This window comes from Clarias gariepinus, chromosome 2 (genome assembly GCF_024256425.1).
Source record: "Clarias gariepinus isolate MV-2021 ecotype Netherlands chromosome 2, CGAR_prim_01v2, whole genome shotgun sequence".
In the NCBI taxonomy this organism is placed as follows: domain Eukaryota; kingdom Metazoa; phylum Chordata; class Actinopteri; order Siluriformes; family Clariidae; genus Clarias; species Clarias gariepinus.
In genome coordinates, this window is record NC_071101.1 from 33,887,387 (window position 1) to 33,956,530 (window position 69,144).

At 38.1% G+C, this 69,144-nt stretch overlaps 4 protein-coding genes across 4 annotated transcripts; 2 read left to right on the forward strand and 2 right to left on the reverse strand.

Moving 5' to 3' along the window:
- Nucleotides 1-7,458: 7,458 nt before the first annotated feature.
- xpot (exportin, tRNA (nuclear export receptor for tRNAs)) lies at nt 7,459-29,832 on the forward strand. Its single transcript, XM_053485039.1, has 25 exons — nt 7,459-7,594; nt 12,760-12,916; nt 13,345-13,427; nt 14,944-15,000; nt 15,161-15,230; nt 16,692-16,910; nt 17,237-17,421; nt 17,610-17,778; nt 17,920-18,156; nt 18,803-18,841; nt 19,097-19,159; nt 19,249-19,373; nt 19,460-19,604; nt 19,851-19,970; nt 20,056-20,150; nt 22,277-22,346; nt 22,427-22,665; nt 23,200-23,485; nt 23,831-24,020; nt 24,131-24,247; nt 26,264-26,379; nt 26,466-26,513; nt 26,625-26,696; nt 26,786-26,842; nt 26,969-29,832. The coding sequence occupies exons 2-25, from the start codon at nt 12,827-12,829 to the stop codon at nt 26,993-26,995; spliced, it is 2,919 nt and encodes a 972-aa protein (XP_053341014.1). The 5' UTR covers nt 7,459-7,594; nt 12,760-12,826; the 3' UTR covers nt 26,996-29,832.
- A 2,073-nt stretch (nt 29,833-31,905) lies between these two features.
- Nucleotides 31,906-41,574, reverse strand: rtcb (RNA 2',3'-cyclic phosphate and 5'-OH ligase). Its single transcript, XM_053491242.1, has 12 exons — nt 41,398-41,574; nt 40,233-40,311; nt 40,082-40,149; nt 39,545-39,644; nt 39,242-39,398; nt 36,385-36,541; nt 36,073-36,232; nt 34,595-34,770; nt 34,321-34,509; nt 33,965-34,075; nt 33,721-33,840; nt 31,906-32,368 (listed from the first exon to the last, which is right to left on the reverse strand). Exons 1-12 carry the CDS (start codon nt 41,488-41,490, stop codon nt 32,261-32,263), a joined length of 1,518 nt encoding a protein of 505 aa, XP_053347217.1. The 5' UTR covers nt 41,491-41,574; the 3' UTR covers nt 31,906-32,260.
- Nucleotides 41,575-43,577: 2,003 nt separating this feature from the next.
- fbxo7 (F-box protein 7) lies at nt 43,578-50,856 on the forward strand. The gene is made up of 10 exons (XM_053488397.1): nt 43,578-43,797; nt 44,160-44,285; nt 45,137-45,362; nt 48,100-48,360; nt 48,587-48,731; nt 48,827-48,910; nt 49,185-49,280; nt 49,380-49,556; nt 50,337-50,383; nt 50,469-50,856. Exons 2-10 carry the CDS (start codon nt 44,164-44,166, stop codon nt 50,784-50,786), a joined length of 1,476 nt encoding a protein of 491 aa, XP_053344372.1. The 5' UTR covers nt 43,578-43,797; nt 44,160-44,163; the 3' UTR covers nt 50,787-50,856.
- A 10-nt stretch (nt 50,857-50,866) lies between these two features.
- On the reverse strand, nt 50,867-53,816 carry echdc3 (enoyl CoA hydratase domain containing 3). Its single transcript, XM_053488398.1, has 5 exons — nt 53,498-53,816; nt 53,085-53,206; nt 52,815-52,912; nt 52,229-52,429; nt 50,867-52,154 (listed from the first exon to the last, which is right to left on the reverse strand). The coding sequence occupies exons 1-5, from the start codon at nt 53,608-53,610 to the stop codon at nt 51,822-51,824; spliced, it is 867 nt and encodes a 288-aa protein (XP_053344373.1). The 5' UTR covers nt 53,611-53,816; the 3' UTR covers nt 50,867-51,821.
- Between the last annotated feature and the right edge of the window lie 15,328 nt (nt 53,817-69,144).

Genomic DNA, 69,144 nt, shown 5'->3' on the forward strand with positions numbered 1-69,144 from the left:
TCTGCAGGGGGAGACAACTCTGGTATCAACACGATCACTAGCACAAAGTGATGCCCTTGTGCAGTCTGAGCTAATGACCCAACAAAGTCCATGCCAGTTCTCTGAAAGGGAATCTTAGGTATTGGTAGTTTTAATTTGGTGTGGCAGGAGGATTCACTAGGTGACATCACTAGGTGACTAGGTTTTTAGCATGTGGTACACTACTTTTGCGCATCCCTAAGAACACTTGGCTAATACAAACAAGCCATGAGAAGGTTTAAATGTTTTATCTACTTTTAAATGTCCTCCCATTGGATTCTGATGAGCTGCCTGAAATAACATTTCTTGACAGTTTTTTGGGATTAGTGATTTTGTCACTTTCTTTTTAGTTTAAGTGCACATCACTCGATGTATTTTACCTATTTCTAATAATTGGAATAATATAGGTGTAAAAGCATCCTTATGTTGGGCTGAATTTGGTAATCATTAATCAATCTTAAGTGGTCTAAGGCATGTTTTTACTGCTCCAAAGGGATATTACTGAAGTGAATCCATGGACTTGGTACACCCTTTCTAGCCAACATTGTGCACCTCCAACCACACTGAATGCTACGGCAGTACCTAATCTCAAGTATTGCCTTTGGGTAAGCTAAAGACCTATCGATTCCTTCCCCCAGAATTAATGGATGGGTGAGGCAGGAACTAAGCGCCACTCTGTGCATCCACTCTGCTCTTTTCACCTGAAATTAAACGCTGACTAGAACTAGGGTACATTAGTAAATATCCCACAGGCCAATGTGTGTTCTAAATATTGTGTGTTCAGAGATGTTCTTCCACATACCCCGGTTGTAACGAGACATTATTAGAATAACTGTTGCCTTTCTATCAGCTCGAACCAGTCTGGTCCTTTGTCTTCTTAACTCTTGCATCAACAAGGCATGGTTTCTTTTTCAGAACTTTTTTCTGTAAACTGTAGACAAGGTTGTGTGTGAAACTCCAGTGAGATCAGCAGTTTCAATAGACTCAGACCAACCTTTCTGACAGCTTGTGTGTGTGTGTGTGTGTGTGTGTATGATTATATATATATATATATATATATATATATATATATATATATACACAATTTTTTTCTCCATTAAAAGTGCTGGACTACCAAATTATCATATGAATTTTTTTGTATCAATATATATTTTATTAAATATAAATATTCAAATATTCATATATTTTGAGAGTTCAATTCCCACCTTGGGTCTTGGGTCTGTGTGGAGTCTGCATGTTCTCCAAGTGCTTGGTGGATACTCACACAGACCAAAGGCATGCAGACCAGGTTAAGTGGCGTTCCCAAAAAAAAAACATGTGTGTGTGTCTGTGTGTGTGTGTCCTATGCTGATTGGCATCCTTTCCAGGGTGTCTCCTTCCTCATGCTCCAAATCCTCTGGGATAGGCTCCACAATAAGCGGTATAAAAGATGAATGAATGAATAAATGAATGATAATGCACAAATGATCAACTGACACTCAAATTGCAATTATAGATAACTGAAATCAGACACAGATCTTGCAAACACAATTACAAAAAAGCTATTCATACCCCTAAACCAGAGCAATTCACCAAAATCTTGAGCCAAATCAAATATATAGCTTAGACAGCTTGCTGTAGTCACCCCCTAATAGGAACTTTTGATGAGACAATTTTGATTCATGTTTTACAACAGCAAAGCTGTATCAGACATGCCAGATAATATGATAAGATTACTGCTCATTAACAACTTTTGGAAGGAGTCTCTACTTCAAGACCTTTGTAACAATTAAGGGTAAAGTGAGGGTAACTTTTTTTTGACATGGTAAAGTTTTCAAAAGAGGGAAGGTTTTCCAGTTTCTCAGTTACTTAACAAATTGCATTTTATTTCCTGTCTAATTTTAGTGGGAAGATGTCTTCTTGGTGAAAAGATGTCTGGTTATGGCTACTGTAACTGAATACCAGAATGAAGGAAGGGAACTCTGTTTCTGTGGGATCAGTTTTCTCACTGCCATCGATTACATTTTATACTCACTTTGCACTTTTATTAAGTATTAATATTTATTTACTCTGCATCTTTATTTAAAAAAATATTACAAATGTAAGGTATTTAAGTAAATAAAAATGAATTAGGATAAGGTTAGTATGATTATGAATTGTGTATGTACATAAAGAATTTGTGTTTTTACCTTAATTTTGATAAAACTGTAGCTCTGAACAAAGAAGAGAACTAGATAGCATCTAGTGCTTATTCTCAGCCAGTGACTAATCTAATAAGTGCTGGAGTTCTTGCTGTAGTTGCTCTGCAGAGAGAATGGGTTCTGACTCATAGCATTAAACCGAGAGAAACTGTACAGGAGAACTGGACCAGTCAATTATGTTCCCAGCAGGGAAATCGATCAGGCCACAGGCGTGGGAAACCTCTGCTCACTTTTGAATGGGCGGATACCTCTCGAGCCATGAAAATTACCGGGATTATTGATTCGGTGGACATTCTGCCAAGGCAGCTCCTCCACTCGCTTTCTACCTGGCCGCTGATCTCTTTAACACCCTGTGAAGCAGCACTCGCTTGCGCTGTGGGAAGTGTAGTGGTTTGGACCAAAATGAGGTAGTGTGGGCAGTTTGGTTTTCAACAAGGCTCCATGGATTGTGATGAAAAAGCCAGCCATTTAAATAAACACTAACAAGCTTATACCCACAGAGGCAGGGGAAAAAAAAAAAAACGAGGCTCTGGCTCTCAGGGCCACATTTTTCGAGCCCAGCTTCAAATCCTTTACAAACAAAGAGTTTGATTTTCAGCCTGGTTAAAATCACTCCAAACAGAGCAGGCACACAGCTCACCTCAGTCTGATGATTACTCTAATTACGATTAACCCTTAGAACCTGAGAAATGTAATTTACAGGCATTTCTGGACTCGGGCTTCTCGACTTTTAACACAGAAGCCATTTATTGCTTAGGAATAAAACGCACAGCATAAGGACTCGCACTTTCCAATCATCAGGCACTCTGTACGTGATAAAGTATTAGCGAGGAATCTGCCATTGGAAAAATGTGTCTAAAGTACAATACTATTATGTAAAGAAGTATATTCCACAATAAAGAGAAAGGAACATTTGTATTTCACATCTATGATCTGGATAAATAGTGAGTGTGTTGGTCGCATCAGATTTAAAGTACATTCTCACTCACAGTCTTTACAGCTTCATCCTGTACAGGGTCACAGGGGGCCTGGAGCCTATACTATGGGCAATTTGGGAACGCCAATTGGCCTATTCTGCATGTTTGTGGGAGGAAACCGGAGTACCCGGGGAAAACCCACCAAGCATGGGGAGAACATGTAAACTCCATGCACACTGACCCGAGGTGGGAATCGAACCTGAACCCTGGCAGTGCAAGGCGAGAGTGCTAACAACTAAGCCACCATGCTGCAAAAATTTGATTATTTTCCCTTAAAATATGCACTGCTTTATTCCCAGTGTTTCAAAATATACTGTCAAAAACCCTATTTGAACTGGATTATGTGTGGAGCTTGGGTAATGTAGAGATTACCCCAGCATTTCTAAATTTTGTGTGGTGCATTTACACGGGATAAGTGAAGTCTGCGATTAAGTGTTCATTACCCCATGCCGCTATACAAGTCATCCATCTCTATCTAATCATTCTTTCTGCTTATTTTGTTTCATTTGTTTTCAGCTTTCTCTTTCTGCACATTGTATTGTTGTTTGGTGTATGGTTCAAAGCACTCCAGTGCAGAATAGAGGCGCACAGGACACAAAAACCTTGACAAAAAATATATGGTAAGCCTTTTTTGTGTGAATTCTTACTTTACAAATTACAGAGATGGTGAATTCGCACAGGATCACAGGCAACCCCCGCAATTATTACAAATAACTAGAGAATTAATGTTTAAGTTATTTATTATATACGTATTTATACCAAGGTTGTCTACCGAAAAAATACTATAGTTCTATAAACAAATAATAGTAATCACATCATTCTAAAAAGGTACAAAATATTACAAAAAATATTAAGTATACAATATTTTAGCAATCCTGGAAAGACTAACATAAAAGTTTTTTTTGTCTTAGAGTATTTATATATTCTTTCACATTAGTAAGAATGTCCCATCATTCATGTTTTTTCATTTCCATTTATTGGAGGACATAAAGAAAAAGGTTAGGAGAATAGGAGAAAAAAAAGAAAAGGAGAAAAGAGTGTATGAAGTGCTATACTGATTGCAGTGTCTATCAGTGAAGGACGTAGGTATGGTAATATTTAGGACAGTAAGGCAAGGGGTAGGAAAAAGTAGGCTAGGGTTTAAAAAAAAAAAAAAAAACTGCTGAGTTTCCTTTTTTAATGGAATTCCAATTAGACCTGAAATAAATCAGGAACACTGAGACACATCTAAAGATACATGTCATGTGATGCCTTTTCTCTTGAAAAGTAGATGTTAAAGAATTTAGTGTGGAGATGAATGTAATTCTGATTTGGACCAGAAGAGGGGACACATGTGCCACAAGACAGCACAAGAGTTAAAATATGCTTCATCCCATGCTTCTTTTTCTCTCTACAACTCAGCCCCTTAGGTAATAATATCTATCCACTGATATGAGGTCAAACCTGTTTAAATAAACACTGTAACAATCATTTAAATGTTCCATTCAAATAAAGGGGGGAAAATACCTACTTTTACAGTATTTTGGATAACGCCATTTACTTTTGTACTTTTATTTTCAAGAACATGTTCAAACGAACCCTTCATTCATGTTTTGTACTCACTAAGCCAGGAAGCCTGGCCACAATGCAAGAATGCAGCCTGGATGGGAGGCCAAACCATTACAGATCATCACGCACATATGCACCATGGACTAAGGCATCTTACACTAATGATTAATATTAATGTTATTAGTGTAAGGTTTTGTCAATGAAAACTTTTGTTAAAATCACAAAAAAGCCCTTTCTGAAGTGTGACTTTACTGACAGTAAAAGAGATCTGTAATATACCCATCAAACCAGAAATTCAATACTTGGGAGTTTATCTTAAAAAGGACCAAAAACTAAGCCAATCACTGAACACAGAAAACAAATACAGTAAAAGAATCTAAAGATAAACTACTTTTATGGCTCTAAAGGGACATATCACTGTTAGATAAAATTCTTTTAACAAAGACAGTGATGCATTTACCCAGCCTACTCTAATGTGCCCTCCACCCAAAATAAATCCTTTAACCAAATTAATCTCCATTTTTAGACAAACAAACTACACTAAAGGATAGAGGGCTAAAAGTAATTGATTATGATTTCCTGAAAAAAACAATCAACTCAGATTAGAATATTAAATTGGATAAAATACTGGTTTAAACATAGCAATTCAATTTGGGACTCCCTCCCAGATCATCTTTTTAATACAGTAGGAGGATTACATTTTCTTATTGTCAACGACACTTTCTATCAACCTTTAATAGTCATTTTTATTTAATACTTTTACTTTAATACATATTTCATTAATATTATTGTAATAATTTATGTTCTATATACATAATGTCTCACCTCATATTACAACACTGAAATAAACATTTAAAATAAGTCCTTATTTTTATAAGGGTTGGTGTGAGAAAAACATATGGACCATAACTGACAATTCTGCATCAAACATATTGAAAAAAATACTCAAAATCAGACTTCATTAATTTACAGAAAGCAGAAATTTGTTTCGAACCAACATTATAATGGTATATCAAACCATACTGTTTAATGGTTTCAAAGACTTAGATGATCTTAAGCATGATGTACAGAATGTATGATTCATTAAAACAACCTTTATTCTTATGAATAAAATACATTAATCATCCAGAACACTGCCCTACATATTTTTGTATTTTCCCTGCTCTGACATTCACTTACTCATCGTTGTCTATACCGCTTAATCCTGTATTCAGAGTCGCAGGGGGCTTAGGCTACGAGGCGGGGTACACCCTGGGCAGGGTACATTACAGGGCACACACACAGTCGTTCACACACTACAGGGCAAATTGGAAACATAAATTAGCCTACCTATCTTTGGAAGGAAATTGGAGTATCCGGAGAAAACCCACCAAGCTTGGAGAGAACATGCAAAATCCATGCACACAGAGATGGGAATTGGTCTGAGTAGCCACAGACTGGGCAGAGAACCAGGGAACCCATGTAGTTTAAGTAATACAAGTTCAAGGTGTTGACTTCTCAATGAATACCACGGCACACCTTCAGAGGTCTTGTGGAGTCCATGCCTTGATGGGTCAGAGCTATTTTAGTAGCAGAAGGTTGCTGTGATTTTCTATTTAATTTTATTTTTTAAATTAAAAATATATATAGGCCTATATTTTTTATTTATATTTTCTTTTTAATTTAATTTATTTTTATTATTTATTTTTTTATTTTATATATTATCTTGATGTTATTCCATTTCCCTTGTATGGCAAGTTCATAGCTATTATTAGGCCCAGTAGCTACATTTTCAGTATTTCATTACAATGGCAACTGAAAGTGGGTGGAATATACAGTATTAGGTAGACCTTTTTTTCTGAAGTTGATGTGCTGGAAGCAGAAAAAAAATGGGCAAGTGTAAGGATTTTAGTGAATTTTAGGACCAAATTGTGACGGCTAGAGGACTGGGTCAGAGCAACCCCGAAACCGCAGTTCTTGTGGGATGTTCTTGGTAAGCAGTGGTCAGGGCATATCAAAAGTTAAACAGGTGAACTGGTGACAGGGTCATGGGCGGCCAAGGCTTATTGATGCACATGGGGGTAAGGGCTGGCCCGTGTAGTCCAATCCATTGTTGTAGCTTAAATTGAGGAAAGAGTTAATGCTTGTTCCAAAATGTCCGAACACATAGTCCATTACTGTTATAGGGGCAAAGGGGGGACCTACTAAATATTAAGCGGATGGTCATGATATTATGGGTGATCAGTGTATATAATAATGAAACTGAGTAGGTGAGATAGGGGTATTAGTAGTTAACAGATTATGGGCCAAACTTCGCTGAGTGATGACGGTAGAACAATCAGTTTAAGTCTTGACTTAAACAACATGCATAAGGAATCACAGAGGAGTTTAAATTTTCTGCAATGGAAAAGTACTCTAACTAGTTACTTGTATCAGAAAGTAACGCTGCAATTACTTTTAATCAGTAACGCTGATTACTTTTACTTTTTTATGACGGGAATTTTGTAATGTAATTAGTTACTTTAAAAAGTAACGTTCCCCAACATTGGTTATTAATATGCTACATTTAAACGCAATGATACTGTTTTCTCTAGCAACTGCCCTATTCCATAACTAGAAATTGCTAATGGATGCCATTTTTTTACATTCTCATAAAAAAAAAAGTCCTGAAGAAAGAACCCGATTTTTCTAAGGAAACATCACGTGATCAACGAATCTACTTCCTGTTGACCCGAAAGCAGAGTGATGACGCCAGTAACGCTTCCGCTCCGCTGTTTCGACACGCTGTAGGCTCACGAGTGTTGTACGTTGCGGCCGTTACTGTTGCATTGACAATTCATTCTATAAACGTGAGTTACCGAAAAACAATGGAGCGCTAAAGTCGGGAATAAGGTATGGAAATATTCCACTGGTGGTTTATATTAGTGTTTTTAAAATGTTTCGTTATTTTTTAATCCATTGGGAACTTTCTGGTTTCTCTTTTAGTTTTTTTTCTTTCCCTTTGATAAAGGCGTGGAGAAGCTCAGCTACAGCCCGCGCGCGAGAGAATGAGTCCGTTACTATAGTGTTTAATATCATCTAACCGCTACATATTTATTATTGTTGTTTTGGAAAGGACTCCGTGTGTGCGTTAGCGGATGTGGAGTGCGCTGCCACGCCACGTTACTGAGACCGGGGGCGCATGTGATGGGCTAGTCGGCTAAAAGCCACCATGGCCTCGCGCTACAGCGCTGTAACACAGTCACACGCCACCGTGTTTTATAACAGCTCGCAACGGTACAAGTCTCCGTAGTGCAGTAATAACCCGACTCTACGGTAAACCGCTATAACCTGACCACCTAGCATTAGCTCGAGGACTTTGATTACTAACTTAATAACAGCTTGATTTGTTTTTGTTTCACAGAGCAGGGTAACATTTTGGCCAACAAAAATCCCATCAGGGTAAAACTTCACTTTCCAGTCAGATATGTGTAACCACTAAACCCGAGGCTTGTCTGTCTGATCTGCATGTTGTATCTGTGTTGCATCATGCTACACAACGTTACCAGTAACCTGAGCTCCCTTTCCATTGGACAGTCAGGGATCAGAGGTGTATACTGGGCATTTCCACCTCTGTGTTTATCTGACGCTGACTCATTGTTTTGCGTGTCAAAAGTCAAAACTAATAAGTTCATGTCAAGTTCACAAAGTTTGTAACTTTGAAGAGGTCATAACGTGGAATAAATTACACATCATACAGACTTTTAGGGCAGTAGTAGCTCACTAGAGAAGATGTTGGACTTGTGATCAGGGAGGATGTAAGGTCAAATCCCAAGCTGGGCTTTAACCCTCGAATGCTTCTGTGAGTCGCTTAAGATAAGGGCGTAAATCCTTTCTAAAACTGGTGTTTACTTTCTAACCAAATGTTATAAGCTACTGTGAATATGGAGGGTGGATTAATGCACGTTTTCCTTACATGGAACTTCATATTTATGTTTATTTCAGACCCAAAGATGACTTTGAAATAAACAATAGAAGATTGACTAGAATAAGACTGAAAACTACAAGGTTTTCTTAGTCTATCACAATCATTTCACTAAAGAAGAAAATCATCCCTGCATTTACCAATTTCAGTTCTGATATGTTACGAAAGGGTCAGCCTTCTCGAATCCAGTGTGCACACAATTGCTGCAAAAACTGAGGTCATTTGTTTTTAGCATCCACTGTAGTTTTACATACCAGATCTTTAAGCTGCATTCCACATAAGTGTTTAAAAGACACACAAAGATTCATATTTTACTTCACATAAGGTGAACTCCTCTATCTCCATCCAAATTGGTTTCGACTTGATTTGTGTGACTTGATAAACCAAAGTTTGTTGTTTTTGTTCCAGATTATACTTGTACCACAGGTTGAACGTGTCGCAGGCCTTTGTTATTGCAGGCAACACAATCTAAACGGGGGAAGGCAACTTTGTCCAGGAGTCTGGTTATATGGATGTATATATAATGTGTGTGTGAGTAAGGAGGGAGGGAGAACTGTGCAAAAGTTTTAAGCAGGTGTGAGGAAATGCTGTAAAGTAAGAATGCTTTCCAAACTGTATATTGTAAAAAAAAAAAAAAAAAATTATCGGTTTACGAAAGTGAACGGAAGAAAAAACTGAATCAAATCACTATTTGTTGTGACTTCCCTTCAAATTATCATCAATTCTTACACTTGCACAAAGTCAGGGATTTTGTAGGATCAGAGTCGGGTGTAAGATTAACCAGTTTTTTGAAGCAGGTGATGATGATAATGAATTTCATGTATGTAGGTTTAATTACAGTCATTACATTAAACAGAAACTGCAGTGTAGGAGGCTTAAACCTGGGTGAGGAGCAGCCGAACCCTGCTACTAAGGTGAGGTTATGGGAGAAAGTTTCATTTCACAGATCGTACACAATGGCAAGACTGAGCACAGTAAACAAGATACAAGGTAGTTTTACTGCATCAGCAAGGTCTCTCTCGGGCAACGATTTCAGAGTAGACTGGGGTTTCGAGATTGCTGATCAAGCTATTTTGAAGAACATCAAAGAACCAGGCAATGATGAAGATCGGATAATGCCCAGCAGAGTCATCACAAAGAACTGGTGGAAACCTGTGGGACCCAGGTACACCCATCTACTGTCTGGAGAAGGCTAAGGAACTTAACTTTGCACAAAAACATAGGGAGTGTGGTGCAGAAAAACGGCAGCAGGTGCTCTGGACTGATGAGTCAAAATTTTTAAATATTTGACTGTGGCAGGAAGAGGTTGTTTGACGACAGGCTCGAGAGTACAATAAGTAGTGTCTGAAATACAGGCAGATACTTATCCATTATGCGCATCCTTAAGAGAACTACCTTCAGTGTATAGAAGAACAAGAAGTCCTGAAACTGATGGTTTGACCCCCACAGAGCCCTGATCTCAACATCATCAAGTCTGTATGGGTTACATAAGGATTTGAGACAGTCTACATCAACAGATCATCTGTGGTTAGTTCAAGATGTTTGGAACAACCTACCTGCTGGGTTCCTTTAAAAACTGTGCAAGTGTACTTGCAGGTGAACGGTGGTCACTCCATTTTGTTAATTAATTAAATGAAATGATTAAAACATCTATATATTAAAGTATCTTTACAATACAGCATTTTTCTCCACACCTACCTACAACTTTCATACAGTACTGTGCGAAAGATTTAGGTGTGTGAAAAAAAGGCTTCTTTAATGATGTTGAGTCACATTTGTGAACCGAAGCCACAACCTCTGGGATTTTGTTGCTTGAAATTTTCCCTGTGTAAAGATAAGGACAACAGAATAATCAAGGCAACTTGATGCATCATTAAAACTGATTATTAACAACATTCAGAATCATAGGTGTATTACATAGCTAAAGGTTTGTAGGTGTGTGTAACACAACATACCTGAAAAGATATTTGTACACGCACACACACACAAATCCAATCATCTCTATGGCCAAAAGACCAGGCTCCACACACAGTCCAGTGGCACGTTTTTGACCTCTGAACCCTGGAGGTATAAGGTGACAGTGCTAACTACTGATCTATCCCTGCTATCCCTACTAACCCTTCCCTCAACCTATGCATATATGAGGAGTGAAAAAATGAAAAAAAAAATGACCTAAAAAAAAAATGACCTAAACACTCTTTGGTATACAAACAAGGCACTGTTTGTCAGAGCATGTAGCCCTTAAAAAAAACACAATTTTTAGCCCTTTTTTGCATTAAAATGTTTTAACAAATAACAATAAAATAAAAATAACTTTGTAACATTATAATGGCAACTTTGGTTCTATGTGACGCATCTAAAAACTCAAATGTACTGTTTAATGTCTTGAGATCTCCTCCGTTGACAGATATAAGCATTTAAAAAAAAAATTAAAATCTGTCATTGTTGGTTGCTATATCTAGGAGTGGTACAATATTACATTATAAGTTATATAAATTTCAGAAAAGCAGCAATTAAGTTTTAAATTGTGCATCTGACCTGCTTAGAACATCAGTCCCTTGTTCCAGTGTATCTGTTCCATTGCTTAGCAGTCATCTGATCGAGAAACCCTTAAGGTGCAAAGTGAGATTCTTGACTATATAAGAAACGCAGAGGAAGAAAAAAAAATCACAGGTTGCTAAGATCTTCTATAACAACAAATCTTTCTGTGTAACTGGGTAGAAGAAAGAGGAAATTCTAGCTAGTTTTGCCGTTGCACGTAAGACTACAAAAGCCACAGTGCATTATGTGTTCTTAGATAAGATGAGAGAATTAAATTTGTATACAAAAGGTTGTAAACCCAGAGTGTCATTTTGATTGACAGAAGCATGATGTGATTGAAAGCACTGATAATTTCTGTGTGTGGGTAAGTATGTTTAAACAAGAAGAAAATCAGGTGTTTTTAAGGATTTAAGGTGTTTGTCACACATAAAGGGTCTTGGAACGTATATATGTATAAGAGAGGGTTTCTGTCGCACTTAGTGGGTTTCCAACTTTTTCCCTCCAGTCGTCTATGGTGTTTCCCACAGGTCTGAAACATACTTCTAGTAGGAACCCTCAGAACAAGCGAGCATTATTTTCTCACTCTCTCTCACACACACACACACACACACACACTCTATACATATATATATACCCACACAGAGTTAATCAAGCGTGTACAGCTCTGGTAAAATTTGAGACCACTGCAAAATAAACAGATTTTTTTTCTTACTGGTGCATCTATTGGTGAGATGAACAGTTGTTAAATTTTTTTGTGATCTGCCGACTATTTCTCCTACTATTTAATATAGTTATTTAAAAAACTTATTAAAAATATAACTCTTGTTATTTTAAGTGTATATTTAAAAGGGAATGATCCATCAAAATAATCCAAGATCATGCAGTACTTGCAGAGCTTTAATACAAAATGCAAATAATTTGTAAAAAAAAAAAAAACAGATTGGTAATGCTTTGGCTAAATACCATTAAGAAATTAGTATTTGGTGGAATAACCCTGATTTGCAGTTACAGCTTCCATGCATTTAGGCATGCTCTCCACCAGTTTATCACATTGCTGTTGGGTAAATTTATACCACTCTTTGCCAAAAAGCAAACAGTTCAGCTTTGCTTGATTGTTTGTGACCATCCATCTTCCTCTTGATGACATTCCAGTAGTTTTCTGAAATAAATTTCAGTGGTCGCTTATTTTTATATATTATACAGTATATAATGTAACTCTGGATTGCGTGACTGAGTGACGCAGCCTTTCTTTTCTTTTCTCTCTTTTTTTTTTTAGCACGACCCAGGCAATATGATAAACAGATAAATAAAGGTCGCAAAGGCAAAGAAATATCACGGATGCATAAGGTCACATGTGTATAATAATACTCAGCGTGTGAACGGCCATCAATATATTGTACTTGGGCGGCCCACCCAAGTATACTCTGTTGTGTTGGAAGCTCTGTGTTTTCCCTTTCTTTTTCTTATACAGTGTTATGGTGTTAAAGAGCAGGACCAACCACTCATAATTTACAATATCTTAAATTTTCTTATGTGTTTGTGTGCTTGGCAGATGCGTAAAGGGTGTGTTTGCCTGCAAGACTGGAGAGATCCTCTAGTGGAAGTGAGCTAACCCACACATGGCCTGCGAGTCGGCTTTCCCTGCCATCATGGACGAGCAGGCCCTCATGGGACTGAACCCCAACGCTGATGCCTGCTACCGGCAGAGAGTAAGACCTTTTATTAAGAGTTGTAGCCCTAAATAGTTTGCCAGAAGTACACCATGCATGTATGCATGCATTTAAAAATAATTTTTTTTGCAAGATTTCTCTCCACTGCTCCCAGGCAGTTAGCGCTGTAGCTTCGAATCCTCCCACTTTAAACCAGACCCTGATTATTTATGGAAAGCTTCTAGATCTTGCTTGTGACTCAAGCCATTGCTGTCTTATCTTTTCTTTTTGTATGTTAAATTTGGTTTGGTTTGTTGTCATGGCAAAATAAATGGATCATTATGTAATGTATTTGTCAATATCAGCTCAGGAGGCCTACTTTATGTCGGGACACTGCTCACTTGTAAACAGACTGCTATAGTGTATTGTCACATGCCTGGCAAATCATAACTATCTCAATACATTGCATGTCCATTTATCTTTCTCAGGCTCTGGCATATTTTGAGCAGCTCAAGGAATCTCAGGACGGATGGGAGGTGTGCGCTGAGGCATTGGCTAAAGGTATCTACAGGTAAGCCACGCAATCATCACTACGCTGCCTGGTCCTCAGTGTCATTATTCAGTACTGTTAGGTGAATGAGTATAATTGACCTTGAGTATGAGGGGAATTGATTGGGGGAGCTTTAGCTGAAATCATGCATTTCTTGGTCCTGAAATAGTTCTGTTGGAGAGATATAAGGAAGGTTCTCCATCTGTCTAAAATTGAGAAGATTCGGGACACATCATATGTAGACTGGATATTTTTTTTATATTTTATCCTACTAAGATTGTTAAATAACATAAGTTTATCAGTGCATCTCAAAAAATGGCTTTTAAAAATGTAATCACTTCTAGATAGTGACCTTCAGCTAGTCTGTATTGTTGGGTCAGGTGTTTCTCGTCTCGCTCGCCTTGGATAAGAGTCTGCCAAATGCCATAAATGTAAATTTCCTGCAGATGTCTGTGTGTGGTGGCCCTTGATGCACTGACTCCAGCCTCCCTTCTTGTGTAGCTCTTTCATGTTCTTGAATTGACTTTTCTTGACAATTGTTTCAATGCTGCATCTTCTGTGGCTCTGTTGGTGTCGAACCTTCGGGACAACTATCAAGTTAGCAATCTCCACTGCATCTACTGATCTAGACCAGAAAAAACAAAGTCTTTATACTGTATGAGTAGTAAATTTATTTAAATTTGAGATCTTACTTTCTTTTTCATGAGCTATAAATCATATATATACATACACACACACACACACATCATTATGGAAGGGCTTAAAATAGTTCACATGATGTGTAATGAATTTACCATATGAGTGATTTTTTTGGAGATTCACTGTGGGTCTTTCAGATTTCTTTCTTAAAAGCTTTTTGCTGTTGTCAAAGACACAAATTTGTCTTGTTTGTGTGGTTGAATCAATGTTCAGAGCCCTCTTTATTATAAAAGCTAATGGACTTTTTGGTTTTCCTTAGTTTTTAGACATAGCATGTAAAGTTAAAGCAAGTATTCCAGGTTTGAGAACTATTCACATTTGTCATAAAAAGCCTTTTTAAGTAACGAGACCGTGCTTTACCAATGCTTAAATAATAAACTTTATGAAATAAACTTTAACATTGGATCAAGACACACGTTTCCTTTTAAAAATCGCTGGGATCAAGTGACCTATACAAGATGCAGGATGGGACACACAAAAGCAACACACTCATTTTTACTGTCAAGAGAAAATCCACCACAATGTTCATCATGCAGAACCCAGTTGTCCATCAAACATATTTTATTTGACTGTTACTCTTTTACACCTTTAAGGAACTTGTTTTATTCTGTTGATACTTTAAAAAAAGTTTTTGAACAAGTGAATCCAAATATGGTTTTAAAATTCTTAAAAATAAATCTTAAACATCTTATCTAGTTTTTAAATAACAAAAATGCTTCTCGCCAGGAATATAGCCATAGAAGCTGGCATGACGTAAAGAAAGAAAGAAAGAAGACCGTTCTTTGGTAGTATGGTTTTGTGACGTGACATCAATGTATTTTTGTTTTTGTCCCATCAGGGACGACCATGTGAAGTTTTTCTGTTTTCAAGTGCTGGAGCATCAAATCAAGTATAGGTAAGATTGCAGTTGTTTTATTTGGTCCCACTTGTTTGAAACGACACCCAAGAAGGAAAATAAAATTTATAAACAATGTTTGTAGGCAAAGCAAATTCTGATGAGCGCTGTGACAGTCTTAGAATAAGTAACTTTTGGGACGCATGTGTGTGTTTTACAGGCATGCAAGACTCACAGGAGCCCAGCAGCAGCTTATAAGAGAGACTTTGATGAAATGGCTGCAGTTGCAGGTGTGAAAGTTTTGTCATATTGCTGTAAAAATACAATTCCAAAAATGTTGGGACAGTGCCAATTTAAAACTAATAGTGTGACCAAGGTGATGAGAAATGAGTGCTTTTAAACAGGTGAATAAGTTACCTTGTATAAGGAGTCTACAAGAAAAGCTTAGTCCTAGAGCAAGGATGGGTCGTCAATTTGCCAACCAATGTCCTGGTGAATTATACCAAAGGGAACACTTTGGTAAACCTTTTGCCATTAACATTATTTATCGCTGCATCTTAAGACTTTACATGACATTCAGATCAGTGTTTCCCCTCAGACTGAGTATATTTGGGCAAGCATATTGTATAAGTATATTGCCACCCATGTATATTTGCACACTGCCACAAAGCAGAACTAAAAACGTGCTTATTATTATTGTTGACAAACAACTAAAAGCAAACATAAAAACACATAATCTGATGAATCTGAGCTATTTCCTTGCCTATGCGACACTGTTGTGTTTTTTTTTTTTTTTTTTATTGTTGTTTTGTTGGCTAAAAAGAAATATGATTCAGTTTATCGTATTGCCTAGGTTATGCTAAATAAAGCATGTCACTTTGTACAGCACAATTCTGAGCCCTATAATGCTATAAATGTATAGCTTTTTTTATGTAAAGCCTTCCCATACTGGATCGCTTTTAGATGCCAGACTGCACTTCTTTATTCAAAAATGAGCTTCCTTATAGTAGGGTAAGAAGCAAAATTCATTATTAATATTATAACATATATAAGATCGTTGTTTTCCCTGGTTTTATGGTGAATAAGGTGGGTTAAATAATGCAAACAACCCAACATAAGGTGTAAAAAGTAAATTTTCAGGGTTTTTATTATATTTATTTTATATGAAGATGCTTACAAAATCACTCCAATTATTACATAAATCTTGTTTATTTCTTTTTTTGAGCAATTCAAGACATCTGATGAACATTCCTGCATTTTCACATTTATCGCAATATATATCTCAAAAGATCTTGCAACGTCAAGCCCTAGATTTTTAGTCAACATTTCAAATAGTTTTTGGAACTACAACTATCATGTTTTCCGAGCCAAAGAGGAGAAGGAGCATTCAAACTGTTAGCAGGTCAAAAAGCCTAGCGTCAGGCATGTTATGTGGTATCAGTGCCCAGACATGGATACATTTCGTCTCAGAGAGGGAACATTAATGCAGAAAAATATATTTCAGGTTTGCAGTGACGCATGCTGCCAAACCAAACACCTATTTCATTTATGGTTTTATATATAAAAAAAAATCAGACTTTTACCAGACAATTGTTTGTTGAATCTAAATTTTCTCTTTAAAACAGAAAACTTGGTTATAGTTATATGTACCAAAGTAGGATCATTGGCTACACTGGTGCTGCTTGAGACCTAGTCGGAGCTTAGTAATGGATATTTGCCTGTATTAATTTAGCTTTTCTCCCACACTGCAGTTGATGAACACACAGCCTGAGAAGCCGTTTATCAAGAACAAGGCCGCACAGGTGTTTGCTCTTACCTTCGTCATGGAGTACCTGACTCTGTGGCCAAAGTTCTTCTTTGACGTGCTCTCGCTGATTGGCCTGAGCCCTCAGGGCCTGGACATCTACCTGCGCACACTCATGGCCATCGATGCTGAGGTGGTGGACAGGGACATCGTGCACAGCCCTGAGGTATGGCTCACCCTCAGCACTCTGCTATTTTCTTTTTTTTGGGGGGGGGGGCGGAAATACCAGGGTGGCATTAGTGAAGTTGCTCTTGAATTTACTAATGTGCATTGATCCATAACAGAACTAAACAAAACTCCATAACAGTCAAAGCACAAAACTGACATGACATGCAAAGAGCAAAAACACAAACCGCTGCTATTAAAATATATTTAATTTGTGTGAATTAAGTAAGGTGGGAAAATGTTTTGACATAAAATGAATATGCATGCATCTACTAGCCCCAGGTAATTGTGGATACCAAGCACATCACGCACTGTTTCTTCCTGCAGGAGATTCGTAGGAACACACTGATTAAGGACAACATGAGAGAGACATGTATCCCAGCCCTGGTAGAGTCATGGTACCAGATCCTGCAGACGTATCAGAGCAGTCACAGCGAGCTCACGTGCCAGTGTCTGGAGGTGGTCGGCGCATATGTGTCCTGGATTGACCTCAACCTCATCGCTAATGACAGGTCAGAACAAGAACCCAGAATATCTGCTAAAGCGCTAAGCTTGTGTGCCTCTGTCTTAAATATGGCTTGTTTTACTGCAAGGTATACAGTGATTCGGCCAGAAATTGGTCCTCCGCTGCACTAGAAGATGTAATTTTTATTTAAAACAGACTTTTATTCAGTTTCTGAGTGAACTGTGTGTGTTGCAGGTTTGTGAATCTGTTGTTGAGCCACATGTCAGTGGAGGAGCTGAGGGAGGAGGCGTGTGACTGTCTGTTTGAGATTGTTAACAAGGGCATGGACCCAGTGGACAAAACCAAACTGGTGGAGTCCCTCTCTCAGGTGCTACAAAGTGCTGGTTTCTTCAATGTAAAGCAGGTGCGTTCTTCTCACCATGTTTAGGAAAATATGAGTGCTTTGGTTTGTCGATATAGCGACCATCTCATGGAACATACATAGAATAAATAAAATAAAAAAGAGGAGAATGTAATAAGTGAATTATGGTGTTGTGTGTCTCAGGAGGAGGATGTGGACTTCCTGGCTAAGTTCTCACGCCTTATAAATGGAATGGGTCAGGCACTGGTGATAAGCTGGACCAAACTCTCTAAATCAGGAGACATGAAGGTACCAGCAGAAACCCTGCAGGCTCTGGAGGCCAAAATCCCACTGATGCTGCAGCTGCTGATGCACGAGGATGATGACATTTCGGCTAATATAGTGGGCTTCTGTTACGACTACTTGCATGTACTCAAACAGGTACATAGACACAGATATACTAACACAGCATACTGACTACCTCCACCAAAGCTGGATTTTATCATTTTTCATTTGATTAAAATTACAAAAGGGCGGAAAGAGAAAAAGGTCAAAAAAGGAAGGAAGGGCAGATAGAAGGATTAAAAGAGAAAGAAGATGGACAGAGAAGATTGAGAAGGAAGGATAAAAGGAAAATAAGACATGAGAGAAAAGGAAGGAGAAGGAAGTATATGGGGATTAGACAGGAAGAAGGAACGAGAGTGTGGGTAAAAAAGGGTGAACGAAGGGGATAGGAAGGAAAAGACAAGAAAGAGGAAGAAAATACACGGGAGGAGGTGGGAGAAGGAAGAGGAAGGAGAGATGAAAGGAAGGCAAGTTGGAGGAGAATGCAGGAGAGGGAAAAGAAGGAGGATTTGCACGAAGGAAGGGGGGAGAGAGAAGGAAGAAGAATGAGACGAAAAGGAACACGAGAGGAGGTGGGTGAGTGTGACCATAAAGCTCTGGCCAGTGTATGGTAGATGAATCCAGACTTCAAACTGACAGACTTTGTTAGTGGACTTTAGAGTTAACTAAATGATGACCCAGAGTCCCATCTTGTACTTCAGGTGTTTAAGGTATATGTGTTATTTTCTGTCTCTTTAAACAGCTTCCTGTCCTTACTAATCAGCAGAAAAGTAATATTGAGGTAAGAAATTACTGTTCCATCATTTTTCTTGGCATTTCCATTAGGTCACACATCACAATTCTTCTGTGTGGCAGTTTCAATTAATCACCACATTGACTTTAAGAACTAATAAAAAAAAATACATAAAAAAATCACTTTCGAGCATATGCCGAAGGCAGCAATGATATCGTAGGTTGACTTTAACGAAACAGCTTTCATTTATATGCATGTCATAGTATGTAGTGTCGCGTAACACTTCTCTTCGTGTTCCCACAGGCCATCATGCTTGCTATTATGAAAAAACTGACCTATGACGATGAGTACAACTTTGAAAACGAGGTAATCTTCTAGTCATGAATAATAGCTATCTTAACCCAATGTCAGAAAGTTTGCTTTATAATTGGACTTTTATTTATTGTGTTTGTAAGGGTGAAGATGAGGCGATGTTTGTGGAGTACAGGAAGCAGTTGAAGATGCTGCTGGACCGCCTGGCTCAGGTCTCCCCTGAGCTCTTACTGGAATCTGTACATAGAGTCTTCACTAGCACCATGCAGTAAGACCACCACACATACACACACGCACACAGCCACTCTGAAAGCCCTGCTTGCTGCTGCAAATATTTTGTGTGTGTGTGTGTAGGAACTGGCGAACGGCCCGATTTATGGAGGTGGAGGTGGCGATCCGCTTGTTTTACATGCTGGGAGAAGCACTACCTGCGTCTCATGGAGCTCATTTCAGCGGCGACGCCACAAAAGCCAGCACTCTACAGGACATGATGAGGACGGTGAGATGAAAAGACACATCCCACACCAGCAATGTGACAGTTTTCGAGTTTAAACAGCTCATAAAATAGTTATACTCTACTTTTAGTTGTGATCATTTTACTATAACAGTAGTCTCATGTTATAAATCTGGACGTTAGAAATGGTGTAGTAAAGGCCTGGTGTTAGGGAAATGTATATCCTGTTGAGATTATTTGGTCTTAAGGTCTGGCTTAGTTTTTAAATTGTGTGTGTATGCACCTGTGTAGCTCCTCTCTAGTGGCGTAAGCGAGTACCAGCACACCTCCGTCACACTTGAGTTCTTTGAGACCGTTGTCCGCTATGACAAGTTCTTCATTGTGGAGCCTCAGCACATTCCTGTTGTCCTGGTGAGTTTTAACTCCATTTGAGCAACTCCAGAGTTAACTTCATCGAAGCAAACTATTCGTACTAGTATGTGTTTGTTGTATGCAGATGGCATTTCTGGATCACCGTGGCCTGAGACACAGTAGTCCGAAGGTGCGCAGCAGAGTGGCTTACCTGTTCTCCAGGTTCATCAAAACGCTACAGTAAGTGGAGTAGCCGCGACTATGACAGACTGTCAAGAGGATTGTGTTGATGCTAATAGACTTAGTGAGTTTATCTTAGTCAGATTATGCTATAGACTAATACAGTTTGTGTGTGTATATGTATGTATGTACAGTACTGTGCAAAAGTCTAAGGCACCATATTATATGCTGTACCAATTTTGTTATACATGTTTATCATGTCTGCATAATTACAGTGGCTTGCAAAAGTATTCAACCCCCTTGAACTTTTTTTCACATTTGTCACATTAGAGCCACAAACATGAATCAATTTCATTGAAATTCCATGTGAAAGACCAATACAAAGTGGTGTACACTTGAGAAGTGGAACGAAAATCATACATAATTTCAAACATTTTTTACAAATAAATAACTGCAAAGTGGGGTGTGCGTAATTATTTAGCCCCCTTTGGTTTGAGTGCAGTCAGTTGCCTATAGACATTGCCTGATGAGTGCTAATGACTAAATAGAGTGCACCTGTGTGTAATCTAATGTCAGTACAAATACAGCTGCTCTGTGACGGTCTCAGAGGTTGTCTAAGAGAATATTGGGAGCAACAACACCATGAAGTCCAAATAACACACCAGACAGGTCAGGGATAATGTTATTGAGAAATTTAAAGCAGGCTTAGGCTACAAAAAGATTTCCAAAGCCTTGAACATCCCACGGAGCACTGTTCAAGCGATCATTCAGAAATGGAAGGAGTATGGCATGACTGTAAACCTACCAAGACAAGTCCGTCCACCTAAACTTACAAACCGAACAAGGCGAGCACTGATCAGAAATGCAGCCAGGAGGCCCATGGTGACTCTGGACGTGCTGCAGAGATCTACAGCTCAGGTGGGGGAATCTGTCCATAGGAGAACTATTAGTCGTGCACTGCACAAAGTTGGCCTTTATGGTAGAGTGGCAAGAAGAAAGCCATTGTTAACAGAAAACCATAAGAAGTCCCGTTTGCAGTTTGCCACAAGACATGTGGGGACACAGCAAACATGTGGAAGAAGGTGCTCTGGTCAGATGAGACCAAAATTGAACTTTTTGGCCAAAATGCAAAACGCTTTGTGTGGCTGAAAACTAACACTGCACATCACCCTGAACACATCATCCCCACTGTCAAATATGGTGGTGGCAGCATCATTCTCTGGGGGTTCTTCTCTTCAGCAGGGACAGGGGAGCTGGTCAGAGTTGATGGGAAGATGGATGGAGCCAAATACAGGGCGATCTTGAAAGAAAACCTCTTGGAGTCTGCAAAAGACTTAAGACTGGGGTGGAGGTTCACCTTCCAGGAGGACAACGACCCTAAACATAAAGCCAGGGCAACAATGGAATGGTTTAAAACAAAACATGGCCCAGTCAAAGCCCAGATCTAAATCCAATCGAGATTCTGTGAAAAGATCTGAAAACTGCTGTTTACAAACGCTGTCCATCTAATCTGACTGAGCCGAAGCAGTTTTGCAAAGAAGAATAGGCAATTGATTCATGTTTGTGGCTGTAATGTGATACAGTGGCTTGAACTTTTCCACTTTTATGTACAAAATCATTTTGTATTTCCATATATAACTTAAAAATTTATAAATAAAAAACTTAACAGCAGAATATATGCATGGCTGTAAAGAAAAAAAAAATAGTACAAGACAGACCAGTTTTCAGATGGAAACAAAAAACCTAATGTACGCTCTTTGGGTTTGCATAAAAATAGAAAGGAGCGAGTGTGACAAAGTTACCAGAAGAAATCTTATTCTATTCATCATATACACACACACACACACACACACACACACGCACACACACACACACACACAAACACACACACACACATACATCCATACATACATACATACATACATACATACATACCTACACAGTGAGGTCGATAAGTATTTGATCACCCTGTGATTTTGCAAGTTCTCTTGCTTAGAAATCATGGAGGGGTCTACAATTTTCAGCATAGGTGCATTTCCACTGTGAGAGAGAGAATCTTAAAAGAAAAATCCGGAAATCACATTGTATGTTTTTTTTTTTACATATAAATAAAAAAAGGCAGTGTGGTGTTGAGAATGAACAAAATGCTGTGTTTTTTATTGTTTTCTTCTTTGTTTTTCTATCAGTAAACACATGAACACCTATATCGAAGACATCCTAAGCCAAATACAAGATCTCCTGGCATTAACTCCTCCTGTAAGTGTCTCACACCCACCCATTACATACACAGGCACTTGGGCCCAAATCATTCAAGCCTAACTCTTACACTCTTCCAGGAAAACGGTTTCCCCGCTCTCCTGAGCAGCGACGATCAGCTGTTCATGTTTGAGACAGCAGGCGTTCTGATCGTGAACGGTGAGAGCCCGGCTGATAGGAAACAGGTGCTGATGCGCAGTTTGCTCGCGCCGCTGATGGAGGCTTTCCGCCTGCTCCTGGGCAAACTCACTCAGGAGAGCGATGAGGAGAGACAGACTGCTGTTGCTGACTGCCTCAGTCATGCAGTAGGCTTTGCCAGGTATAATTCCACACATTCCACTCTCACAAGCTGACATGTTTAATTAAAGAGAATAAAAAACAAGGTGGAATGGCACAAGTCAGACAACAAGAGCTAGAAAGTGGGAAGCATTTTGTTGTTGAAATATCATGGGGGCGAACAATTTCGTTTGAAGGATTTCAGCTCATGAAACAGATCTCCTGTGGATGGTAGTGGTGGCTCAGAGGGCTATGGTATGGAGTTAATGATCGGAAGATCAGCGGTTGGATCCCCAGCTCCACCAGGTTGCCACTGTTGGGCCCTTAACCATGATTAGGGTAACGCTATCTGCTCCAGGGGCGCTGAATCATGGCTAACCCTGCACTTTGACCCCAGTTACGCTGGGATATGCGAAAATAGAATTTCACTGTGCAGTAATGTATATGTGACAAATAAAGGCTTAACTTAGAGAGAAGGAGATGAAAACAAACTACACTAGATGCTTATAGTAGTCAGTAACTACCCTGGTTTGTTGAATTAGATTGATTATTTATCCAATCTCTCTCTCTCTCTCAGCCGTACCAGCAAGGCCTTCAGTAATAAGCAGACAGTGAAGCTGTGTGGCTGCTCCGAGGTCTATCTGGACTGCCTGCAGACATTCCTGCCTGCGTTGAGCTGCCCTGTCCAGCGGGCCACGCTGCGCAGCGCTGTACGCTCCTTCCTCCACCGCATGATCATCTGCCTGGAAGAGGAGGTCCTGCCTTTTATTCCCAATGCCAGCGAACACATGCTAAAGGATTGTGAGCCTAAGGACCTGCAGGAGTTTATCCCCCTCATCAGCCAAATCACAGCCAAGTTTAAGGTGTGCTGGTTTTTAAATGTGCAGATTATTACAAAGTACTACTGTAAGTATGAATACCTCCCTCTGGAGTTTAGGGTTGATGTGGGAACACCAGCCTGTGGTGTTGGTGATTTCTGGATGGCTAAATGTAATTCTGCAGTAAATTTAAACAGATTTTAATGATCATGTCTGAGTGTTTTAAATGACCTGTAATGCTCGCGTTGTAAAAGCCAGACAATAACAGATGTTCCTCTTAGCATGTGGTTTATAATAGAATTAATTTTTATTAATAATATCTCTGTAAGTCATGATACTGTCTTCTAAAGCTGGCCTCTAATCGTGTGTATGTCTGTGTTTTGTGTGTAGTGTCAGGTGTCTCCGTTCTTGCAGCAGGTCTTCATGCCGTTGGTTATGGCCATTTTTGAAGTATTATCTCGGCCAGCAGAAGAGAACGACCAGACCGCAGCGCTGGAGAAGCAGATGCTGAGGAGGAGCTATTTCAGCTTCATCCAGACCATCGCCAGCAGCGGGATGAACGAGGTCATGGCCAACCAGGGTGAGTCCTTTGGTCCCACACATGCACTCACACCCCAACACATGTGTATGGTTCAGAACAGAAACACAATTTATTTACATTGTTTAAACTTTGATATTTTTCTCTGAAAGGTGCTGAAAATATAGAGCGTGTGCTGTTCACCATTATTCAGGGAGCAGTGGACTTCCCTGACCCTGTCGCCCAGAAGACTTGTTTCATCATCCTCTCCAGACTAGTCGAGCTCTGGGGTAAGCACGTCTTAAGAGGTCTTTAAGACACATGAGACTGCAGGTTTATGCATTTCAATCAGATGATTTATTTATTTAATTATTCATTTTTATACTTGGACTTTAAAATTTGCTACATGCCTGTGGCTTTTTCACTACCAATGGAAAAAGAGGGGGGTATACCTTACAGTTTTATTCTAAAAGTAAGGACGAGTACTGTGATGCATATACTGTATATGTTAAGCCACCCATCATTACTCCATATTAAATTAAATTATGTGGATTAAACTAAAGTTAGATTTTTTTTTTTGACAGACTGCAAAATGCCTAAAGAATAAAAAATTTTAAAAAAGTTTTTTATGGAATAACCCCAGGGCCAACCTAATTTCCCCTCTCGTCTGGTCCAGTCTCTCAGGATTCAGAACCACCAGTATGCTGTTCACTGAACTGATCATCTGCACCTGTTTCTCACTGTTTTTTATGTCTGAATGATTCATAGGTCACTTGTGTGGCTTAACAAAAAAAACATTCCTCTGAAACTGCTCAGGTATAGGAAATGGTCTAAAAATGAAAGCCAAAAAAATCCCTCAGGAAGCCTGGAGAACTATTCCTCAAGACAACATTAGAAATATGAGATATTCTGGATATTTAGAAGCAAAATATAAAGAACTGAGAGATGGCACAAGACTTTTGCACAGTACTATTTACTATTTTCATTAGTAGGAAAAACGTTATACAAAGTTATAGTCAAAATTGTCAGCATGTTGGCATATGAATTGCGCAGAAATAATGTTGCTGGGGACTAGTCCACATGGACATAAGCAGATTAAACTTTGTTTATAAAAAAGAAAAATTAAGAACAGGCCAAACAAACAGGTAGCAGTATAACCCTGAAGCTACATTGGCTGATTTCAAACATGAGATGCAGCACATGTGGTGCAAACTCTTACAAGTGAAAAACGCTGTTTTCTTTCAAACATTGATTTTAATATCTCACTATGAGGAGCACCCTGTCAATATCCTTAGAAGGCTGTTATATTCCAGCCCTCACTGGCTGTCAGTTGTAATGCTTGCATCTAGGCAGATCCTACCGTCCCATTATAAAACAGATTAACGCAGTATCACCGGACAGTAAAGCCTGGAATATGACATTGAGGCTTTTAAGGAAAACAGAATCAGAGAACAGAAGTTATTGGAGACACAATACTGTGCAAAGGTCCGTCCATAAAATGCCATTATCTGTAGTATAATGTTGCTATACATGTTTATCATGTCTGCATTATTATGTACAAAACCATTTACTTTTTCCAAACATGCCTTTAAAATAGTAAATAAAATTGAATACAGAATTGCATGAATATAAGAAAAGCAACATATTACATGACAGGCCAGTTTTCAGATGGAAACGAAGGGGGGGGGGGAACTAACGTAGGCTCCAGGGTTTTGCATATAAATTGAAAGGAACAAGTGTGACAGTTACCAGAACAACTTGTATTCTCCAGCACGCCTAGTAAAACATCCAGCTGTTTTACTTATTTAAAGAAAGAAAGATTTTTAGGCCAAATATCGACTGTTTATTTTATTATTCTTTAGTGACCTTTAATAGTAGTTTCTTTTATGTAGAAATGTTTTCAAAAGCATCTTTTCTTTTTTTGTGTGTGTTCCAAAAATGTTTTGCAGTTTTGTTTTACTAAGTGTGTTAAAGAATGAGATCTTCTGGTAACTTTCTCACAGTTATTCCTTTGCCTTAATGCAAGTACCCAAACACCAAAATTGTTGAAACTGGTAAAAAAAGATTTACATTTTGGTAGTTTTCTTAAACTCTTCTTAGCCTCATTTAAGGCAAACGTTTGAATGTTCGTAGGATTTATGCAGAGGCATCACTGTAACCAATAACGAACATGCATCTCAGCATGGTCAGATTTGCAAAGTTAGCTGTCCATTAGCTAGTGACCTCAAGTCAATAATAGTGGTTTCATTCCATCCTCAGTTGAACTCATGTTTGTATTTAGTATCCTCTCTTTGTTTCATTCGCAGGCGGTAAAGACGGTTTAGTTGGGTTTCCAGACTTCATTTACAAACACATTCTCCCAGCATGCTTCCTGGCTCCTCTCAAACCGACCTTTGATCTGTCAGATGCACAGACTATCCTGGTAAGTCTCGGTGAACTACAAAAGCTTATATGATACAGACTTGGATCAAAAGTCGCATTGATTGATGCAAATCATGTCTGTTTCAGACCTTGTCTGAGTGTACACTGACGCTGAAAATGATTCATCTAAAGAGGGTGAGTTAAATAGTTTTAAACGTTTTTCTTATTTAACTATAGAAAGTCTTGTTTGTTAAAAAAAAAAAAAAAGCTTGACTACTTTACTTAGTCATTTGTGTTTTTCACTAGGGGCCAGAGTTTATTCAGTTTCTGCAGCAGGAGTACCTGCCATCTCTGCAAGTCGCACCCGAGATCACGCAGGTACCTTTTACAATGCTAGTTGTCATTTGAGAAACATGTGCAAAGTTTTTATTTTATTGATTTTTGGTTTTGCACTTCTAACCTCATAGGAACTCTGTCAAGTGCTGCAGCAGCCTGACACCAAAGTTCTGAAAAACTACATGAAGGTATCTTGTGCTCCTTCATTCTCTCATTTATTGTATTCACGCTAGTTAATGTTACACAAGGGTTGGAGATTGACTGCTGCTGTGCTACATGAGTAACCACATGCGTGTTTGTGTCTGTCCACCCAGGCTTTCTTTCAGCAAGCTAAGCTGTAACGCCACAATGAGTTCAAGACCGTACAACAAAAGGACCGAGCTTAGTATAGAAGCTGCTTTTGCACTTAAAGGGAGAAGCTTAACTGTGGTTAACATGATCCGCTCCAAGGGGGGAAACGTGGTGCCGATTACAGGACACTGGTTCGGTGGGAGCACGCTCGTCCTCACCAATCAGAGTCGTACTCTCCACCTGGGAGACAGATGTCTGTGATTGGCCAAATGGACCAGGCAGAGAGCTAAGAGTGTACCACAGGTTGATGTTTTGGTGAGAGACATTTTGTCCTAAACAACAAAAAAAAACTTTTGGCGCTTAAAAATATGGACTATAATTACAGTAATATTTTGTATTTGTCAGCACGCTTAAATGGTTTAACAAATGTGTAGGGATTAAAAATAACCTATAGAGGTGATATATTTGAGTAGAGGCGATATATTTGGGCGGTTGAAACAAGGTTTCTGTGATAAGTTAGCAGAAAATGAGAGCCGTGCTGAGATGGTTTTATTTAATTTTTTTTTTCTTTTTTATGTCAAAATAGGAGCATTTAGTTTTTATTTTGAAGTGACTGGAAATATAAACATGCTGTTCTAGATATGAAACCCTCTGGTGTGAAAAATATAAACAGTTCTCCCCCATTCATGGTATGTTAAATGCAGATTTACCCTTTTAAATTGTACAGTGCATCACTGATCTGCATTAATGCAGCTTCCTGGCATTTGCCCTGAATGTAGAAACACATGTTCAGTTTAAATCATTTTACAGCTTGCATCCTGAGGAATTAAGCAATGTCTGCTGTCAGTATTTAAACTGTGCATCTTTACATCAATAGGAGCTGAGCTGGTGTTGTTCATGATGTTTCAGCTGCTGTAAAGTGACCTTTTTTTTTTTTTGCTTTTTGCAATTAACATTTTTTTTTTTTTTTGCGCTATAGTCCGTATCCTAGAGTCACAATCTGCAGGTTGCATGTTAGAATTTTACAATCTCAAAAAGTGTAATTTAGAATTTTCACAACATTGCAGTTTCAAATTCTAGTGCTTCTGGCGTCCAGTAAAACAAAATTGCCTATGATTTGGGTGGGACTGGCATAATCTCTCTCCCCTTGTCAGTTACAGACATACTAGCCAGTTATTAGCGTCAGGGTCCTCAGTTATGTAGAAGAGGGTGGATAGCACTTTCCTAACTGTGTCATGTCGTCATACCTGAGTAGTTCCAAAAAGTCATGTCGTGTCACTAAAAACGCACGTTAGCCAAAAGTTGAGGCCTACCTGTTAGATAGGAACTGGCCAAATAGGTTAAAAAGTTTGGGTAAAAAAAAAAAAGCCTAATGTTACCATTACATTATTTACACAATGCTCAAATTCAATGTTAGGACTAATACAATTTAAATAAAAACATGCAATCTGCAAAATGCTCTTCAGAGTGGTTTTTGTTTAATTCGTTCACTGTAATTAGTCATTTTTTTCAAATCCTGGCTCTGTAAGTTGATCTTAAGTTTGTATAGGTAGCATAACAAAAAAGAAGGAAACGATAAACCTCGTAAACTATACATGGTTCTGACAGGGTGCGGAGACAAACCCCCCAAGAAACAGTTAGATTTTTCTTTTAAAGTTTTACTCATCTGATATTTGACCGGCTAAAAAAAAGTTGTGCACGCAACTTAGCTTCGATAACAGCACACAATGTCATGGCAAGTTCATCTGTGAAAATTATTCCTCATGCTCCCAGAAACACTCTTTGACCTTTTGAGTCCTGGAATATGCCTGTGCCGTCAGGGAATAAAAACACCATGAATTTGATAATCTGGTCATTCAGTACATTCAGGTCTTCAGCTGACTTCATTTTATTGCTACATAATGTTGCTGAGCCTAGATCAGAGCAACTAAAGCAAGCCCAGATCATAGTGTCTCCCGAGGCTTGTACAGAGGGCATGAGGTGGATCCCTTCATACCCTGATTCACCAATCGCTCTGGAATAGGGTCAATCTCAACTCATCATAACTATCTAACTTTCACTATTAAACTATTTCACTATTATAGCTATGGTTAAATGTTATTAAATTTTTTATTTTATTTTTTTGCTGTGCAACCCGTCTATCGTCCCTCCCCAACAACAAAGTTGACGGTTCTGCAATACCCTTCCAGGTTTTGATAGTGCTAAACAGTTCTTTACCCAGTTTCAGTGATTTAAAATATCCTTAGTTTTCTTTGCTTGATGCAAGTTCAATAATTTGACCCTTCTGAAATGATTTTTTTTTTTTTTTTTTTTTTTTAGCCAGGCAGTGAGCAAATATAGCAGTCTAATGTGTTGAGCAATGAGAACATATTCTGCTCAAACAGCTAATGACTACGTAATGATTTGAAAATCGGTTTCCTGCCTCTTGGCAACTAAAACATGAGAAATGCAGAACAGCATTGCACAGCAGTCTGTACTGCATAATAACAGTAGTATGTTTTTGAAGTAAAATGATTATAAATTACTTACACATTAAACACATTATATATGTTTTACCCTGAGAATGCTTTTATATCCACATGGCATAGGAAACACTCTGGATTATCAAAGATCACTGAACAGCTCTGCGAATATCGTCTCTGACGGTTCCTTATAGATTAACATAAGAACATTCTCCACTTGCCTTTTTTTAATTTATTTTTTTACCTAAACACTTAAACAGATACTGCGATGTTGCCAGCTCCTAAATCTAAAATATGGCAAATGAATGCAAAGATACACATTTTATTTAGTTCCAGACAAATCTCTACCTAGTCTTATTTTTGATATCCCTTCAGTACCTTGTTCCTACATTTGTTGCTTTCAATAAAGTGTGTATAAATGTAAACCAGTGTTTGTATTGATTAATATATTCCCTTATTCACTAAATATGCTTATAACCAAAGACCACCTGATGTCGCTTACCACATATTTTACGGAAGGGCCTGAACCTGCTCGAGTCTGACTTGAGATCTCATTCATAGTACACCTTGTAAATTGTACATAAGAATCACAATTGATAGCAATCACATGAACATGAAACATCACCAAAAAGCCATATAGTATATGGAAAACATGGAAGCTTCATTTATTTTTTTACCCTTTTTGAAGTATGATAAAAATGTCTAATGGAGGAAAGACTTGAGTACTAGTGAATTTTCCAGTAAATAAACTATATTTAACCCTTATGTTCTTTTTGGTCCTGAGACCCCCAGAGCCGCTTTCCCAACTATTAACTAAATACTATGACTGTTCCTAATTCTTTGTGATCTGCTAAAAAAAAAAAAAAGCTCTCCCTCACACTTATTTTCAGTGTACTAAGTATTAAAATATTTGGTTTAGATGCATATAAAAATATTTGAAAGAAAAATGGTAAATTTTTTTATTCCATGCATTAAAAAAACATTTGGGTCTCTGGCACCCCATCTACTGTAATTGCCATTAATAAGGCATTTTTACCCCAGTGGTATTTAGAAAAGTGTGAAATTTGTCTTTTCCTCGTTGTGGAAATTCACTATTTTTTATAAATGATGGTAGGGTGTGTCATTATTTGACTTGTAAATGATTGAGTTGTAAATTTCTTTTTCCAGACTTCTCTAAAATCTTTAGCAAAGACTACTTAGAATTGCACTGGGCAAACCTACTCTGAGGCCCCAGATGACTTCAGACCTCACCTACTGAAAAATGAGGATTATAGACCTTAGCTGAGGTTCTAATAGCAAAGTTTTTGCCTTTTTCCAGGGTATTCCATTAAAAGACCGGTTATTATTATTCTGGTATTATGGACACCTACATAATACCATTCTACTTTCTTGTATTTCTGACCTTCGACTGACATGATTTCCCCTTGGATCTAGTGGAGACCAGAGGGTTTGTAACACTAATGCAGTCACTAGACAATCTGATCCTTGGAATAAGCTTAGATAAATTGCTGAAGGGGGATAACCTCTGAATGTTTGGCATTTAAAAAAGCATTTGATTTTTTTTTTTTTTTTTGGAGTAGGTGGAGGATTCAGCTTTAGCATGATGGTCTAGGGGCAAGGCATCGTTTTTGTAAACTGAAAAGGAGAACTAAAACTCAATCTTTTTTTGTTAAAATGGGTGGCATATATATTAGGCAGCAAGCAAAGGGTCAATTATCTGAACTAAGCAGGAAAATCTGATCAGGTCCAAAAAAACTTTGACCAGGTCCAACTTGTGACAGCAAGATGACTGGATCAGAACATTTACAAAACAGCAGGTCTTGTGCGGTGTTCCCCATATACAGTGCTAAGTACCTACCAAAAGATGACTGGTGAACCATCAGCAGATTCATGTTTTGCACTCAAGCCTCACTGATGCACATGGGGAGCGCAGAGACCTACAACCATACAAGTAAACCCACAATCTACGGTTTATTTCTTTAATTTCCCTCAGAATAATACAGTATTAAATGCTTTGCTGTATTATAAGGTTATATTATAACATTCAGGAAGCTGCAGCGGGGAAAGTACATCAAGGACTATCTTTATATGCAAGGCTGCTGTACTGCATGGCTACATAGCAAATCTTTCATTCTGCCAGCTCAACCACTCTGCTTTCCAAAAACTTTTTTCTTCTGTATCCACAGTGCTGGACAGCCATACCCTCTGTAGACTTCCTTTTGTTCAAGTAAACAACTTCTAGTACACAGGAAAAACTCCACGGTAGTGAATGTAGAGTACAGACTCAGTGTCTGCTGTCGATAGAGACTCCATGTGGGACAGGGAATATTCTGGCAGTGTAAACAAAGCTGGAGTTCCTTATTTAGTGCTAAAAATCTAATTTCAAATATTGGAAAACCTAGAAAAGTTACTATGTCCAACACGACATGATGCCACTGTCAGAGACAACGAAGCACACACAAATGTTTGCAGTACAAGTCAAGACGCAGAACAGTTGCTCGATCACTGATGCTTTTATTTCCATTTTAACTATTAGTTTTTTCACAAAATAAATCTTTAACCTCAACCAAATCAAAAAAAGAATCATTTCAGCCACTCTCTTTTAGAGCAATAAAGCTGTCGGGAACAAATTACAAACGAAAATCATAATTAACTTTGTTAACAGCTCTCTCTCCGTATGATGTGATGCACACACATTATATGCAAAAGTCTTGCCTGTACAAAGAACGTTCAGAAAACATCCTATAGAGATAGGCACACCATTCCTGTTCCCAAATCACCTGTTCTGTTAATTTGCCCGGGGGCACGATCTTTCAGGTTAACCATTCACTGATGGTGCTTAGGTGCTCACGTTTAACCCTTAATCACAGCAATAGGTCGAAGCTTGATGGCCTTCTTGCTGATTCCAGCATCATGGCACGTGTCCACCACATCTGTTACATTTTTGTAGGATTCTGGTGCCTGAAAAAGGACAGAAACACATCTTAGTCACACTTTAGTTACACACAACTACAACTATGAAAGTGTTTAATCACGGTCTACACCCATTTCCATTCCAGATTTGGAAAACTTGATACAGCGGAAGCTTGGATTGGGAGTAACTTGGTGTTTGAGTGGGCGGATCATAGGGTGAATCAGCGTGGAGGATTGGACACTAGCAGTTCACTCAGGTCAACTGACCAAGAGACCATTTAATGATTAGTAGTACAGTAAAACCTTGGACTGCAAGTAATTTTGTAAACTTGATAAACGAAGGTTTTAATATACGGTTTTGATATCTAGCAACACATGATCAAAACTAAGCCAATTGTTCTTCTTTCCCTCTCTCGCGCTGTGGGATTGTGGGTAATAGTCATTGATATACAAGTGTTTTGGGTTACAAGCACACTTCTAGACTGAATTATGCTTTTATAGTCTGATTGTGTGTGTTTTTATTGTCCTATATCGCCTCCCAGAGGGCAGGAGTGTAAACAGATTGTGACCTGGGTGAGAAGGGTCCTCGAGAATGTTGACTGTTCTTGCTCATGCTGAGTTAACTTTATGGTTTTCTCTGCTGATGTAATGATGTTTTGTAGAGACGTTTAGTCTTTGGATGTGCATCTGCCCAACCATACAGTAACTGCATATGTGAGCTTTCTCTCAATTGAACATCATTTTTTTTGAACATCATTACTTCCAAAGTCTATAACTATTTGTTCTTTTTATTTAGGTCCAGGTTGTTTGAATTAGAAGACAGTATGATCATCAATACCTCCTCCCTATAGGCTGATTCATCATTGTTCCTTTCAAGTCCAATGACAGCAGTATTTATTAATAATTCTAAGTTTAATAACTGCACTCATGGGTGTACAGATTGCAGAGCTGGTTGCTGAGGATACAGCCCTGTGGAGCACCGGTGTGTTATAGGGAGAGTGGATAATACAGGACTGTCATGTCCTGTAAGACATGGCTTAATGCATTGATACCAGGTAAAGTGGTGGAGCTAACAGGTGTGCTTAGTGCACAAAAAAAATCCGGCAGTTTCTAACCTAGTGTTATCATTACAATTGTGCACATAGCTCCAGGTGCTAACACAAAGCTAGCGCTTCACCACTTATTAAATGCAGTTAATAAACAACAAACAGCATATCCTGACTGCTGGAGATTTTACTCCAGCACCACTCAGGAGAGCTGGTAGTTGCTGCATTACTGTGTGCCACCATTGTTTAGAAACCATTAAAATGATGCCTTCTCATTCCCGCTTGCATTTTCCATTAGCTTATTATTTCTAATATCATAGCATAAAGCTATTTGGGCTTCATTGTTTTTCTCACCTCCTCCATGACCAGTTTTGGTGAAGCCACTCTGATGGCGATGCCCATATCAGCCAGTTTATCCAAAACATCCTGAAAGTCCAGGTTCCTGCGGGACTTAGCTCGGGACAGGGCTCGACCCTGCAAAGCAAAACAGAAAGATATTAGAAATATCATCAAAAATGCTTAACATTATGTTTAACCAGTCTAACAACATTTTGTTAGTAAAAGTAGACATGGTTGACAATTCAGTCTTTCTACTCACTGCGCCATGGCAGGTGGTGCCAAAAGTTTCAGTCATGCCCTGCTCAGTGCCCGTCAAAACATAGCTGCAAGTGCCCATTGTACCACCGATCAGCACAGGCTGACCAGTCAGCTAAAGAACAGGGATACAAAAAGGATTATCCAGCTTCGCCAACCCACTCACTTAATAAAAAAATGCAGCAAAAACCTAAATCATGAGCATTCATGTCTATTTGGCTTTAAAATCAAAAGTATTTTATTATTTTTAAGCTCAGTGGTTAAGGCGTTGGACTAGTGTTCAGAATGCCATAGGTTTAAGTATGCATTCCTGACACACCTGTGTGTGTACAGTAGGTGTGTGTTCAGGTTTGTGCTTACCTGGTAATCGACGGCAATAAGAGGGTGATGAGGCGGGAAAGCCCTTGTTGATCCTTTACGATGCACCAGCAGTGTTTTCTGTTTACCGTCCACCATGTGCTCCTCCACTTTGGCAATGTTATGGGACACGTCATAGATCACATGCATATCCAGATCATCGGGTGTAGTGTTAAAGACTTTGGAGAAGGCCTAAAGGGCAATATGAACCAAAGATTAATGAACTCTCTCTCAAGCAGAGCTTACTTGTTTAAATGTAAATAGAGCGCGAGTTTACCTGGCGTGTGAGGAATGTCATGGAGGAGCGGTTGACCCAGGCGTAGTTTCCTGCAGCTGCCATGCCCTTCAAGTAGTCCTGACCTTCAGGAGAACTGATGCGGGCACAAGCGAGTTGCCGATCATTTACTACAATGTTATCCCGCTTCATCGCCTTTTCCATGGCCACCAAAGCATCTATGGGGAAAAAAAACGTGTATGTGGTAAGCTCACTAGAAAGCATGCACTACTAGACGTGTAGACCTTGAAATGACCACATGATGTAGTATTTGCAATAAATAACACCATTATATATCTGGCCAGCTACCCAGTGTTTACAGAATAACATCTATATACACATAGACAGCAACCGATTTCACACCTCCTGCTGGGGCAGGGGAGGTAAATATCAACTGGGTATGCAGTGCAACAATGTCATAAGGAACATACCCTGCTAAGGTTTATGTGACTGCCTAAAAAGAAGCAGCACAGCACATGACAGTGTATAATATATTGGGCATAACAAGGAATACAAGACACTGGTTAATAATTTAGTAACATGACCATGGGCAGAACTTTCTGGCCACAAGTAAATATAAGCTTAATGCCAGATGAGCGTGCAGTTATCCTACGCTTTTGTTATAGTGCATATACAAAGTCAAAGTCGTCAGAAAAATCCATTTCGGTTTGGTGAGAAGCCTAAAAGGACTTTACAACAAAAAAGAAAGGTGGGAGACCATCCGTAGTGTATTATGAAGCAATGTAATGGATGTGAAATGATGGATCATAAATGTTGAACTGTCTAGTGGTCCCTGTATTACTCTAGGGGCAGAATCTAAACATGAACATTAAGTGCTTGGAACCATTATTGGAACACTTGGGATAATCCAAAGCCAATCACACAGGTTTAAAAAAAAAAAATAAAATAAATAAATAAAACTTAGCACAATTAGTCAATTGATTGCCAATAGATCCAAATGTTTTGAACAATCCTGAGAGCAGCAGTGGCTGGGCCAGAATTCTGTACAGCAGAATAGGGATTTGTATAGCAGACAGGGGGGTCAGCTGTGGACGAATACATCCTGTCTCAGTGCGCTACATGTCTCCAACAGAGAGAATCAGATAATGTGGAATCACTGAAGAGGTTTACCTGCCATATTTGTGACACCTCTTCCATTGAAGAGGTTTACCCATCATATTTGCACCTCTTCAAGATGCAGATCTCGCTCAGGCATATTAATTGCCTCAAGTATACTGTACTAGGCTTGGAATGATTGGCAGAAGTATTATGAACTGCCAATAGATTAATGTAGTGGCAATCAATTTGGGCAGTTTAAATCTCAGAAAGTATGAAATGCACAACTTTAAAATGTATTGTCTTTCTTTATAGCCACTTTTGTATCCTGTATGAACCTCAATAATCATGCAGTCATTGTGTAGTCTGTTACACCTATAGCTCCTTGAGATGTACATGAAATTGGAGCAGACTGGATCGCCTACCTGTGGCCACCTGATGACCCAGCCCACGACTCCCGCTGTGGATCATCACACACACCTGGCCCTTGTGATCGATACCCATTTTTTTGGCAGCATAGTCATTGTAGATTTCATCCACCACCTGGATCTCAGCGTAATGATTCCCGGCTCCCAGTGTCCCAAGCTGCAACACAGGTTATGCTTGTGTCAAGGATTATTCCCAACACTGTAGAAATCTCAAATAATCCATCAACAGAAAGTCAAGAGCTGAATTTTTACTTACTTACTGATAGTTCAGTGAGCAAAGGTGCTGTGTGTCTGTAAGCACATGCTTACCTGTGGCAGTCCTCTCTTCTTGGCCTTGGAGGAAACCTTATTTGGGTCAGCCTGCAGCATTCGGCCATACTCTTCACAGTGCTCTTTATCCTCAGCCCAGGCGTAGCCCTCCCTCAGAGACCAGTCCACCCCCATCTCCAGGGCCTCCTCCAGGTCTCTACATGCACACACACACCCTTAATCAAACCTAAACAATCTCTCCTACCTGGTATTCAATGCAAAAGAGGTTATATGAATAGCTGATACAGATTTCTATGAATCAAAAGAAACAGTGCTTAGAATAGTGTATTAAGTAAAGCGAATTTATAGTACAGTTTAGATAGTTTAATCTATCATTCAAAAGAAAAAACATCCAAGCCCTTATTTTGACCCCCTACTTTTGTTTGACCTAGAATGGAGCACTTTCCAGTTTGGAATGGGGTCAGTCGAGCAGCGAATTAACAGACTTTTCAGTTAAGCACGACTAGCTTCATGGGTGTTTCGAAATGATGGCATACAGTCATTGTGTATGTGAAACCCCATTAAAAAGGCCTGGGTTAGCTCCACAATTTTTTTTTACAGATGGATTTACTTTACATATTGGTCTACTGTATTTAACTATTTTTCATCAAAATTATTGTTTATAGCTTTTCATTTACAGTACTCCATATAAAGCCCAGTAAACAGTAATTAAACTAACAAAGTCAGTATTTGCAGTCAGAATGACTGCTACAGGTTTAGGAACAATTTATGCAGTTTTGTGTGTGTGTGTGTGTGTGTGTGTGTGTGTGTGACAGCATATGAGAGGAGAGAGAAGGGAGGGGGCTACTGTGTAGAACGATTTTCACACACACAAACGGGCGCGTGTGCGCGCTCTCTCACACACACAGAGAAACATTGCTCGGTCGGGAAACCTCATTAAGGAACCTATCTAATGCGCGGCCACACTAACAGAATTCACTTCTATTTTATTTTATTTGTATAGCGCTTTTAACAATTGACATTGTCGCAAAGCAGCTTTACACAATCAAAAGAATTATTTAAGTTTGTATGAAATGTGAATATGTATGAATCAAAATGATAAGACTGTCCCTGATGAGCCGAGGATGACGGCGACAGTGGCAAGGGAAAACTCCCTCTAACAGGGAACCCATCACCATCTGGGTGAAAACAAAATCACTGCTTTCTGATAGAGACTCTGGATCTTTAACAGTGAACCTCTCTGACACTTGCTTTTGCTTTACACGTAGCACATAGTTCAGACGTGTTCACAATGTTATAATAAACAGTACACACACACACAGATGTTGACTATACGAGTGATGCACATGCGTCAAGACTGGGCCCCAATATCCAAGTGAACTGCTAGTGTACGATCTGCTTACTTTGATCAAAGGATGCAGGCTGCTTGTCAGTACCGCATATTATGAGAACTACTGCAGGGAGCAAAGCTTTTTCTTATGGAATAAGCCTTCAAATTAATGTAAAAGACAGTGTTTAAGTCTAGGCTAAAAACCTATTTATTTAGCCAAGCATTTTTGTTAATAGATTTGCCTTAGGTAAAGAAGCAGATCTGGGGGACTCATGGACGTAGAGTATTATTGTAAACTGGTATGTTTAGATGCTGTCTTCCTCACTCTCATTGATCACTTAGGTTTGTTGACGGTGAAATGATTGGGATGTAAAGCAACCAGAGAGCCCTCATCTCAGTGTTTTCTTCTGGCTCTCCCTTATGCTCTAGTTATGCCATCATAGTTCTGCCGGAGTCTCAGCCTCGGCTGATGCTGACAGCTGTTCTCCGAGCACTCGTGACTGCAGTCGCTCAATAGTTCAGGACTGGAATTTCCTACAATCTACCTGAACTTCCAATAATTAACTTGACTCCATATTAACTTAAAGATATCAATTGTTATACTGTACTTCCAGCCTCCTAATACACAGTATGTCTGCAGATCAAGCCATTATCCGTTTTCACCCAAATGAGGATGGGTTCAATGTTTGGTGTGACAGTGCTACAGTCTTATGTACAATTTGTGCAGTTTTGTAAAAAAGAAAAAAAAAAAAAAAAAAAGTTTTGTGAGTCTCCTGCACCACCCACAATTCTTATGACAAATTTGACTGTTGCACCAGCTTCTCATTTGCAAGCAAAATCGAGCAGCTTCCATTTTGTTTTTGTGCGTCTGAAAATAAGGAAAGTTTGTACCAAAAAACACAGGGTGCCTAGGACTTCTTCATAGTACTATGTATACTATGCACTATTTAATGTAGTATATTATATCTTAGTATATTAAGCACTAAACTTCTAAAGGGTACTGTTTACATCATAGTTTTAAGATCTCTTACGTATTTTCCCTTCAAAGCATACTAAACGACATAGAATTTCTATATATTGTTATACTAAACTTCCAGCTGCCTAATGCACAGTATGACTGCAGATCAATTCCTGCTGTCCGTTATCACCCAAATAAGGATGGGTTCCCTGTTGCGTCCGGTTTCTCTCAAGGTTTCTTCCTTTCGCCATCTCAGGGAGTTTTTCCTTGCCACCGTCGCCCTTAGCTTGCTTTTCAGGGACTATCTAAGCATTTTGATTCATACACATTTCATTCAAGTTTCTATAATTTTCTTTTGATTGTGTAAAGCTGCTTTGTAACAATGACAATTGTTAATTATATACAAATAATATAAAAAAATTGCTATACAAATGATATTGAACTGAATCCTGATTGTGCAGTGCCACCGCCCTGAACACAATGTGTTTGATGTGTCTCCTCCTCCCCATTGACACAAATAGGTTGAACTGGTTCTAAGCAGTGTTACTACAGAGACAGGTTTAAGAATCACAGTTTTATGATGTGCATGTGGTGTTGCTGGTGTTTACTTGGCACCCATGGGGATGACTCCCTTGGACCCCACTCCTACAGGGATGTGGTCAAAGAGAGCCTGCGCCAGCTGTTCCTTCACCGGCTGCACATCTCCTTCATCGAGGTTGGTTCTCAGCAGACGCACTCCACAATTAATGTCAAATCCTACACCACCTGCACAGGTGCATCCTTACTGTTAGTTCATCTCACTTGGTACTTACATTCACAAGTCCACACAGAGATCTAAAATGAACCAGCAAAGAAGTGATTTTAAACTTTTTTTTGTTTTTCGCGGAAACCTTGCCTTTTTCCATGCATACCTGGAGAGACAACTGCTGTAGGGTCACTCATGTCAAACGCAGCCATGTTTCCAATCGCAAAACCATATCCGGAGTGAACATCAGGTAGGCCTATAGATCTCTGTGACATGGAGAAAGTTGAGTACAATACTGTATGTTAAAATCTCAAAAAAAGGAGCACTTACTGGAAGTCCTTCCCAAAAACTGTTCCGTTTTTTAAAACTGTAGTGCGAGTCTCGGTTTGAAACCAAATCATACTACATGTCTTGAAATATCCTTAATAATTATGCGTAACTACAGAATATATGTCCAAAGCCCATTATTGTAACATTATCCAAAGTACTAGTATTATATAATGATAGGTGTGATATAATATGGATAAAAAAAATCCATTAGGTTGCAATGAAAGATTTTGATTTGTTTACTCTGACTGAAGTTATCATACCCAAAATAATTGATTGCTACTTGTATGACTCTGAAATGTATTATGGGTGTGGTGCTGTCAAGTCAATCAATCATGTCAATCAATCAATAAAAAAGGACAAATCGCATTCTCACATGCACAATTCCCGGCAAAGCCGCCACATTTCCAATCTGCTTCATAGCCGGCAAAAATCCACCAACACCTGTTGGCACAAAAAACGTAATCAAATATTAGAAAAGTCTAAAACATTTTTTGCTAAAGGACTTTTAGTGAAACTGATCATACCCCCGCCACGACACGCGTTTCGCAGCTCTTCAAACATCAGTTTCTCCAGCGACTCATTGACATAGAAGACGCCCTCCACCTACAGATGGGTTTCATCGTGTTACAGATAATCAAAAGAAAACAGCAACAAGGCAAGGTTAGCAACTTTTCATTACATTTCTCCATTTGTAAATGAGTAAAATGATTTGTTGGAGTTTTATATGTGTCTGTATAAAGATGTGTCATGATGTTTTTATGCGATGCTATTAAAGCCCAACCATCTATATGCCTCCATGACATACAGTACGTCATATCTTTTGGTAAGACTAATTTAGCACCTGATTTTGGAAACTTGAGTTTTGTTCATCCTGTTTTGTCAAGTTTTTCATGATGTGGCTGACCTAATCTATGTCTGTCATGTTAGCATTTGGACGTTACATGAATAAGTGAAAACAATAATGTTTTACAATCATTCATTAATACAGACTTTACAGTAAGTCTATACTATTATGCATTGTACATATGTATAATGGGGATGCCAATCCATCCAGGGCACACAAAAACACAAACACACACTGGGGACTTTGGAAACGCCAATTAACCTAATCTGCCTGTAATATGACAGTAAAAGCAGTCAGGTCTTGATTGATGCTTTTTCCAAGCTTGAACGATGACGTCACTCTGTTTGCCAACTGATAACAGTTGATTTGCTCTTGGTTGAAAGGCTTGTCTAATTGCTTTGCTGTTACTGTTCGTTGTTCGCTTGCTTTTTGTAAAGATGCTCCACCAATTTGAATTGGCAATTAGAATCTGTGAGAGACTGAGGTTGAGATTAAGGCTGTGAACTGGCTTTGAGGATTCTCTCTTGGCTGATGTAAATTTCATGTAACTGAAGTAAGCGTCCCAGTGCCTCGTGCGTCATTTACTGTTTTACAGCAGCAGCTTTATGACGTGGTTACAGATGGACATGAACTTCGCACGGCATTACACAATATTTACGGAGAGTAATTATAGGAAATAAAATAAAAACATTTTAAACTTCACTCTCTTAACTAAAACACTACCTGCACAAGACTTCCAGCCGGTCATTATTATTTAACAAAACTCACACGTGAATCAGGAAGCCATGATTTAGCGACTGATCCTGAATCAGCACTAGACGCTTAGAGAGGATACACCGCATTACCTGCATGTTTGGGACGAATCCCTTCTTGATTCGCCAGCATGTCTTGTCAATCTTGTCCAAAAACTGCAATTCGTCATTATAAGAGCGACTCATTATTAATGTTAGTGTTTCAAATCAAATAATGGGAGATACCGTCGACTCGTCTATATCGTGCCAAACACTGACACGCTTCTTCTCTTGCTTTAATAACTGGTCCTGGTTTTAACCTCAGGCTCAACACTGCACCCTGCTGGTTAGAAAGGATACAGCAATTGCCCTACTGAGGATACACTATACAGTAAATAAAAGAAAGATTTTGTCTTTACAGTACATTGGTCAGGACTAGCTCCTTGTTATGATATTTTTTGATGTATTTGTATTAATAAGTTAGGCAGAGTCCTGCCATATATGAAGACAGGCAGATATGAATGTGGGCTTTAACCTGAAATAATATTACTGATTACATTAAAGCACAGCAGCTTATTTTTTAACGTTTAACTATTTCTGTTTATACTTTTAGTGGATGTCGCTGGTTCTCTTTACTTGGAGAGATGATTAGTTATATAAGTACTTTGGTTTTTATTATGTACACTTTCATAGGGACAGAAGTCAGAATGCCTGTAGATATTGTCATTACCATTATATACTCATGCTGTTGTCAGATTTCACATGTTACAGAAGTTTTACTATTTAGAGTTGCACTTTAGATTCAAGATTCAAGAGACCTTATTTGCCATATGTACACATACCGACATTATGAGTACATTGGATCAAAACTCTCTGAGTCAGTGATAAGGAAAGAAAGATAAAGTAGAATGAACATTGAATATTACAATAATAAATAGAAGAAGGATTCTGACTAACAGATTATAACACACTATAACTAACTAGCACACTGTAGTCTGTTTAAAACACGATCACACTTCACATTTTACAAAATACGCCTTGTTTTAACATTGCACTTTCTTCTTGATAATCAGTAAGTAAAGGATAGTGAACTCGATACCAGATACACGTACACTGGTTGTAGCAGCAGGTCTCTGTATGACAGAGATAAAAACTTACATGGGTGAGGCAGATATACCGTTCTGTTCTCTTTAGACCCAGAGAGCAATTAACACAAGCATACTAAATTGAATCATAAATGCATTTCAGTTACACAGGTTACAAGGTCTGAGCCTGTAAGTCCTTTATAGGAATAGGAATGTAGTTTTACAACTTAAGGTTTGGTTGACAAGTTTCTTTTCAGTAAGCTTAGGATTTCATGTGACTTGTATATCTTCTGTGTTTATTTCTAGTAAGAACTACAACTAATGTTTATTCAGAGATACTTGATAAATGTTAGAAATTTGGTGTTTGTAATTGTGTATTGATACTTGATGAAACTTGGTGACATTTTTATTGCATGTGATGAAGAAATTTCTTTAATTTTAAAGAATGTATTAGTGCTGGTATTAGCTAGTATTATGGATCTTTTTTATGTACAGCAAAATGTGCAATGTCTGACATCTTATCTAATAATATCTGATCAGATGTTAGATTATCTGATGTCAAATTATCTGATAATAAAACCAGTTTAAAATGATGAGTTGTTTCCTTTGCTGGGGGAAACTTGTGTGTGCATTTGTGTCTCGTTGTATACAGCCTAAAGTAGCACTTAAATAACGAAAGGTTTCAAGGAGGGTTTTTTTTGTTGTAATTATTAAAAGTTTAAGTGTATTTAAAAAAATGAATTACAGTAAGACAATGTTAAGAAATAAATGTACACCAGTTTGTGAAGGTGATTTGTAAATACGCGAGTGTTATGTAATTAATAACGTCTAAAAACGATAGGAAAGGAAAATCCTTTATCTTAAAAACTTTTTACATGAATATTTCATATTAGAAATTAAATATTTAATCAGTACCAATCGAAATGTTAAATTCGCTGAAGACGCTGGCGCGCAGAAGCGGAAATGACGTCAGGTTATTTTTCTATTATTATAACTGTGGTATATAAAAATTATTATTTTAGATACAGTTATTTGTTTATCCGTGTAAAATGTAAAAAACAATGACTGTGCCATTCTAAATATGAATGGACTATGCAGTTTAGTAGACTATTTGTACAGTTCGCTGGAAACTGCACATGACAGTTTAGCTGGCTAGCTTGTTGCTAGGAAACAAGAACGTTTCGTGTTAAACCGGAAGCAGTATTGCTGTCAAAAACAAGTCACACAACTGCGAAGACAGAATATGAAATTGATTTCGCGTATCTTTTCCCCTATAAATCTAGTTTTCTAAAGCAGTATTTTTTGCGATAAGATAAAAACATATATATAGATATTATTTAAATAAAACAATAAAAACGAAACTTAAAGTTTCTGCTTTGTGAAATTCTGGACGTCACTTTCAGTTTCAACAAACAAACATACATTTCAGGTAAGTCATGATTCATGACGTTCACTTTCTTTAAAAGCTAAAAAATGCTCAGGTGTCGTAGCTGTAATTTATTTATGCGGGAAGGCCAAAAACAAGAAATAAAGCCAGAGTTAAAGTGAACTAGTGGAGCAGAAACATAACTTGGTGAACTGGTCAGCTAACGTGAGCTAGCTAGCTAGCATCAGATTAGTCATTAGTTAACTAACTAAATAACTAACTAACTGGCAGTTGGGCACATATTGATTGTAGTACACAGTCGTACTAAGTAGTATGTTAATGTGTGAGTGACAAACAAGAGGTTGGATGTGGAAGCATGCACGTGCTGTGTGACTGAGGTGTGATCACTGTTTCCTCCTGTGCAGTAATATGAAGTTAAGGGTGAGAGTGAACAAGCGGACCAGCCGGGTGGAGCTGGAGGGACCCGATCCAACCCTGACCCAACTCAGCAAACGGGTTAAAGAGGACCTGCTGCCTTCAGTTGGACTAAAGTAAGTTAAGTTCCTACTTTTATAAATCCCAAAGTGTGTTTATACATGACCATCATACCTACCATTAGGCCTGTGTCATGCCAACATGTCATGTTGCTTCTCAGCCAAGGGAGTGGGCTCAGTCTTTTGCCTAAGCACACAGCCATGAATAAGAATGGTATAAAAATATCGTCAACTTCTTCCAACTATCCAGAACAGTTTGGTGATGAACAATGCCTTTTCCAGCATGATGGAGCACCTTGCCATAAGGCAAAAGTGATAACTAAGTGGCTCGGAAAACGAAACATCAAAATTTTGGGTCCATGGCCAGGAAACTCCCCAGACCTTAATCCCATTAAGAACTTGTGGTCAATCCTCAAGAGGCAGGTGGACAAACAAAAACCCACAAATTCCGACAAGCTCTAAAAATTGATTATGCAAGAATGGGCTGCCGTCAGTCAGTTGATTGACAGTATGCCACAGCGAATTGTAGAGGTCATGAAAAAGAATGGTCAACACTGCAAGTATTGACTATTTGCATACAATTATTTAATTGTCAGTAAAGCCTTTGACACTTATGAAATGCTTGTAATTATACTTAAGTACACCATAGTAATATCTAAAAAAATATTTTAACAATTAAAATCAGTCTAAAACTTTATATTTGTGTCATTCTCAAAACTTTTTGCCACAGGTGTACAATGCATGTTTAATATTAATTTTTAGAGCATGGCTGTGGAGATTTGTGCAGATCTTGCAGGGCACAAACTGACTTGTCTGACCATATTTAAAATCCCAGTGTAGAGCAATGAACTCAGTCTAAAGCACCTGTGTTTGTGGGTGGGTGGGTGTGTTTCTCTTTCACTACCTAGCATCGATACAGCGTTCACTTTGTCTCTGAACGGGAAAGAGCCTCTGGTGGACACAGGACAGACTCTCTCCTCGTGTGGAGTGGTGTCAGGTGACATGATCAGTGTAATACTGCCTTTTTTTGACTCTTCATCTTCCACGGAATCATCTTCCTCTCAGCAGACACACAATGTTTCAGCTGTTCGGCAGAACACATCGCAGAGTCATACGGGATCAGGTGCACAGGAGGTGAGTCCTGAGATGATATATGTAATATAATCATGTAATAATTATATGTTCATAATGAAATGAATAATACTTACATACATACATGCATGGAGCAGAGAGCCTCACCCCAAACTTTTGGAGAGGAGCAATGGGGATTTGGCAAGGATTAACTACACTGTAACCATGATTTTAGAAAAAGCAGAAAGAGGACAAGGAAGAAAGTATTTAATGGATTTCCTAAGGGTGACAAGAAAAGAAAAGAGGATTTAAACTAAAAAGAAGGGGGGTGGCATAATTGCTTAGGGTTATAACTATCACTATCGCCTTGCACATCTAGGGTCCGGGTTCGATTCTTGCCTCGGGTCTGTGTGCATAGAGTTTGCATGTTCTTTCTTTGTTTCATCTGGGTACAACTGTTTCCTCCTACATTTCAAAGACATGTAGATTAGGATAATTGCAATTCCCAAATTGCCCATAGTGTGTGAATAAGCGTGTATGTGTTTGAGTGTGTGGCCTGCGATGCATTGGCCAGGGTGTACATCACCTCACACTATCTCCTTCAGGCCCCCCACAACCCTGTACACTGGGTCCAGACTATGGTATAGACGATGAGGGAGACCAAGACCAGAGGGTGCAGTAATGCAACATGTTGGATGCCTACTGCAGGTGTGGTGTTGTGTGCTAAATGTCCCCTTGCCACAGATTGCCCCATACTTTATTAATAATATTATTATTACAACATACATTTATATCTTTATTATGATCAAATAGTATATTACTATACATATATAATGAGCTCTAGTCACGTGACAGTTATCAAGTCCATTAATGGAAAGTTAGCATATAATAATTCTTTTTGGGGACATTTATTGTGCATAGGTTTTTCATTTACAACAGAATGTTTTAACATTTTATATATCTTTATATTGGTTCAGAGAGATGAGATCAAAATGAATGCGTCAAGAAATGCATTTAATATGGCAAAAATTGTATTAATGTTTACCAAGGCTGTCACATGAATAAGACTCATTAGTTGATCATAATAAAGATGTTAAATTATGTTGTAATATAATTTTTGTATTGATTGTGTGTGCGTGAGAGACAAGTAAATATTTGCTGTTAGGATATAGTGCAGGCTCAGGCTCTAAGTGTGTGTCTATGAGCTGGTAAAACCTCCCAGTGTGTGCTCTCCAAGTTCTGGCTACGTAGAGAACAGCTATTGGTTAATTACTGGATCAATCTAAGAGGGCATGGAGAAATTCATCCCGAAAAAGATAGTAATGAATGGTAAATATTTTGCAAATGTGTAGCCTGTTAGACCCTCTACGCAATAGAGTCACATGTTGATTTGAAAATATTAACGTACTGATGGGACAACTGACCTGTTTAACAAAAATACTGTATTTATAACTTTCGTCCATTTTAACTTTCGTTGTTAATTAAAGCAATTAAAAGCTTTGTTCTCGTAGTTTTCATTCTATCTTGTTATAAAACAACGGGTCGCGTTTTAAATATCTGTTTAATCCGTCTTCTGAAATTAAATGAGTTGTGATGAGTGTGCATAATTGGGACAAACTCGCGAACTACATTTAGATTACGAAAGCTCTTTACTTCCCGTTTTTGTCGCCAACCAAATACGTCATCAACCCGCATCCACAGTTGCCATTGGTTACTAGACGCTCGCGCTGACTCGCGGACAGCATGCTATTTTAGTATACGCAGTAAAAGATGTAAGCCCTAAGACGTGGGAAAACTGTTAAAGTGGGAAAAGTTACAATCGGCTGTTAATGTTGCACCAGGCGGTTTGTTCTGCAACTAACGGTGAGATCCCACTTGTATGCTTAGAGGAAAGTGGAATAATTATTAGGGGCTGCTATCTTTGCAATTCTATTTTAATAATATGCTGTGCTTGTGCAAAGAGAAGCATAAATGGCAATGCATTATACATTTTTTTCGTTTGAAGCTATTTTTACATGACCAGCAGCTGTTGGTAATTGTTTTCTTTAGCTTTTTTTAAGCTAAATGACAGCTACGTATATGAAAAATACAGAGAAACGCTCCATGTTGAAGACCACTATACTAATAAAAATTTTTTGATCCTAGTTAGCTCTAGTCTTGGTTAATATCAGTAATGTTTTTCCACCAAGGACTTGGAGCAAATGTGCTAGAGTGTACAATAAAGCATTTGTATGAACATTTGTACGAACATTTGTTGAGTAAGACCTGTGTGACTTTCGTAAAGTATGACATAAAAGTGATGATGAAGCTGCCCAGTGTTCCTTCTGGTTAGGAAAGCCTACCCCAGCCAAACAAGCACACAACCACTGGAATTTCTGTTTTTTTTATACGAGGGGCTTATCAAAAGTTCCTAGATTAGCTTTGTTTTTTCAGACTATACAGAAATACTGACAATGGCAGCACTATTGTGGATTGTTCTCAGATGGATTTGAATCTCAAACATAATTTTTTAGTTTAAACACTAACCTACCTGTGTTGATTAGAAATAGAAAGTGTTGAGGCTCACAGTGAAGTTAACAATAAAATTTTGACGTGCAGTGTCAAGAAATGTGAATGTAACTGAAATGAAAGTGAAATCCCAATGATACCTTGGCGTCTTTAGGAGTTTTTTTTTAGAAAAGCCAGTTTAAATGTTTCACTTTTTTTTCAGATGGTAACTCATTCCATGTAATAGACAATAAAACATATTTATAGCATTCTATTAAAACGTGCAAGTTTTGCTGGTGATTGTCTACTTCAGCCAGGCACCAGTAGCAGCTACGAGAGAAGCGAGAGCATGTCTGCTCCTGAGACAGACGAGGTGAATATGGAGAGAAGTGAAGATGAAGAGGAGGCAGTTGGCATCTTCATTCCCGAGCCCATGCTATGCTGTGAAGCCGAGGAAGGGAAAGTCCCTCACTCTTTAGAGATGCTGTACCAGGCTGCGCAGTGCAACAGCGCTCAAGACTGTCTGGTGTTAGCCGCACATGTCTTACTGCTGGAGACCGGCTTCCTGCCACAGGTCAGATATCAAGTCATGGAATGGACCTGACTAATCAGCAGTAGTCATAAATATAAATTTTAATCTAAAACATGATTATTGGGATTTTTTTTTAACAGATTTGTGTAATACCTTTGTGCAGCATATACACATTTTACATTTAACTCAAAGTGTTTAGAATTGGATTACCAAAATGGTCCACACAAATGTATAAGAAAAGATGTTTGACTGTGTGCGATGTGTGCAGGGTTGTGACGTCAGAGCTGGAGAGATGCCCGGGGGCTGGCGTGCAGTGGGGGGCCTGTACAGGTTGCAGTACTCTCACCCATTCTGTGAGAACAGCCTGCCTCAGGTGGTTGCAGTGCCAATGGGCCAGACACTTGTCTTTAATGGTACACATGATAATGTTACCTATTTGTTCCCAAAGTGTGAATATTCGTTGCAGTTTTTTGCAGGTGTTGTCAACTTATTAATTTTTACCCCACAGCTACTTTGAAGACAGGCAGCTCAGTAGAGAGTTCACGGAAGCTGGTACTGAAACCAGATGCCTACGTGACTAAGGATTGGGCAGGTGCAGAATACGACACTATATATATTCAAATTAAATCTCTTCATGTCATTTTCATAACTGCAGTCTACTATGGAACATTTGTTGTATTAAACAAGCCGATCGCCACTGTAGAGCGCTGTAATGTATACTTAAGGTCTGAACATTATAATTACCCAAAATGCTAAGGTCCTTTCTATATTGCAGGATGCTAATTTACATTATCATGATTGTTGACATGTTTCCATGTTGCCTGAATATATATTTGCCCTTAATTATTTGTTTTTTAACTCCATAGAGGGAAATGCAGGCCTGGCCTACAGAGACTTACAGAAACTGTCTCGTGTTTTTAAGGACCAGCTGGCTTACCCACTCATTGCAACAGCTAGAGAAGGTAATTTAATCTATCTGCCTTTTAACTCATTTTCTTAACTCGTACAGTACATGAAATGGTCCTTTGAGTGTGTGTTTGTCTCTCTCCCTTGCTCTGTAGAACTAGGTCTACCTGCACTGTTTGGTCTGGCTGTTTTGCCCCCTGAGCTGCTTCTAAGGATAATGCGGCTGCTGGATGTGTCCTCACTCCTAAATCTGTCTGAAGTATGCAGACACCTGCACTCCACTACCCACGATGTCTCACTCTGGAAATACCTCCTGCACCGTGACTTTGGAGGTATTAATATGGCACACAGGCAGTCCTGTAGACACAGTGGTCACAAGAACGTTTACCCTTATCATAGGCATACCTATGCCGTTATCAAGACGGGAATGTTCTGTAATGTGACTGATAGCTCTGGATGACTTTGGAGTTATGTTTTTGGATAAAATAACACATCAGGTGCTGTTAAGGTCCCCAAGTTGTTTAGTCAATCTATCAATACTTAGTAGAGATGAAGTGGAAAACATGGATTCAGTTATGAATCGCGTTTCTTTTGTGGGGATTCATGTGTCGCCACACTAATTTCAAAATAGATTTTAAAAACATTTTTAATGCATAATGACCACATTCCGGTTAAATAAAATTTAAAGGCTTAAAACTGTAAAAAAAAAACATGGAGAAAAATGGAATACTGAATTAGGGTTTTACAATAAAACACAGAATTACAATATTAATCAAAACAGCACCTAGATTTTGATATCGTATCACATGATCACTGGTGATTTCTATCCCAAATACCATACTAGTGCTATATTGTAGCTGTTTATTACTTAGACAGTCACACAGTGCAAAAGCATACTGGCGTAGGTTTTTGTTTTCCATTTTGAACACCAAACTATGGTACAGATTTTGTCATAAAATACTCTATGGACATGTATATATGCGACTAATACTTGCAATTTTTGTTCTCTTCACAAATTCTGCCCTAAAAAAGGCACGTTTTGCAATTTCATTATTTCAAAAGGTTTATTTTACTTATTGTACTTATTATTGTTTATTTTACTTATTTTACAGTGAATACTCAGGCTAATACTGAGTACAGAGACACAGACTGGAAAGAGGTGAGGATATTACCAAAAATAATAAAAATTAACTAAAATACGGTTTGAACTTTGCTGATGCATCTCTATTATTTAAAATTCACAGGTTTACAAAAAAAGATTCATGAACAAGAAGGCCCAGATCAGATACAGACCCAGGGGCTACCCTTTTCGAATTCCCCCAATTTATCCTCTTACTCCAATGCCCATCCCTCCTCCTCCAATTCCTCTCTACCCGCCTGGCATCATAGGAGGAGAGTACGATCAGAGGCCTGACATTCCTCAGAACATCCCACCACGCCCACGCTACGACCCCATTTCTCCATTTCCAGGTCATGAACCGCTCGGCAGGCATCCCTTTGGCAGACGTTTGCCGAGGCCAGGCAGCAGCCGAGCACCAGACCCGAGGAGAGGCTTCATTTAGATTCCTTCCAGATAGCAGATTCCTTTTACACAACCCGGAAGTGTCTAAACATCTTACAAATATTAATACTGGATAGTATAATTAAAATAATTGCTCCAGAGACTATTACATGTTTTATCATCTACTTATCCTGCATTTCAGTATAAAACCACATGTATTAAAAAACATTTGGACTATTTATGTTAACAAATAAATCATTTTATCATTATAAGCCAACACAAAGAACTCATCTGTTAATGCAACCCCAGTCTGTCAGACACAACTTCTCTTATTTATGGGATTTAAAAACAAAATAAAAAAAAAGGTATGTCAATATTATTGGCTGAAATAAAGAAGACCAAAAATGCCTTGTCAGTTATTTTTTTTCGTTTAGGATGCATAAAGCACACTGAAGAAACAAGGGGAATAAAGCAACAAGCAGTGAGAAAATAAAATGATGACAAATGTATTTAAACCTTGACTTGTTTGAGTATGATGTCTCCCCCAAATTTAACCGAACAGAAATATTAGGTGACCAACAGTTCACCTTCGCCTCTCATGCTACAAAGCTAATACACTCGACTCCAGATTTATTGGCATCCTTCATAAAAAGCAAATAAAGTGTATACTGTATAACTCCTAACAGAGCCAATCAGCTCTTTGCTAGAATAAACTGGTGCCTGTTGAAACTTGATGGCATCAGTTTTAAATAATAATGAATTGTTCCATGGCATATTTCCTCATTGCCATAAATATAAGGATTATTAAAATATATATCTGCGAATACCATTCGCTTTCGCTAGTAGGTGAGGATATCTTGCAATTAGCTATCAGCAAATAATTATTACTAAAAATCCTTTTATGATTGCTTTATGACACATGACATTTTGTTGGTGAGAAGTTTTTATTTATTTTTATTTTTTTTAAGATCCACTGTTATCTTCAATCTGCCATCATACAATACAGAAATAAACACTTTTCAATCTTTGTCTTGAATGCATACTAATCCCAACCAAGTGCTTGTTTTAGAGCCATCTGTGTGCTTTATTACTGGACTCAATCATGTGCTTTCTCAGTGCTGTTTGTCCACAGAGGTCGGCGTTTCTCTAGAAAAGCCCGGATTCCCTCTTGCCCATCACGTAGCGCCAGATTGTCCACCATGACCGCTGCAGCAGTGGCATATGCAGCATCTCGACCCTGTGCCATCTGCCTCTGAAAGGCTGCTTTTCCAAGAGCCACCACTGGGCGGCTAGACTCACAGATTCGGCGTGCAATGGCCAGAGTTTCTTCCTCCAAACACTCCTCAGGTACCACCTTACTCACCAATCCATGTAGCAAAGCCTCCTGCGCTGTGATAGGGCGGCCTGTGAACAGCATCTCCATTGCAATCTGGGGAAATACAATAGGGTTCAGGATAAATGATGGGAGGACAAGCTTATAAATTCCCATGTGTGTACAGTTACCTTTCTAGGAACAGCTCTTCCAATGGCCACTCCTGGAGTAGAGCAGAACAGGCCGACGTTCACACCAGGAGTTGCAAAGCTTGATTTGTCCGTTGCTACGGCGATGTCACAACTAGCAACTAACTGACATCCTGCTGCTGTGGCGATGCCGTTCACCATCGCGATCACGGGAACTGGGAGGTCCTGAATCAGGCTCATGACCTTCAACAATAATAGCATGTAAAGATGAGTAAAATAAAATAAACAGCACATATTGTACCTAACTATATATTCCCTGTTTTCATTTGTTACAAAAATGTGAACCACCACCATCTTGATTGCCCCTCCCTCCCCCTAAAAAAAAGCTAATACAGGTTTGTGGTCTATATGGATGTTATGCATTTCATGCTGTGTTCAGTCTTATTGTTTTTTAAAAGAAATTACACAAAGACAGGATCATTTACATGGCAGATAGAACAGTAGGACAAATAGTGGCATATTCATAGATATTGTACTGGGGTGATTATGTAGATTACAGTGACATCACCGGAAAGAAAAATAACGGATGGTGTAGTTTATAGTACATTTTTGGTAAGTATGGTCTAACCTCTGAGCAAACACTGAACACTCTGGTGTGATAATCTCTGCCCTGCGCTGAGGTCAGCTCCTTAAGGTCATGACCTGAGGAGAACACTAGACCCTGTGCTAATCAGGAAAAGACAGTAATTTATTAGAAAGTTATTAGATATTTTCAATTGAATTTTATTAATATAGGCTTTTAAAAATAGTCACTGTCGCAAAGCAGCATTACAGAATATAAAGAAAATTATTTTCCACAGCAAAGGCTGCATGCCTAATTGGACAAGATAAAACCTGCCTGATATGATGATAACTCTCAGGTCCTTGTCATCAATACCAGTCAGGATGTTCTCTTGCAGAGAGGTTAACATGGCGAGAGACAAGGCATTCCTCTTCTTGGGGTCATTCAAAATGATTCTCCTAAAATAACAATATTATAAATGTGATCAGTGATGCTGCAGTGTTTGAAGCCTTGGGTTAAAGTAATCATTTCTTTATGCTTGGATAGATACTTATCATCATAAATTTCTTTTATATAGAAACTAGACTATATTTTTATCTGATACCTTAACCTTATTTAAAAAAATAATAATCTGTCAAAAGCAAGGTTTGACTGTTCTAGCCCACTGATTTATTAGAGTTGACACTTGTGATTTTTTTTCTTTTAAATGAAAAAACAAAACAAAACATGTTGTTGTGTGAATGTTGAACCTTATCCCATCCTCTTGCTGACGAATGGTTAGTGGAGGAGTCGTCCGAGTGCAAAACATCCGCCAGGATAAACGACAGAAGCTGGAGAACCTGCTAAAGCCCACCTGAGCCATGTTTAACTCTGACTGGCTTCGACACTAAGGTGAAATTAGCAGGCTTAAAGTCACAAGTTCATAATAAAAGTTACGTTGGCGGTATTAATAATATTGCGTTCGTTGTAATTCTTCGTATGCAACCAGGAAAAATAACACAAAACACCACTCAATTTACAACTTTCGGTTCCTCACTTCGACCTCTTTAACTCCCAGTGCTTTCTCTGTTTACGGAGTGACGTCAAATCAACATGGCGGCTCACGGGAAAACTCCGACTTTCCGAGTCGAAATTACTAGTTGGAGAGCCGTTCAAACTGCGCGTTCGACTCGATTGTCAAAAAGTTTTAATCAAAAATTCGAATAAAATTAAAATATATGACTAAGACCGACTTCTTTATTGTTTTTAAAGATCATAAACAATGAAACAACAACTAAAATATTATGTAAAAAAATATATTAATAAATAAATATATAAAAAAGATTACATTAATACAGTTCTAATTTCTTCCTGACATTAAATGAATAAATTGTCAACTTAAACTTATGAGCTCTGTAGAAGCTTATGGATGTGACTTTAACCAGAAATAGAGCTCCAAAGTCGACTAAAATCAAATTGAATTGAACTAAAGCAATCACTTTTAAGCAGGACCACATTTAGATATGGGCAGCTGTCAAGGGAAACCTATTGGCCGGGGAAGAAAATAAATATTTAGAATGATGATAAAAATTGCATCTTTCGCACATTTGCACGTCACATTTTTTCATGTCACCTATGTGGGTCAATTAACCTTGTTGGTGCCCTGATTCTAGTTTGTGAGTGAGGCAGGATCATGACTGGGGGGGTCTCTCACTCTAGAAGTACAAGATAGCCAGTGAGGAGACTAACTGCACTTCACTTCAGGTCTTCACCCTGGAAGTCCCACTGCGAGGGGAGCAGGGAAAAAAACTCACATCTAACTTTGTACAGCAATGCAATTAATACAATCAATTAAAAAAATAGAATGCCACAGAATAAACTACAGTTCATTTATGATACTGTGAATATAGTACTATAGGAAAATTGCATTCTTTTGTTCTGTGTAAAATCGTTAAGAATATTATATAACCAGTCCACACCCCCCCAAGAGGAAATAGTTTAGTCTTACATTTAGGCATTTGGCAGATGCTCTTATACAGAGCGACTTACAATTTTATTTCATTATACATCTGAGCAGTTGAGGGTTAAGGGCCTTGCTCAAGGGCCCAACAGTGGCAACTTGGTGGTTGTGGGGCCTTAACCACTGAGCTACCCCTGGCCCAAGTCTTGATTTGGGATGTTATAATGTCCTGATGTTTATCAAATAAATGAAATAAATAAATAAATAAATAAATAAATAAATAAATAATAAGAAGAGGTCAAAGCCATAGGGTCACAGTTTAGAAAATTGGCAAAGATAAGGGTAAGGTTATACAGTATATTCATTCAAGTTATGAAGGATATGAAGGTTTAACACCAAGTGTAACTCCAATTGTTAAAAAAATTGTAAAAAGAAACAAAAAGACTAACAAAGGCATGGGAACAAGATACTATGTTGTGGCAATGACTTACTAAGGCATAGGTAGGAACACAATAGTTTAGTGTGTGGTCATGACTTCCTATTGTGTGGCCAAGAGTATCTCTTTAGATGTTGGAACCACATCTAAATAGCGTCATAGCATTTTCTCTCTTGTAAACTGCAAATACATTTTAAGTGAAATGTTAGTACAGATGTATGATTACCTTTTATATGAAACATAGCATAACTCCAAAACAAAAATCATTCTGTCACATGAATGATCTCATTACCACACGTCATGGCCACAACACAGTCATTAAGTCATGGCAACTTGTAGCCACAACATAGTGCAGTATATCGTTCCCACGCCTTAATAAGTCATAGCTGCAGAATATGTTTTCCCCTATTGTCACCAGAAGGGCTAGGGCTTTATAGGGTAATGTCCTGATGCTTGTTGAATGAAAAAAAAGGTAAAAACCTTTATGTCCACAGTTCAGAATTGAAAGAGGAAGAACAGGGAGAAATTGGCAAAAGATAAAAGTATACAGCAGGGACCTCCTTATGAACTGTATCATTAACCCAGCATGAAAAAACAAAATCATGTCAAACTATTTGGAAATCTTGCTGAAAACCAAAGTTCTTTACCACTACACTGGTGAAGGCGATGCTATAACCATGTCATGCCCTAGAGCAGTGGTTCTCAAACATTTTCTGTCATTCCCCACTTAAGAGGGTGGGCGAATTTTCAAGCCCCACTTGTCAACAAAATGATAACGAAAATGGCCAAGTGTACTATTTATTAAAAAATCAATTTCTAAACCAGTAAGATCAAATAACACCAAGTTCAAAACAGATAAAATACACGTGCAATTGTTATAACAGTCTTACTTTGTCACTTATCTAGAGCTTTCTTTCAAAAAAGTTAAGTGGCTTATTAACGTGACTGGGGTGTGTTGTCGATAAGTGTCTTCCTACTTTGTCTCATGCTGTCTGCTGCCAGCGGTTTAAGACACAAAACACACAGAGGTCTCTCCTCTGCCCCCATCCCCACCATGAATCCAAGCGCAACATAGGCTTCATCATGTTTTCCTTTCGGCTGGATTTTTGGTTGATTGGGCTGATGATGCTGAATCACCTGCTTATTTGTGGTCCATGTAACAAATGTATCCATTGATGTTATTATGCTCACTACATACAGTACGCTACTGTGTTATGGTCTAAAATGCCCCCGACCTAGGCCACGGATTGCCCACCTAAACTCATAGGTTTATGGTTTACAAATTACAAATTATGACAAATGAATTTAATTATAAAGTAAGCAATATAAAAAAAAAGTTGTATAGGGGGAAAATATATAAATTATAAATTTTTTCATATACCACATGTATATTTTTATATTGCTTATTTTATAATAAAAATCATTTTCCTGTGATTTTTCACAACAAACACAATTTATTTAGTGTAATTTGTGATAAATAATTTGTTATTTGTACATTGACAAACCCCTGCAAAATAAATGTGCCATAAAATAATCATTTTGGGGGATTTGTATTAATCGTCTCGACGGCTGTCACGTGCCTAGGGTTAATTAAAATAGTAATAATATATTTAATAATAATAAACCTTTGAATGCATGTCCTAATATAATATTTGATAGAGATTATGTAGGGGGCAATCCGTGGCAGGGGGGCATTTTAGCGCATAACACCGGTTTGTGTCCGCGGTAAAGTTAGTTTTATTTTCGCATCTCCGAATTCAATAGCTGCGTAAATAAACCCGCAAATAAGATACCCACATATATATATTTCCTCTCTACACTGTTTTTAAGCTACTTTCGCCTTAAATTATACATGTTTAAAAGTATAAACACCATTATTCTCTACGGCGCAACGAGTGATTTAGGGACCGCGGTGAAGTTGGTTTGACGTTGGACGTTGGATATTCGAGCTCCGGCATCCAGATTTCCAAATTGTGGCGGAGATTCGCTGATTTGTAGCGGGGATTCGCTAACAGAGGCCGGCGAAAGCAGCTCGCCTACTGCGCTCGTTAGGGACCGTCTGCAAATTACTGTCCGACTGAAATACGGATATTATTAATATTATACACATATTTAAAATAAATAAATGATCTATTGCCTCAAAATCCATTCTAAAATGTGTGTCCACTTGTTCTGGAGAGGGCACAACCTTTTTTTGGCAATATTATGACTTTTTATTTTTATTAATAATTAGTATTTAATAATTCTGCATTTTACTTCAATATCTTTCAAGTCATGTGACCTATTGACTCAAAATCTATTCTCAAATGTGTGTCCACCTGTCCTGCAGAGGGCACAAACTTTTTTTGTCAATATTATCACTTTTCATATTGAGTAATAATTAATATTTAATAATTATGCATTTTACTTTAATACCTTCCAGGTCATGTGACCTATTGACTCAAAATTTATTCCAAAATGTGTGTCCACCTGTCCTGCAGAGGGCACAACCTTTTTTTTGTCAATATTATCACTTTAAATTTTTTTTAATAATTAATATTTAATAATTATGCATTTTACTTCAATACTGTTCAGGTCATAAGACCTATTGACTTAAAATCTATTCCAAAATGTGTGTCCACCTGTCCTGCAAAGGGCACAACCTTTTTTTTGTCAATATTTTCACTTTAAATTTTTATTAATAATTAATATTTAATAATTATGCATTTTACTTCAATACCGTTCAGGTCATAAGACCTATTGACTCAAAATCTATTCCAAAATGTGTGTCCACCTGTCCTGCAAAGGGCACAACCTTTTTTTGTCAATATTTTCACTTTAAATTTTTATTAATAATTAATATTTAATAATTCTGCATTTTACTTCAATACCGTTCAGGTCATAAGACCTATTGACTCAAAATCTATTCTAAAAGGTGTGTCCACCTGTCCTGCAAAGGGCACAACCTTTTTTTGTCAATATTTTCACTTTGCATTTTTATTAATAATTAATATTTAATAATTCTGCATTTTACTTCAATACCGTTCAGGTCATAAGACCTATTGACTCAAAATCTATTCCAAAATGTGTGTCCACCTGTCCTGCAAAGGGCACAACCTTTTTTTGTCAATATTATCACTTTGCATTTTTATTAATAATTAATATTTAATAATTATGCATTTTACTTCAATACCGTTCAGGTCATAAGACCTATTCCCTTAAAATCTATTCTAAAAGGTGTGTCCACCTGTCCTGCAAAGGGCACAACCTTTTTTTGTCAATATTTTCACTTTAAATTTTTATTAATAATTAATATTTAATAATTCTGCATTTTACTTCAATACCGTTCAGGTCATAAGACCTATTGCCTCAAAATCTATTATATAAGAGGTGTCCACCTGTCCTGCAGAGGGCACAACCTTTTTTTGTCAATATTATCACTTTAAATTTTTTTTAATATTTAATAATTATGCATTTTACTTCAATACCTTCCAGGTCATGTGACCTATTGACTCAAAATCCATTCTAAAATGTGTGTCCACCTGTCCTGCAAAGGGCACAACCTTTTTTTGTCAATATTATCACTTTAAATTTTTTTAATAATTAATATTTAATAATTATGCATTTTACTTCAATACCGTTCAGGTCATAAGACCTATTGACTCAAAATCTATTCTATAAGAGGTGTCCACCTGTCCTGCAGAGGGCACAAACTTTTTTTGTCAATATTATCACTTTAAATTTTTATTAATAATTGATATTTAATAATTCTGCATTTTACTTCAATACCTTCCAGGTCATGTGACCTATTGACTCAGAATCCATTCTAAAATGTGTGTCCACCTGTCCTGCAAAGGGCACAACCTTTTTTTTTGTTAATATGATCACTTTTCATTTTTATTAATAATTAATATTCAATAATTCTGCATTTTACTTCAATACCTTCCAGGTCATGTGACCTATTGACTCAAAATCCATTCTAAAATGTGTGTCCACCTGTCCTGCAGAGGGCACAACCTTTTTTTGTCAATATTATCACTTTAATTTTTTTTTAATAATTAATATTTAATAATTATGCATTTTACTTCAATACCGTTCAGGTCATAAGACCTATTGACTCAAAATCTATTCTATAAGAGGTGTCCACCTGTCCTGCAGAGGGCACAAACTTTTTTTGTCAATATTATCACTTTAAATTTTTATTAATAATTAATATTTAATAATTCTGCATTTTACTTCAATACCTTCCAGGTCATGTGACCTATTGACTCAAAATCCATTCTAAAATGTGTGTCCACCTGTCCTACAGAGGGCACAAACTTTTTTTGTCAATATTATCACTTTTCATATTGAGTAATAATTAATATTTATTAATTCTGCATTTTACTTCAATATCTTCCAAGTCATGTGACCTATTGCCTCAAAATCTATTATATAAGAGGTGTCCACCTGTCCTGCAGAGGGCACAACCTTTTTTTGTCAATATTATTACTTTAAATTTTTTTTAATAATTAATATTTAATAATTATGCATTTTACTTCAATACCGTTCAGGTCATAAGACCTATTGACTCAAAATCTATTCTATAAGAGGTGTCCACCTGTCCTGCAGAGGGCACAAACTTTTTTTGTCAATATTATCACTTTAAATTTTTATTAATAATTAATATTTAATAATTCTGCATTTTACTTCAATACCTTCCAGGTCATGTGACCTATTGACTCAAAATCCATTCTAAAATGTGTGTCCACCTGAGCTGCAGAAGACAAGTGGACACATTAAATTATAAATATTATCACTTACATTTAAGTCACTTATACTTCTTCTTTATCTTTCGGGGGTCGCCACAGCGAATCATCTGCCTCCATCTAACCCTATCCTCTGCATCCTCTTCTCTTACACCAACTAACTTCATGTCCTCTCTAACTGCATCCGTAACACTTTCTCTAGACCTCCTGCCTGGCAGGTCCAACCTCAGCATCCTTCTACAGATATATTTACAATCTCTCCTCTGAACATGTCCAAACCACCTCAATCTGCCCTCTCTGACTTTATCTCCAAAACATCTAACATGGTTTGTCCCTCTGATGAACTCATTCTTGATCCTATCCATCCTTGTCACTCCCAAAGAGAACCTCAACATCTTCAGCTCTGCTCCCTGTAGCCTCACCGTTTCTCTTGGATTCCTCTCATTCACACACATGTATTCCGTACCTCAGTGGTTAAGGCATTGGACTACGGTTCGGAAGATCCCAGGTTCAAACCCCACAACCACCAAGTTGCCACTGTTGGGCCCTTGAGCAAGGCCCTTAACCCTCAACTGCTCAGATGTGTAATGAGATAAAAATGTAAGTCGCTCTGGATAAGAGCGTCTGCCAAATGCCTAAATGTAAATGTAATGTAAATGTCTTGCTCATACTTCTCTGCCACTCCAGACTTCCTCATACAACACCACAGCTCCTCTCTCGGCACCCTGTCGTACGCTTTCTCTAAATCTACAAAGACACAATGCAACTCTTCATTACCTTCTTTGTACTTCTCCACCAGCATCCTCAAAACAAAAACCGCATCTGATGTACTCTTTCTAGGCAAAAAACCATATTGCTGCTCACAAATGCTCACCTCTGCCCTTAACCTAGCTTCCACTACTCTTTCCCACAGCTTCATTGTCTGGCTCATTAGCTTTATACCTCTATAATTGCCACAGCTTTGCACATCTCCCTTGTTCTTAAAAATCAGCACCAATACACTTCTCCTCCATTCCTCTGAAATCCTCTCACTCTCCAAGATCTTGTTAAACAAACTTGTCAGAAACTCTACTGCCACCTCTCCTAAGCACTTCCATACCTCCACAGGTATGTCATCTGGACCAACAGCCTTTCCACTCTTCATCCTCTTCAATGCCCTTCTTACCTCACTTTTACTAATATTTGCTACTTCCTGTTCCACAACAGTCACCTCTTCTACTCTTTGTTCTCTTTCGTTTTCCTCATTCCTCAACTCCTCAAAGTAATCCTTCCATCTTCCCATCACCCTCCTGGCATCTGTCAGTACATTTCCATCTTTATCTTTAATCACTCTAACCTGCTGCACATCCTTTCCATCTCTATCTCTCTGCCTCGCCAACCTGTACAGATCCACCTCACCCTCCTTACTATCCAATCTAGCATACAAGTACTTATATGCTCTTTGTTTGGCCTTTGCCACCTCTACCTTCACCCAACACTGCATCTCTCTGTACTCCTGTCTACTCTCTTCAGTCCTCTCAGTGTCCCACTTTTTCTTAGCTAGCCTCTTTCCCTGTATACACTCCTGGACTTCCTCATTCCACCACCAAGTCTCCTTGTCCACTTTTCCCTTACTTGATGATACACCAAGTACCCTCCTACCTGTCTCCCTAATATTGGCTGTAGTTGTCCAGTCAACTAAAAGCACCTCCTGACCACCCATAGCCTGTCTCAACTCCTCCCTGAAGACTACACAACATTCTTCCTTTCTCAGCTTCCACCACTTTGTCCTCTGCTCTGCCTTTGTCCTCTTTACCTTCCTCACCACCAGGGTTATTTTACACACCACCATTCTGTGTTGTCTGACTACACTCTCCCCTACCAACACTTTGCAGTCAATGATCTCTTTCAGATTACAACGTCGACACAAGATGTAGTTGACCTGAGTGCTTCTGCCTCCACTCTTATACTGTATGTCACCCTATTTTCCGGTATTTACTACTGCCATTTCCATCCTCTTTGCAAAGTTCACCACCCTCTACATTCCAGACTTGGGACTGGCACAAGAAGACACTGGGTTGCACCCCCCCCCCCCTCCTCTGGTTGCACTAAGTCACTTATTCTTATATTTATTAATAACTAAGGTTGAAATACAGTTGCAAGCAATAATGAGCAGGTCCAATCATCTTGTGCAAAAATACATTGGACACAGTGGACACATGCATTTAAAGGAGACATACCAATAACATAATGACATGATTTTAGAATGGGGGGAATTTTATGTCAAGACCTTCAAAAAGCTCTGGATGCTGAAGAAAAGCATCACACAATAATGTCACTAAATGTGATGTCACTTAATATAATGTCACACAGAAAGTCGCTGCAGCATTGAGGGAATTGGTGATCCCCCCCCCATCTTGTCTTTCTGAGAGACACGGCCACTCTAAGAGGTTCTTTTTATACCCAATCATGTTTCCAATTGACCTAATAAGTTGCAAATTGGTCCTCCAGCTGAATCTTATATGTACATTTTACTTTTCCGGCATCTTATTGCTACCTGTCACAACTTTTGGAATATGTAGCTCTCATAAAATCCAAAATGAGCCAATATTTGGCATGACATTTAAAAATGTCTCACTTTCAACATTTGAAATGTTATCTATATTCTATTATGGAATAAATATTTAAATTTAAAACTTCCACTTCATTGCATTCTGTTTTTATTAATAGTTTGTACAGTGTCGCAACATTTTTGGAATCAAGTTTTGGGGTTTTCCATGTATACATGCAAGTGTGCATAAGCTATGCAGCAAAATCTTGTGTAAGGGCCCTGGGAGTTGCATCCTAATGGCAGCAGTTTCTAACCTGTTACTAATGACTTTCAGGGCGTGCTAGAAAAGCAAGAGACCTGGAGGCTGGAAAAAATCCTTAGAAAAACAACTTCATACACTATGATGTAATAGGGCTGATATCATAGTGCTCGGACTCTTAAAAAATAATAATCCTAGTAAAACCTGTGCCAAGTTGTAGTGCGGACAGGGTATTCCGCTGTGGCGACCCCTTGCCGGGAGCAGCCAAAAGACCAACAACGACAACAGAAGAACATAAGACTCCTTCACACACTATGACGACATACAGACGACATATAGTGCTTGGGCCCTAATAAAAAAAAATTCCTATAAGAAAAAAAAGGGGCCCTTCACATACTAAGACGACAAACTGTAGGGCTGATGTTCATATGCTTGGTTCCTAATAACAATCTTTAGAAGAACAAGATGGCCCTTTACACACTGTAATGTACTGTAATAGGGCTGATGTCATAGTGCTTGGGCCCTAATAATCTGTACATGGGTATTACATTGAGACACCCTAACTTAAGTTAAGCCTTTATTAGTCACATACTGTACATTACTGCGCACAAAAAAAAATTTCACATACCAGAGAGCAGGGTCAGCTATAATATGGCACCCCTGGAGCAGATAGGGTTAAGGGCCTAGCTCAAGGGCTCAACAATGGCAACTTGGTGGAGGTGTGGCTTGATCTACCGACCATCTGATCAGTACTTCAGTTTTGTATGCCTGCAAGTTCCATTATACCGTACAGATGAACCAGCCCTGGTTGCTACTGAAGAAGTTGTGCAAGTACTGCTTGACTACATGTCATTTGCTATAGCCTAAAGAGTGGGCACATCACTATGAAAAGGTTAATCACTGCTACTGCTACTGCAAAAAGACCTGGAAGGTATTGAAGTAAAATGCATAATTATTAAATATTAATTATTAATAAAAATTTAAAGTGAAAATATGGACAAAAAAAAAGGTTGTGCCCTTTGCAGGACAGGTGGACACACATTTTGGAATAGATTTTGAGTCAATAGGTCTTATGACCTGAACGGTATTGAAGTAAAATGCATAATTATTAAATATTAATTATTAATAAAAATGCAAAGTGATAATATTGACAAAAAAAGGTTGTGCCCTTTGCAGGACAGGTGGACACACATTTTGGAATAGATTTTGAGTCAATAGGTCTTATGACCTGAACGGTATTGAAGTAAAATGCATAATTATTAAATATTAATTATTAAAAAGAAATTTAAGTGATAATATTGACAAAAAAAGGTTGTGCCCTCTGCAGGACAGGTGGACACCTCTTATATAATAGATTTTGAGGCAATAGGTCTTATGACCTGAACGGTATTGAAGTAAAATGCATAATTATTAAATATTTATTATTAATAAAAATTTAAAGTGATAATATTGACAAAAAAAGGTTGTGCCCTTTGCAGGACAGGTGGACACACATTTTGGAATAGATTTTGAGTCAATAGGTCACATGACCTGGAAGGTATTGAAGTAAAATGCAGAATTATTAAATATTAATTATTAATAAATATGCAAAGTGATAATATTGACAGAAAAAAGGTTGTGCCCTCTGCAGGACAGGTGGACACACATTTTAGAATGGATTTTGAGTCAATAGGTCACATGACCTGGAAGGTATTGAAGTAAAATGCAGAATTATTAAATATTAATTTTTAATAAAAATTAAAAGTGATAATATTGACAGAAAAAGGTTGTGCCCTTTGCAGGACAGGTGGACACACATTTTGGAATAAATTTTGAGTCAATAGGTCACATGACCTGGAAGGTATTGAAGTAAAATGCATAATTATTAAATATTAATTATTAATAAATGTGCAAAGTGATAATATTGACAGAAAAAAGGTTGTGCCCTCTGCAGGACAGGTGGACACCTCTTATAGAATAGATTTTGAGGCAATAGGTCTTATGACCTGAACGGTATTGAAGTAAAATGCAGAATTATTGAATATTAATTATTAATAAAAAAATTAAAGTGATAATATTGACAGAAAAAAGGTTGTGCCCTTTGCAGGACAGGTGGACACACATTTTGGAATAAATTTTGAGTCAATAGGTCACATGACCTGGAAGTTATTGAAGTAAAATGCATAATTATTAAATATTAATTGTTAATCAAAATGAAAAGTCATAATATTGACAAAAAAAGGTTGTGCCTTCTGCAGGACAAGTGGACACACATTTTAGATTAGATTTTGAATCAATAATTCGTTTATTTGTTTTAAATATCAATGTTTATAATATTATTATTATCCGTATTTCAGTCGGACAGTAATTTGCATACGGTCCCTAACTCGCGCAGTAGGCGACGTGCTTTCGCCGGACTCTGTTAGCGAACCCCCGCTACAAATCAGCGAATCGCCGCTACAAATCTGGTCGCCGGAGCTCGAATATCCAACGTCCAACGTCAAACCAACTTCACCGCGGTGATTTAGGGATCATCGCAAAATGCCGCACAGCAACAAAAAGCGTAGAACGATATTGATCTTCCCTTCTGTTCAGCGCCTGAAGGATCAAAAAGCAACTTTGGTGCCACACTGGAAACTAGAAATGCCAGACTAGTACTGCCTGATAAAATATTAATGTTTAACAAAAATACAGAAACATCAGCATACACATTGGAATAAATGAAATGACATATATAATACCGAATGTTTCCTTATATATTGTTCCTCTGCAATTAACATGCCAACGTTAAACCGTTATTGTTGCACTATGGTTCCACTTTTTCTCTGATGTTATTTTTATTTATTTGTATTAATGATCCATTTCTTTGTGTCTCATTATTTAGTTTCGAGTGTCCGATAAAGAAAATTAAGATTAAATAAATTAATAAAGAAAAGCATGAATTAGAATAGGTACTTCTCTATTATTTTCCACTAATTCCCTCCCGTTCATTGCGCCCCACCTGTCATATCTGTATTCCCCACTAGTGGGGCGCGCCCCACACTTTGAGAACCACTGCCCTAGAGTACCATGGCGGAATGAAGTCCAGGGTGAGTCCTGTGATGGATCTGGTTTTCTTGGCATTTTCAATAGTCATTCTGGACCCACCAAATAAAACACCAGAGAAAATAAATGCTGGTATGCTGGCCCCAAGACCAGTGTAGGGCACATTTGACCTAAAATAAATGTGCTTTAATAGGAAACAGGAGAAGTCAAAAAAGCTTGAACATTGGTAAAGAAACTGGAAAAGTTAGAGGGATAATATGTTGGACATCCAGTATTTTACACTTTTGATTTTGTAAATTATTTACAATAGCAAAATAAACACATTTTGGGTGCAGAGTCAAGTGTATAACAACAAAATGTAAATCAAAAGTTGTTTGACATAAAGAATCTGCTAAGCAATTTTTAGATCAAAGCACTTTTTTCTGTCAAAGCTTCAGGAAACTATGCTGACACACCATCAAATTATAGTATCTGATCTTTGCTCTGATTGCTGTACACATAAACAAAAATGGAGGTGGTCTGATCATTTGCCTTTCTTTTGCAATGTAATCTTTAATTATATACATTTAATTATGGAAAGCCGCTTTGCAACAATGACAATTGTTAAAACCACTATACAAATAAAATTGAATTGAATTGAATATACGATTTAGGTCAAAGATGAAACCACATATCATATCTTTGATTTGTGTATCCTCTTATTTGAATACATCTCATCTAATCTATGTATGTAATTTAGGAAAGTGCATTGGCACTATGATGAGCAAACCTCCACATTACATACAGTGGTGTGAAAAACTATTTGCCCCCTTCCTGATTTCTTATTCTTTTGCATGTTTGTCACACAAAATGTTTCTGATCATCAAACACATTTAACTATTAGTTAAAGATAACATAATTGAACACAAAATGCAGTTTTTAAATGATGGTTTTTATTATTTAGGGAGAAAAAAAATCCAAACCTACATGGCCCTGTGTGAAAAAGTGATTGCCCCCCTTGTTAAAAAATAACTTAGCTGTGGTTTATCACACCCGAGTTCAATTTCTGTAGTCACCCCCAGGCCTGATTACTGCCACACCTGTTTCAATCAAGAAATCACTTAAATAGGAGCTACCTGACACAGAGAAGTAGACCAAAAGCACCTCAAAAGCTAGACATCATGCCAAGATCCAAAGAAATTCAGGAACAAATGAGAACAAAAGTAATTGAGATCTATCAGTCTGGTAAAGGTTATAAAGCCATTTCTGAAGCTTTGGGACTCCAGCGAACCACAGTGAGAGCCATTATCCACAAATGGCAAAAACATGGAACAGTGGTGAACCTTCCCAGGAGTGGCCGGCCGACCAAAATTACCCCAAGAGCGCAGAGACAACTCATCCGAGAGGCCACAAAAGACCCCAGGACAACATCTAAAGAACTGCAGGCCTCACTTGCCTCAATTAAGGTCAGTGTTCATGACCCCACCATAAGAAAGAGACTGGGCAAAAATGGCCTGCATGGCAGATTTCCAAGGCGCAAACCACTTAAGCAAAAAGAACATTAAGGCTCGTCTCAATTTTGCTAAAAAACATCTCAATGATTGCCCAGACTTTTGGGAAAATACCTTGTGGACCGACGAGACAAAAGTTGAACTTTTTGGAAGGTGCGTGTCTCGTTACATCTGGCGTAAAAGTAACACAGCATTTCAGAAAAAGAACATCATACCAACAGTAAAATATGGTGGTGGTAGTGTGATGGTCTGGAGTTGTTTTGCTGCTTCAGGACCTGGAAGGCTTGCTGTGATAGATGGAACCATAAATTCTACTGTCTACCAAAAAATCCTGAAGGAGAATGTCCGGCCATCTGTTCGTCAACTCAAGCTGAAGCGATCTTGGGTGCTGCAGCAGGACAATGACCCAAAACACACCAGCAAATCCACCTCTGAATGGCTGAAGAAAAACAAAATGAAGACTTTGGAGTGGCCTAGTCAAAGTCCTGACCTGAATCCTATTGAGATGTTGTGGCATGACCTTAAAAAGGCGGTTCATGCCAGAAAAAACTTAAATAAAGCTGAATTACAACAATTCTGCAAAGATGAGTGGGCCAAAATTCCTCCAGAGCGCTGTAAAAGACTCGTTGCAAGTTATCGCAAACGCTTGATTGCAGTTATTGCTGCTAAGGGTGGCCCAACCAGTTATTTGGTTCAGGGGGCAATTACTTTTTCACACAGGGCCATGTAGGGTTGGATTTTTTTTCTCCCTAAATAATAAAAAACATCATTTAAAAACTGCATTTTGTGTTCAATTATGTTATCTTTGACTAATAGTTAAATGTGTTTGATGATCAGAAACATTTTGTGTGACAAACATGCAAAAGAATAAGAAATCAGGAAGGGGGCAAATAGTTTTTCACACCACTGTATATTACTACTGCAGGTATACTGGAATTTCTCTTGAATTACTATGCTACTGTACTTTAAAAATGTATTAAATGTGTTGAAGTGTCCAACAGCTGTTGCTAATAAAAAGTTATTATGTTGTATGACAACGTATAATAAATATAGTATATATTAACATGATGAAGATGTCTTTGTGACATTCTTCTATAAATGCTGATTTTGTGCAGGTTGTAAACTTTAGATTTTTTTGTTTGGTTCATCTCTACACGGAACCCAGAAATTAAGGGATCTACATAATGCATGTAGAAATGAGGGAAATTGATAGGATTTGCAACAGAACCTTTTAGGAAGTGCAAAAACACTCAACTGTCAATAGAACCTTTAAAGATCCATTTTCCTTAGGGGTGTTCTGCTTTTTTCTTTCACCTTTCATTCCTAATCTTCCACAAGAGGGAGTCAAACACCAGCTCAAGCTACTCTGGGCCTGTGAAATGGATTTGTGTATGTTACAGTAATGTCAGTTGCACATTTTTCCATTTCATTTTGTTAATGCTAATACTGCAAGATAATTAATAATGAGAGGCTATGTAATGAATCAAATTACAATTGATTTTTTTAAGTTGTTGCATTAAATGTATTCATCAGATTTAGGAAAGTTTCTGAAAAACCCCAATGAAGTAGAAGAAGAAGGGGAAGAAAAAGAAGAAAAGTTTATTGGATTACAGCAATATTAATTAAAGATGTTCATGTTCAGCAGTTTTTTTTTTTTACTTGTTACCTATTTTTGCTCTTTAATTTAGAACCAAGTAAACAAATCTTGGACAATATATTGCCTATAGCTCTGAGTCATGGCAGATCATCCAGATCTGAAAAAAGAAAACAGGTAAATTACCATTACAAAAAGTAATGGCTCCCTACATGAGCTAATTTTATTCAATCTAAAGTAAAGAATGGCTCTTTTATATTCAGATAGAAGAAACCCTGATCTGGATCCATGGCAGATATTGTCCAGAGGATAATAAAGATCAGAGACTTCTGCTATCTTGGTACTTTACCGCCCCATTTTATTTATTTTATTATGTCTGGAACTCTTGTTTTTTTAG

Coding starts and splice junctions, on each gene's coding strand:
- echdc3 (XM_053488398.1), bottom strand. CDS start 53,610: ATGGCTCAGGTGGGCTTTAGCAGGTTCTCCAGCTTCTGTCGTTTATCC. Junction 52,430..52,814: donor TGTTCAGTGTTTGCTCAGAG/GTTAGACCATAC, acceptor TTATTGTTGAAG/GTCATGAGCCTGATTCAGGA. Junction 52,155..52,228: donor GAAGAGCTGTTCCTAGAAAG/GTAACTGTACAC, acceptor GTATTTCCCCAG/ATTGCAATGGAGATGCTGTT.
- xpot (XM_053485039.1), top strand. CDS start 12,827: ATGGCCTGCGAGTCGGCTTTCCCTGCCATCATGGACGAGCAGGCCCTC. Junction 13,428..14,943: donor TTGGCTAAAGGTATCTACAG/GTAAGCCACGCA, acceptor TTGTCCCATCAG/GGACGACCATGTGAAGTTTT. Junction 19,605..19,850: donor TACAGGACATGATGAGGACG/GTGAGATGAAAA, acceptor GCACCTGTGTAG/CTCCTCTCTAGTGGCGTAAG.
- fbxo7 (XM_053488397.1), top strand. CDS start 44,164: ATGAAGTTAAGGGTGAGAGTGAACAAGCGGACCAGCCGGGTGGAGCTG. Junction 48,361..48,586: donor AGACCGGCTTCCTGCCACAG/GTCAGATATCAA, acceptor CGATGTGTGCAG/GGTTGTGACGTCAGAGCTGG. Junction 48,911..49,184: donor CGTGACTAAGGATTGGGCAG/GTGCAGAATACG, acceptor TTAACTCCATAG/AGGGAAATGCAGGCCTGGCC.
- rtcb (XM_053491242.1), bottom strand. CDS start 41,490: ATGAGTCGCTCTTATAATGACGAATTGCAGTTTTTGGACAAGATTGAC. Junction 34,771..36,072: donor GGGTCATCAGGTGGCCACAG/GTAGGCGATCCA, acceptor TTTTCCCCATAG/ATGCTTTGGTGGCCATGGAA. Junction 34,510..34,594: donor TGACATTCCTCACACGCCAG/GTAAACTCGCGC, acceptor ATTGCCCTTTAG/GCCTTCTCCAAAGTCTTTAA.